The sequence below is a fragment of the Peromyscus maniculatus genome, chromosome 1 (genome assembly GCF_049852395.1).
Source record: "Peromyscus maniculatus bairdii isolate BWxNUB_F1_BW_parent chromosome 1, HU_Pman_BW_mat_3.1, whole genome shotgun sequence".
Classification (NCBI taxonomy): Eukaryota; Metazoa; Chordata; class Mammalia; order Rodentia; family Cricetidae; genus Peromyscus; species Peromyscus maniculatus.
This window is the reverse complement of record NC_134852.1, coordinates 23,862,066-23,934,154: the sequence shown is the minus strand read 5'-3', so window position 1 is coordinate 23,934,154 and position 72,089 is coordinate 23,862,066. Positions and strand designations below refer to the sequence as shown.

The following is a 72,089-nucleotide window of genomic DNA, read 5'->3' as shown; positions in this document are numbered from 1 at the left end:
TGCCTGGCTGTGGATCTCTGCTTCTGCCTCTGTCAGTCACTGGACAAAGGCTCTATGATGACAGGTGATTTGCTAGACTGGTCACCAGAGAAGACCAGACGAGGCACCCTCTGGACCACTGCCATCAGTCCAAGGTGGGGTCATCCTTGAGGATTCCTGAGAGCCTCCCCAGCACCCTGCCTCTTCCTATTCCAATGATGTCCTCATCTATCATGGTGTATCCCTCCCTGCCCTCCCACTCTGCCCCTCCCATTTCCCTATGTTCTCATCCCCCACATCTGTCCCTCTGTCACCCCCCAACACCCAGTCCACTCATGTAGATCTTATCCACTTCTTTGCTGGGTCATCCTCCTAGGGTCTTTCCCTGTTAGCTAGCCTCTTTGGAGCTGTGGGTGGCAGTCTGGCCATTCCTTCCCTCACATCTAGTATCTACTTATGAGTGAGTACATACTAAGTTTGTCCTTCTGAGACTGGGTTACCTCACTCAGGATGATATTTTCTAGATATCATCCATCCATTTGTCTAAAAATTTTATGATGTCATTGTTCTTTACTCTTGAGAAGTACTCCATTGTGTATATGTGCCACATTTTCTTTATCAATTCTTCAGTTGAGGGGCATCAAGGTTGTTTCCATGTTCTGGCTATTATGAATAATGCTGCTATGAACACATTTGAACATGTTTCCTTATGGTATGATTGAGCATTCCTTGGGTATATGCCCAAGAGTGGTATAGCCTGGTCTTGAGGAAGACTGATTCCCAATATTCTGAGAAACTGCCATGCTGATGTGCTGAGTGGCTGTACGAGTTTGCATTCCCACCAACATTGGAGGAGTGTTCCCCTTGATCGACATCCTCTTCAACATAGGCTGTCTTCAGTGTTTTTGATCTTAGTCATTCTGACAGGTGTAAGGAGGTATCTCAGAGTTGTTTTGATTTGCATTTCCCTGATGACTATGAATATTGAGCAATTCTTTAAATGTCTTTCAGCCATTTGACATTCTTCTGTTGAAAATTGTCTGTTAAGCTCTGTAGCCCATTTTTAACTGAAGTGTTCAGTACTTTGAATTCTAGCTTTTTGAGTTCTTTATATGGTACACCAAAGAAAAAATTTTTTCCACTAAACTCCTTAACTTTACCTTATTTTGCTAGTCTATTCCTGTCCAATCAGATTTCTAATCACTTAAAGATTTCAAAGTGCTACAAATAAAAATCAACTAGTCCTGGACTTACTGAAAACCAATGTAAACTAGATGCTTCTGATGGAATTTCCAACTGGGATGAGCCTCTGACTTTATCAGAATTTTCAGACTTTTCCAAAGCTGCCTGTACTTTGCTAGCCCCAAATGGTCACACAGAACCTGGGAAGCCTACAGCCTCTCCTTCCTCCCAACCTTTGGTCAGCACTCCAAACTGCACAGGTCTGGACAATGTTCTAACTTTAGGTAAGAAGAAGTTACAAAATAGATTACATCATCATCAACAAACAGGCTGGAATGTCAGGCCCAAAAGAAACCCAGGACAAATGGCTATCTATGCTGCCTATTAGCATAATAAAGTGCATACTGTCCTCAAAGTAGTCTGGGCAAGTATTTGTTACAGAGTCCACTCAGATATCTGGAATCTTGGCTCCTCTCAGCTCCTCTCACTCCATGCTCTACAATAAACTCCAGATCATGGGCTTCCCTTTCCCAGCTTCTGATTCCTATATAACCCTGACATTTTGACTATGCACCTCTGGGCTTTCTTGGTTCTCTCTCTCTCTCTCTCTCTCTCTCTCTCTCTCTCTCTCTCTCTCTCTCTCTCTTGACTCCTCTATGTTGGTCTTCATTTCTTGCTCCCTACCTTATGGCCTGGCCTATTCTGCTGGTCATGAACAGTCTACCTCTTTCTCTCCCTGCTTTGGAATCTTCCAGATGCCCCTCTCTGTATTCTCCACCATGCCTATCAGAAGAACCTTCCCCTTAATCTTAAAAGGAGAGAAAATAATGCATTCTTTTCCCATCTGCACATCAGGATTTAAATATAAGTGTGTCTCTATGACACACAAGCAGAGTGGGCAATGTAGAAGCAGTACCTAATAACAGGAGCATAAGGACAGGACTGGGCAATAGAGGAGAAATACTGAATAAATTACAATGATAGGCATGTCTGTATCAAAGTTTCATAATGTAACACAACATTTTAAACACCCACTAAAATTACAAAAAAGAAAAAGTAAAATAGAGATATAAAATTTTGAGCAGAAATATAAGTTTATAAAGGTCTTATTACACCTTAGGCTGTTTGAATGAAGTTTCAAAGATTCTATAAACACATTTTAAAAATTTCTTTTGCACCAAAGTCACAGAGTAAAAATTGCATAAATTTTCTTGTAGTTTTTTTATGTTTAAAATGTTACAAGAATTGTTTTAAGCTGAGATTCCATGAAGCATATTGGAGATAGCTGATAATACGGAACAAACTATAATAAAAGAAGCAAATATTTGATGACTCAAGACTTCAAGATTCAGAGTTGAAGAGATGATTCTGAGGTCAAGAGGACAGTAATGCCCTTTTAGAGGATCTGAGTTCAGTTCCAAGACACAAAGTAAGTAACTTATAGAAATATTTAACTGTAGCTCCATGAGAACCAATGTGCTCTTCTGATCTCTGAAAGAACTCTACACAGAAATATGGTAACACGCACACACACACACACCACACACACACACACACACACACACACACACTACAACTACCTCCACTACTATTACCACTACTAATACTTCTGTCAATAAATATCTAAAAAAAAAACCAACCCCAAATCAGTATCAGGATTTATTCTGTGACAACATCCAGTCATTCACATATACAAGAACAGGAAAATAAACCCCAATCTCAATATATATATTCAGTTTCAAGAATTTATTCCCATGGAAACAGCCCTGGAAGGAAACCAGCCATTTTCTCCTGGAATACTTTATCAAAGGCTTCAGCTTGGGCTACTGTAAAGTGATTCTTCCAGTCCCCAGTCGTTCCCAGAAAATGTGAAGTAGACACATAGATGGGTTAATGATGATCTCAATACTGCTCTCAGTCCTTCCTTCACATGATCTTACCATCCATTTGACAAGGACCTTAGGGTTAATAAAGGGGAAGGACCAGTGATTTCCTGGAGAACACATCTTCCACCTTAAAAAATTATACATCACATTTCTACCTCTGGCAATAATGTCTCCCCTTCTCCTATCTTATCATATTGCCTACACACTCTAACAGATTTCACACTAGCTCTCCATTTTAGATGTTCAGATTATTCCTGCTTCCCACTACACCTGCTTTCATCACACTGTCCAATCCTACAGAGTTTCTAAACTTAATTATCCAAAGAGTTTCAATTCTTCTTTTTAAATTTTAGTGGTTACTTGTCAAAGTTCTGCAAAACATGCAAGCAACTTTTTAAAGATCTTTTAAAATTAAGTTTAATTATATGTGTGTAGGTACACATGAATGCAGCTTCCTGCAGAGCTTTGAGGCATCAGATCCCCTTGAGCTAGAGATGCACACTGTTGTGAGCTGCATGCCAACATCTTGATGCTTTCATCAGGTGCAGGAGACCCAAATAACTGCCAACTGAGAACATCCCAAGATTTCTGTTTTCAATCAGCATGGTGTCTGGTGATGCATCAAAACCTACATGAACTTTTTAGCATATCTTTTTACCAGACTTTGGTTCTCATCACTCCATTCCTGTATGTCTTTAGGTTTGCCATTAGAGATGGCAAACTGTGTAACTGCTTTCATTGAACTTTGTGTTCATTTTTTCTAGAGTGCTGATGTCTTCCATATACTCACTTTTTTCTTGTTTCCTATTTTATGCCCAATGTGACCACCTTTTCGTATTTTCCTTCCATGTAGAACTCTGCTGGCCACATCCTTGTTCTATTTTATTTCATAACTGTGACACATTGATGAATTTCCTTTTTGTAAAGATGCCTGAAATATGTATCTAATATATTTAAGAAGCAAAATGTTTCTTTCATCGGCAAAGGATTCATTCATCAAATCATATCAGACACACAGAATATACTCTGTGGAATTTTTGAGAGCATTTATGAATGAGTTAGGAAAATACTGGCCTTGTTTCCATTTTGCTGATGAGAAAAAATTAGTCCTTGAGATGTTACCCAGCATGATAGTGATGTATGTAGACTTGAAGCCAAAAAGACTGACTTTAGAAATCTGTTTTTACTTATCACATTGTATTCCTTATGTATCATATAAGTTAACTTTAAATTCCCAGTGCCATTACTAAATAAAATATAACATATTCAGAATTAAGTTGTAACTATTGATACACCATATTCAAACAATAGGCCATTAATTGATATTAGTATAAGAGTGTCAACTTTTAAGAAGTTAACTTGTAAGTTTCTATTGGTACTCTCAGCTTTCTTATATCTTCATTATTAGAACACATTTCTCTATTGTTTCCCAGAGTACACCTGGTTCTTGATAAGCCAGACTGGATGCTGAGCTAACAGAGTCTCAGTAAATTCAATATGGCTGCCCACTTGTTTTGAATAAGTCCAGATGAGAGAAGCATGTCTTTGCAGTACACACATGAAGTTGTAAGTCAAATTCTGTCAAAATCCTGTGGCCCTTACAAGCATATTTCTCTTCATTCATTCTTTCTAAAAATCTCCTCAAACTCTGGTGTATCTGAGGACAGGATAACTAAATCTTTGTGGCTTAACTCTTGTTGGAAAGGAACTTCCTCATAGTCCTCAAGAAGGCAGGTCTCACAAAAAGTTGTTGTCCAGACCTTCCCTGGCTTTTTACTGGCCTGCAGATAGTGGGCTCCTCTCTAGGTCTTCTACCATCTTTGTCTCACATTAATGCCTTCTAAGGACACCAGGGAAAATCATTCATGGCTCAAGCATTCTATTTAGGAAACATCCACTGTGAAGTACTGAGGTCCAAACCCTTTGAAGTTTGTCAGAAGACCTTTCCTTCTTCATGTCTTCATTGTGCCAATGTCTTTATAAAAGTTCTTTCAACTAAACCGTGGATGCTTGAGAATGACCATCTCTCTGATCTGTATTTCCTGCACTATCTAAATATGGAATCATAATGATTAAACTTGTTTGTAGATAATTATTGCTTCAAGTTTAATACCAGATTCATTCCACCTAGCCAGATGATTGAGTCTCCCAGGTAAAAAGTAGCTCTTTAGAGTAGCTCTCCAGAAGTAAAAGAAAGGTATTTGTCTTGGGTCCTGAGAAGAGCAACTAAAGGACAGTGAAAATAGGTCTAGAGAATCCTTCCTGCTCAAGACCAGTCTAACAGTTAGCAAAGCTGTTCATGCATTATGGTTTAGGGTACTAAGTATCTACTGGTAAGTAATTAAATTCATTTTAGAATTAATCTTTGATCTGCTCTTCCCTTCATGATTTAAAAAAAGGAACCAATATGACATAGGAATTGAAAAGACCAACATTATCCTCATGCATCATATTCTTTCAAAAATATTTCCCAGATATCTCTCTCAGCATCCTCTATAAAGAAGTCATGAATCAGGGCTGGGCAGGTAATGATGTTGGTCTCCTCCTTCAATGACCTTGTTTCCAGTGGACTCATGGTTTATAATGAGTGTGAGTAAAAGAAAAATAATTCCCCAGAGTAAATGGTATCTTTAAATACGGAAGAAACAGATGTCATATATAATCACTATGATAAATTACAAAAGACTTGTGAAATATCAAGTTTTATGACAGAATCACCATATTTGATACATGAAAAATACAATATTTTGGAGAAAATTAACTAAAATCCCACTGTGGTCTCATCCTCGAAGTGTCTACATGGAAAAGAGAAAATGACAGTTGTCTTCATGGAATTGTGTCCTTATTCTATTATATCTGCTCTATTAACCAAACTTTTACTTGTTAGTTTCCATAGCCTTTCCCTATTAAACAAGACATTTCATTCCTTTTGGCATTTTATTGAAGCTTTTTATGTATCCATACTTTTTTACCTCTGCCAAATTCTGATTCATTACAGGAAATCAAAGAATGGGCCAATTCTCTTCTTATGTGGGACATTCACTTCTAGTGCAGACAACTCTGTCTCCACAGAGTCTGGAGCACAGCAGTCTGAGGTTATCTGTCAACAGCGGTGGATTCTCCAGAGGTCTCAGTCCATAGTGTATAGACAATGATATTCTTGAAGTGACATGTATATGTGCTCAAATCTGAGCCCAAACTTCCACTTGTGAGGACACCAGGAGTAATAAATTAAATGCAATCTTATAACCACTTTAACTTAATTCTCTGTCTGTATACTCATGATATCTTCATGTTCTATGACCTGATCCTTACAAGCTAGGGTGGAGGAGGGTTGGAGGTTAAGGCTGAAGCATACAAATTATTGGAAGAACAAAAATTAAACCCATAACCAATAACTCTCCACTTGCTGAGTCTATATCCATTTTCTTTACTACTTATCCCCAAAGACCTGACATCTGATTCATTCCTTCTTCAATGCCAAGTCCCATCTCACCAATTATCTGCTAATAGGAAAAGGTGACTTTCCAGGTGTGGTTCTTTTTTATACACTGGCTCCTCAACTCTACAGCTATGGAACCACACCCACAATCTGCTCCCAGCATAGAGAGGTGTTGGGTACCGACTCCAGACAGCTGTGTCTTGAACCTGTGTAACCTTCCACGATTTATCAATCCTCATGTAAATAGGAGGCTTTTAGTCTAACCTAGGAATGTAGGATTAAATAAACTTCTTGGAGCCTGTACTAAATCAGCTAGCTGCAGGGGCCTGGGACCAAAGCGACCTCCTGCTGACCCTCCCCTAGGAATTTTCTTTGTCCTCTCCTCACTCCTCCTGCTCCCCCTCCCTACCTGAAGCCCTGGTTATAAGCTCTAACACCCAGTCAATAAAGGAGACCTTGATGCAACTCAGACTGACTCTGTCTTTCTTCACGCACTTGGTCTCCTTTTCCTCTCGCCTCCTATTGATTCACAGGTGGTCCCTCCTCGAGACCCTCGAATAACCTGGCCTGCTGGGTGGGTCAGAGAGGTAGCACAGACATAGAGAAGATGGATATTCCCATTCCTGGAGAGGCATTCAGAACAAAATGAGTACCCCTGAGCCTAAAGCAATCCAAATTTAGGTTGGTAAATACCATCAGGTGTCACTCTGGTGAATAATTTGCTTAGCCTTTATGGGGTCTATACTCAGCATGGTGTGGGACAGCAATTTTGGCGTGTTCAACATCTTTTCCAGCCATGAATGGAAGTGTTTTCTGTGATTATCATTGCCAATATATCTTTGGTCTCATGCGCTATGTGTTTTTCTTAGATTTCTATGATACAGGGAGCCTTACTAAGCCTCATTGCAACATGTCTACCCTTTTGTTTTCCACTGAGGTTATTGGACACAACCATCTGCAATCCCAACAACCTGTCCCAGAACAAATCAATTTTTTCAGATCTACTGAAGCCCATATCATCACCATGGAATGAATCTTCTGTAAGGTCTGTGAGAAACTATGATGTGATGAGCAATGACTTCTGAACCATTCCCTCTCTTTCCTAGAGACTCACTGGAACAACATGCTCTCCATATGTCCTGTCATCATTTAAAGCTCAAAAACTTCTTCATTTTTCTCAAGAGGTCCAAACCATGTGGAGCCATATCTTCTGTAATGAGACTGAAATTGGACATATTATTTTCCTTCATGGCTTGGAAGGAACTGTACTTGAGGACCATATCCAGCTCATCTGGCTCTATTTTTTTCCTAGGAAGTCACAAATCTTCTTTATGGTGCTCTTTGTGTCCTAAAAGAAGAAGAAACAAAAATGAAGGTTATCAAGGGAAAGCTCTGAGAGAGCAGTTGCAGAAATGGAAACTATGGATGGAGGTAGATGAAGTTCAAAGAACATTTGGTCAAAGATTTCTCAACCACTGGACACTGACCTTGGCCTTGGAACTGAAGAAAGACTTGGGGAAAAGATGGAAGGAAGGTGGGAGCTGATGAGGCGTGGTCCTTCCTTATTGATTAATAGTGGATATGCTCCTTGACTCTCCAACCAGGGTGAGCGGTCCCAGATAGGCACAGATTGGATCCAATTGGGATCCCCCTTGGTCTGAATCAAGCAGACAATCTCAATCAGCCAGTTAGTTCCTGAAGAAGGAAAAGTAATGGTCACTCATTTCAACAGTACTTGTTAATAAGCCTCAAGTAGAAAACTGTACACCTGTACAATTTACAGTGAAGCTGTTTCCAAGCACACAGGCCTGTGGAGTTCACAAAGTCCACATGCTCTAAGTACAAAGTATGGTCATCTAGCACATTGCCAATGCTTCACATGAAGAAATTGAGACTATATTCAATTAATTCACTGAAAGTCCCCTCAAGTCCTGGGCCATCATCGTTCTATGTTCTGGTACTTTGAGTTCGACTTTCCCAGATACTTCACAGGGATGTAATTGTCGACTCTGTCCTTGAGACTAGCTCCTTTCTTTTAATGCAAAGCAATTGAGATGCATCCATGCTGCAATATGTGTATGAGTACTGCTTCTCTTTAGGTGAATAAATCCCCTTCTGTCTATTTTCCACACACACCTGTATTTATGTTTACATGTTCACTTGTCCTTGGGTATTTCTCTAGCTTTCTTCTCTGGATCAATGTATGAATCTTCTTCATGGATTCCACCGCACTTGGCCTTTCCATGTTCTTTCACTGTCAATGTCAGCAACCTAAAACTTACCTGTGTTCAGTGCTTCTGCCACCCAGAAAACAACCCTCCCCAAAGTCCATGCTGCTTCTTTTTGGTTCCTTGAGTTTTGAGACTGTTTTCACTCCTAGGAAAAGATCCATGGTAATTCTTCTACCTGACACTGTCCTCTCCTCCACATATTCTTACATCCATGACTTTTACCTTGGTGCTGTTTCTTCTGTTTTTTTCCCTTCCACTCTCCTCCACACAGAGACAGAACAATGCCATAGCCTTAGGATCTACTGACATTGCTCGCATGGCCTAGATGAGCCTCTCCCCACAAAGACCAGGCTGGTGTTCTTTCTCTGAGTGAAATGCACTCACAAACAGCAATCCATGTCCACAAAACATTTTAAACATCAGATATAGAGAGCACACCACTCATCACCCAAATGAATGAGGGTCAAAGCCTTATCCTTCCTCATACACTTCAAGAGCACTCTAACAGTTCTTACCTGATTTAGGGTAAGTCAGTATGAATGTGTCTTCATCTCTGATCACAAACTTATTGCGAATTTCTTCAATTATTTCTTTTTCATACTCTATAAAAGGGAAATGTATCCCTTAAAACCAAAGGTAGTCTGACATGGCAAAGAGTTCTTTGTGGGTGCTGTTAGGATACAGCTTTAGCCACCTTTTCAGCTTCTGGCAAATGTTGAGAGGTAATCTTTATAGTGTAGGCAAAGAAATTATTAACACTTCACATTTCCTTGTAAATCTAGCTATTTACAGAAGAAATGATGTAATAATCAGTCAAAAGTTGTTGTGTTAAGCAATTGTGAACACATTCAGAGATCATTCTGCAATATTCATGATCCCAAACCAGAAACTCAATAACCAGTACTAGGACATAAAAATGGGGTTTAATTTAAAATCTTTTCTAATACAATTCAGCTTTCAGAATGGTTTCAAATGTGCATAAAAGTTACAGAGATCATACAAAATGTTACCACATGAAAGTCTTTTTTTTTTAAAAGTAGTGGTTATTTTTTAAAAACTCAAGTCCTAGTTGTGTTATATGGCTCCCATCTTCACTCTCCCCCTCCAGTGCCTCATTCTCATCTCGTATTTATGATTTGTTCTTTGCTTTTCAGCTTATGTATATGTATATTTATATGTATATGATTACATGTACATATAACCTACTGAGTCAAATCTGTTCTGTTTGTATGTGAATGTACTCTGAGTGGAGCACTTGTGATTGGAAAACCAATATGGGATGTTCCTACTGAGGCACATGATTCTCTTTCAGCAGCCATTGACCTCACCTAGACGTAAGACCATGTAGAATTTCCCCTGCCCTTATTTCTATACCAACAGGTGTGATTATAATAGCACATTTCACTAAGCATACTATTGAGCATTCATAGGTGTATTTTCCTGTCATGTCTAGGGTATATGTACCAGCAATTATGATTCTTAGGTGCTGGGCCTTTCTGTTGCCTCTTCTGTGTTTTTTCCAACCTTTCGGTTGAATGAACTCATTGCAGATGTATTATCAGTTGTGGTTGGTCACCTTGCAATCAATTATTCTCTGCATTTTGACCAGTTGTGGGACTTTGTAATAGTCTCCATATGTTGCAAAAAGAAGCTTTTTTGATGAGGGTGGGTATTATATTTATCTGTGTGTAAGAGATAGGTATTAAGAAAACAGATAGAAACTATACTGTATTCTGATACTTTCAGTAGCAGGTTCACCTCTTAGATCTACATGGTTCCAGGTCAAAGTGGTTGTCTATATGTACAGTGCCAGACATGGCTTCCCACTTGGTGAGTATGCCTCAAGTTCAATTAGACAACCCTTGAAAGCCCCAAGATGAGTGTTCCACTATTGCATCATCATGGATATCTTGCCAGTCAAGGTAATGTTGTGGTTCACAGATATCACACCTGGAGAAGCCGAGTGATTGCTCTTCTCCCTCTGCAGCTTTTCACTTTTGAAAACCACTTGTCATATAAGAGGTTCCAAGTCAATTTCAGTTCAATTCCTCTGAATTCTGCATCTAAAGTGTATTGTGACTTTGGCAACAGAGTTGTAATCTAAGTTCTGTGTGCCAATCAATCAAGGGCAATAATACTTGGTATTGTTTTGAAGGTCACTTGGAGTACCCTGAACAACTAGAGATCGAGTTTCTCATGCATGGTGCTGGAGTTTTCCGTTACAGTCCATTGCACTTGGAGGGAGTATTATCATTATAAATTTCATAACATCTTTAAAATACATGTTAATACATGCATATTATATATGACTTTAGATATATATGAGATAATAAACTTCCCTGTGTCTCTCCAAACATCCTTGGTAGTATTTATCTCTCCTTCTCTGTCACTCTCTTTTCTCTCTGTACCCATATCAGTTCAAGTCCCTGAATTTCATCTATTTCTCCCTTTGAAGCACCTGCATGCTATTCCAGTATCTCAAGATTTTTCATTAAATTCTCCAGTTTTTCTTTCTTAGTTCTGTAGTTATTCCAGGTTATGAATGCATACCCACAAATGTGTAGACAGGAAGCACAAAGAGGGAGGAACATTTAGCATTTGTTTATCATGTCTGGGTTACCTCCCTTATTATAGTACTTTTTAGTTCCACCCAGTTATCTGAAAATTTTCATGACTTCATTTTTCTCTGCAGCTGAGTAGAATTGTATGTATGTATCACATTTTCATTTGTCATTCTTTTGTTGAAGGATTGGCCTCATTATCAGTGTTAGTTATGGGTTTGATCTGATGGAGTTGGATTTAAATTCAATTAAAAGTTGTTGACTTCTCCCACAAAGTTTGTGCCATTATTGCACCAGTATATCTTGAAGATAGCTCACTCTTGTAGATGTGTCATACTAATGATTGATTTTCTTCTCCTGCAGTGTGCACAGTACCTTCAAGGACTATTAATGATAATCATCCTCGATGATGCTACCTGTTATATGCCAGATCCTTTTCTCCATATTCAATGATATAAGTTAAGTTCTGTGTTCAGGAATAAGGCCTTACTACCAGGTTGTGGAAGGTAATCAATAACACTGACTATAGGCTATGCTGTTGGTGGGGTAGACTGTGGGAACACATTGACCAACTACTGAAAAGATGTAACTAATTCCTGGTACTTGAAATTTTACTTGGTAGCATATGATTTCTGTAGGGAAAAAGGGCTGGCTAAAGAAAAGCACCCCGACCATGGAGCCCAGAAGTAGGGAAAGATGTCTCAGATCAGGGCAAAAAGCAACACAGTTTGGCTTAGTCAGATCAGAGCCATCACTGCCCCTGGCCAACTGACTTGTGAAACCAACCAATCACAGAGCAGGACAGTAGAACCTTGGGCCCCAAGTCAACCCCTAGTTGACTACACCTCCAAGGCATCCTGTGTAAACCACCCTGTCTAGTCCATTAAAAAATGCTGTTCTCTTCACCCTGTTAGAGGTAGCTACTCTTCTGGACTCCTCCTTCTCAAATAAATCTCTTTCTCAAAAGATTTTTGGGTGTGAAAATCTTCATTCACTGTCATAGAGAAGATCCTTGCTGAGAAATCCCTCAGTGACCAAAACAAGGGAGAGCTGAAAGAGCAGAGCAAGGTGGAGCTTAATAGAAGATCTTTCCTGAGAGGTCCCTCAATGGACAGAGCAAGAGAGAGCTGAAATTTTGCACTATTCCCCAGAGCCAGAAAAGATTGCTACATTTCTGCAGTGGTTTTCCCCTTTTGCCGAGTGAAGCAAAAGAAGCAACATCTTAGGCTGGAGAAGCAGAGCTCTGATAGGAAGCCCCCTTAGGCGGGGGCTGAGCAAAGCTCAGCTATAGTGGCGCTTCAGGAGCAGAACAGGATTGATATATCCTGTGGGGAGACCATCCCCCATCACACAAGGTAGGTATACCTTGACTTTTCAGAACAGTCATGATACCCCTCCCTGGTGAAACCATTCTAGGCCTGACTTTCCAGAAAAGTCAGAAAAATTTCCCTTCCAGGGTTGGGCTTCTTCCTTGTAGTTCCAGCCATCAGAGATGTTCTAAACAGCTCCAGGTGTCCAGCACACCTTCAGGGCAGAGCTATTTTTCTGTGAAGCTTGAGGTGTCTGGAATACCTTGTCCTCCATGGCTGAAATGTCCCCTTGCAGTTCCAGCTGTCAGAGCTGTCCTAAGCAGCTCAAGGTGTTGCCTGACTCTCCAGGTAGTGAGGACACCTTTCCCCAGTGATGTTGCAACAAATTTACTTACATTGTTTGTGCAGAAACCCAGGACCAACGCAGAGTTGTTGCAACCAATTTACTTAAAATTTCTAGTTGGAGCATTATCTCCTTCCAGATTCCTCCTCCGTTTATTATCTCTTTCCCCCACCCCACCTATACCTCTCCTGCCTAGCTACTGGATGTTTGGCTTTTTGTTAGACCAATGAGGTGCCTTAGGGAGGCAAGGAAAACAAATAAACACATCTGTAGATATTTAAACAAATGCAGCACAAACAAATGTAACACACATTTACATAGATAAAGCTTCCTTTTCCCAGCTTCTGATTCCTATATAACCCTGACATTTTGACTATGCACCTCTTGGCTCTCTTGGTCTTCTTTCTCTCTCTCTCTCTCTCTCTCTCTCTCTCTCTCTCTCTCTCTCTCTCTCTCTCTCTCTCTTTCCTGGCTCCTCTCTGTTAGTCTTCCTTTCTTGTTCCCTACCTCATGGCCTGACCTATTCTGCTGGTCATGAACAGTCTACCTCTTTTTCTCCCTGCTCTATAATCTTTCAGATGCCCCGCTCTGTATTCTTTACCATGTCTATCAGAAGAACCTTCCCCTTAACCATAAAAGGAGAGAAAATAATGCATTCTCTTCTTATTTGCACATCGGGATTTAAATATCAGTGTGTCTCTATGACACACAAGCAGAGTGGGCAATGTAGAAGCAGAACCTACTAACAGGAGCATAAGGACAGGACTGGGCTATAGAGGAGAAATACTGAATAAAGTACAATGATAGGCACGTCTGTATCAAAGTTTCATAATATAACACAACATTTTAAACACCCACTAAAATTACAAAAAAAGAAAAAGTAAAATACAGATATAAAATTCTGAGCAAAAATATAAGTTATAAAGGGCTTACTACACCATAGACTATTTGAATGAAGTTTCAAAGTTTCTATAAACACATTTTTTTTAAAAAATTTCTTTTGCACCAAAGACACAGAGTAAAAATTACATAAATTTTCTTGTAGTTTTTTATGCTTAAAATGTTACATGGATTGGTTTATACTGGGATTCCATGAAGCATATAGGAGTTAGCTGATAATGTATAACAAAGTATAATAAAAGAAGCAAATATTTGATAACTCAAGACTCCAAGATTCAGAGTTGGAGAGATGATTCTGAGGTCAAGAGGACTGTACTGCCCTTGTAGAGGATCTGAGTTCAGTTCCAAGACACAAAGTAGGCAACTTATAACAATATTTAACTGTAGCTCCATGAGAACCAATGCACTCTTCTGACTTCTGAAAGAACTGTACACAGAAATATGGTAACACACACACACACACACACACACACACACACACACACACACACACACTATAACTACCTCCACTACTATTACCACTACTAATATTTCTATCAATTAATATCTAAAAAAAAAAACAACCCAAATCAGTATCAGGATTTATTCTGTGACAACATCCAGTCATTCACATATACAAGAACAGGAAAATAAACTCCACTCTCCATATATATATATATATATATATATATATATATATATATATATATATATTCAGTTTTAAGAATTTATTCCCATGGAAATAGCCCTGGAGGGAAACCGGCCATTTTCTCCTGGAATACTTTATCAAAGGCTTCAGCTTGGGCTACTGTAAAGTAATTCTTCCAGTCCCCAGTTGTGCCTAGAAAATGTAAAGCAGACACATAGATGTGTTAATGATGATCTCAACACTGCTCTCAGTCCTTCCTTCACATGCTCTTACCATTTGACAAGGACCACATGGTTAATAAAGGGGAGGTACCAGTGACTTCCTGGAGAACACATCTTACACCTTTAAAAATTATACATCAGACTTATACCTCTGTGGCAATAATGTATCCCCTTCTCCTATCTCATCATATCAGCTACACACTCTAATAGATTCCACACTAGCTCTACTTTTTAGATGTTCAGATTATTCCTGCTTCCCACTACTCCTGCTTCCATCACACTGTCCAATCCTACAGAGTTTCTAATCTTAATATTCCAAAGAGGTTTCAATTCTTCTTTTTAAATTTTAGTGTTTACTTGTCAAAGTTCTGCAAAACATGCAAGCAACTTTTAAAAGATCTTTTAAAATTAAGTTTAATTATATGTGTATAGGTACACATGAATGCAGCTTCCTGCAGAGCTTTGAGGCATCAGATCCCCTTGAGCTAGAGATGCACACTGTTGTGAGCTGCATGCCAACATCTTGATGCTTTCATAAGGTGCAGGATACCCAGATAACTGCCAACTGAGAACATCCCAAGACTTCTGTTTTCAATCAGCATGGTGTCTGGTGATGCATCAAGACCTACATGAACTTTTTAGCATATCTTTTTACCAGACTTTGGTTCTCATCACTCCATTCCTGTATGTCTTTAGGTTTGCCATTAGAGATGGCAAACTGTGTAACTGCTTTCATTGAACTGTGTGTTCCTTCTTTCTAGAGTGCTGATGTCTTCCATATACTCACTTTTTTCTTTTGTTTCCTATTTTATGCATATGTGACCACCTTTTCCTATTTTCCTTCCATGTAGAACTCTGCAGACCACATCCTTGTTGTATTTTATTTCATAACAGTGATACATTGATGAATTTCCTTTTTGTAAAGATGCCTGAAATTTGAATCTAATATATTTAAAAAGCAAAATGTTTCCTTCATGGGCAAAGGATTCATTCATCAAATCATATCAGACACACAGAATATACTCAGTGTGGAATTCTTGAATGCATTCATGAATGAGTGATGAAAATACTGGCCTTGTTTCCATTTTGCTGATGAGAAAAATTTAGTCCTTGAAATATTACCCAGCATTATTGTGAAGTATATACTCTTGAAGCCGAAAAGACTGACTGTAGAAATCTTCTTTTCCTTATCACATTGTATTCCTTATGTATCATATAAGTTAATTTTAAATTCCCTGTGGTATTACTAAATAAAATATAACATATTGAGAATTAAGTTGTAATTATTGATATACCATATTCAAACAATATGCCATTAATTGATATTACTATAATATTGTCATCTTGTAAGAAGTTAACTTGTAAGTATCCATTGCTACTCTCAGCTTTCTTACATCTTCATTATTAGAACAAATTTCTCTATTTTTTCCCACAGTTCTACCTGGCTATTGATAAGCCAGACTGGATGCTGAGCTAACAGAGTCTCAGTAAATTCAATATGGCTGCCCACTTGGGTTGAATCAGTCCAGATGAGAGGAGCATGTCTTTTCAGGTACGCACATGAAGTTGTAAGTCAAATTCTGTCAAAATCCTGTGGCCCTTACAAGCATATATTTCTCTTCATTCATTCTTTCTAAAAATCTCCTCAAACTCTGGTGTATCAGAGGACAGGATAACTCTAAATCTTTGTGGCTTAACTCTTGTTGGAAAGGAACTTCCTCACATTCCTAGAGGAGGAAGGTCTCACAAAAAGTTGTTGTCCAGACCTTCCCTGGCTTTTTACTGGCCTGCAGATAGGGGGCTTCTCTCTAGGTCTTCTACCCTCTTTGTTTCACATTAATGCCTTCTAAGGACTCCAGGGAAAATGATTCATGGCTCAAGCATTCTATTAAGAAACATCCACTGTGAAGTACTGAGGTCCAAAACCTTTGAAGTTTGTCAGAAGACATTTCCTTCCTCTTGTCTTCATTGTGACAATGTCTTTATAAATGTTCTGTCAACTAAACAGTGGATACATGATAATTACCATCTCTCTGATCTATATATTTCCTGCAGTATCTAAATGTGGAATCATAATGATTAAACTTGTTTGTAGATAATTATTTTTAAAGCTTAATACCAGGTTCATTCCACCTAGCCAGATGATTGTTTTTTCCAGGTAAAAAGTAACTCTTTAGAGTAGCTCTCCAGAGGTTAAAAAAAAGGTATTTGTCTTGAGTCCTGAGAAGAGCAATGAAAGGACAGTGAAAATCGGTCTAGAGAATTCTTCCTGCTTAAGACCAGTCTAACAGTTAGCAAAGCTGTTCATGCATTATGGTTTAGGGTACTAAGTATCTACTGGTAAGTAATTAAATTCATTTTAGAATTAATCTTTGATCTGCTCTTCCCTTCATGATTTAAAAAAGGGCACCAATATGATATAGGAATTGAAAAGACCAACATTATCATCATGCATCATATTCTTTCAAAAATGTTTCCCAGATATCTCTCTCAGCATCCACTATAAAAAAGTCATGAGCTGGGCGGTGGTGGCCCATGCCTTTAATCCCAGCACTCGGGAGGCAGAGGCAGGAAGATCTCTGTGAGTTCGAGGCCAGCCTGGTCTACCAAGTGAGTTCCAGGAAAGGCACAAAGCTACACACAGAAACCCTGTCTTGAAAAACCAAAAAAAAAAAAAAAGAAATCATGAATCAGGGCTGGGCAGGTAATGACTTTGGTCTCCTCCTTCAATGAACTGGTTTCCAGTGGACTCATGGTTTATAATGAGTGTGAGTAAAAGAAAAATTATTCCCCAGAGTAAAAGTTATCTTTAAATGTGCAAGAAAAGGATGTCATATATAATCACTATGATAAAGTACAAGGATTTATGGTGAAAGATCAAGATTTATGACAGAATCACCATATATGACACATGAAAAATACTATATTTTGGAGAAAATTAACTAAAATCCCTCTGTGATCTCATCCTTGAAGTGTCTACATGGAAAAGAGGAAATGACAGTTGTCTTCATGGAATTGTCCTTAATTCTATTGCATCTGCTCTTTTGTGTTTCTGACAAAACTTTTACTTTTTAATTTCCATAGCCTTCCACTATTGAACAAGACATTTCTTTCCTTTTGGCATTTCATTGAAGCTTCTTATGTATCCATACTGTTTTACCTCTGCCAAATTCTGATTCATTACAGGAAATCCAAGAATGGGCCAATTCTCTTCTTATGTGGGACCTTTTGTTCTAATGCAGACAACTCTGTCTCCACAGAGTCTAGAGCACAGCAGTCTGAGGTTATCTGTCAACAGCAGTGGATTCTCCAGAGGTCTCAGTCCATAGTGTATAGACAATGATATTCTTGAAGTAACATGTATATGTGCTCAAATCTGAGCCCAAACTTCCTCTTGTGAGGACACCAGGAGTATTGAAATAAATGCAATCTGCTAACCACTTTAACTTAATTCTCTGTCTGTATACTCCTGATGTCTTTGTGTTCTATGACCTGATCATTACAATCTAGGGTGGAGGAGGGTTGGAGGTTAAGGCTGAAGCATACAAATTATTGGAAGACTAAAATTAAACACATAATCAATAATTCTCCTTTGCTGAGTCTATATCCATTTTCTTTACTTATCCCCAAAGACATGACATCTGATTCATTCCTTCTTCAATGCCAAGTCCCATCTCACCAATTATCTGGTAATAAGAAAAGGTGACATTCCTGGTCTGGTTCTTTTTGGTACAGTGGCTCCTCAACTTTACAGCTAAGGAAACAAACCCACAATCTTCTCCCAGCATAGAGAGGTAGCACAGACAGAGAAGATGGATATTCCCATTCCTGGAGAGGCATTCAGAACAAACTGATTATCTCTGAGCCTGATGCAATCCAAATTTAAGTTGGTAAATACCATCAGGTGTAACCCTGGTGAATAATTTTCTTAGTCTTTATGGGGTCTATTGTCAGCCTGGTGTGGGACAGCAATCCTGGCATGTTCAACATCATTTTCAGCCATGAATGGAAGTGTTTTCTGTGATCATCATTGCGAATATGTCTTTGGTCCCATGCACTATGTGATTTATTTAGTTTTCTATGATATATGGAACCTTCCTAAGCCTCATTGCAACATGTCTTCCCTTTCGTTTTCTATTTAGGTTATTGGAAACAACCATATGCAATCCCAAGATCCTCTCCCAGAAGAAATCAATTTTTTCAGAGGTACTGAAGCCCATATCATCACCATGGAATGAATCTTCTGTAAGGTCTGTGAGAAACCATGATGTGATGAACAATGACTTCTGAAACATTCCCACTCTTTCCTAGAGTTTCACTGGAACAACATGCCCTCTACATGTCCTGACATCATTTAAAGCTCAAAAACTTCTTCACCTTTTCTCAAGAGGTCCAAACCATTAGGAGCCATATCTTCTTTAATGAGACTGAAATTGGACATTTTATTTTCCTTCATGGCTTGGAAGGAACTGTACTTGAGGACCATATCCAGCTCATCTGGCTCTAATTTTTTTCCTAGGAAGTCACAAATCTTCTTTATGGTGCTCTTTGTGTCCTAAAAGAAGAAGAAACAAAAATGAAGGTTATCAAGAGAAAGCTCTGAGAGAGCATTTGCAGAGCTGGGAACTATGGATGGAGGATGAAAAGAGGATGTAAAGAAAGAAATGGGAACATGAAATGAGAAGGCAGTGAAAGGGGTTTAGAAAAGATACAGAAAATGTTGACAGGGTAGCAGTTCCACAGCATTTTTATATTGAGTGGGCTTGCATTGTGACTGATCTATAGCCCTAAGATTCACAGGCTGGAATTTCTTCTAAGGAGGAGAGGATATTAGAGACATGGTCTCATATAACCAATGCTGTTCTCAAACTTACTTCGTAGTGGATGAATTCATTTAACAGCTGATCCTCTTGCTTCCATGGTTGCAGAGATGTGTTCACATGTATGTGACAACACACCTACTAAATGTATTGGGATATATTTCTTGAGAGGTGTTCAATATGGAGCCCTGTCTGGTGGGATGGGAGTTGCTCTGAAGACCAGACTGAGCTCAAGCTCAAAGATGTCAGAGATCCACCTACATGCCTTTGCCACCAAAGTGCTGGCATTAAAGGTGTGCACCACTGTACCCAACATGCCCTGTGATGTTCAAAGAGACTTAAGAGAAATAATTCTAGACAAATATCCCCGGGAAAGAAGGGAATGTGCACAAAGAATTTAGAGAGGTTAATATTTAAAACCTGTAAAACTGCACCCTATGGGTAAATGTGAATAATAGTTTTAAACTTTCATAAGACTGATCTCAATAATTATTACTTGGGGGAACTTCTGGGAGATATTAGTTTGTTTCGAGTTTTACCTCATGCTGAAACTCAGAAGGGCTTCACATTCATAGTCTTCCTGCTTCAGATACCCGTATTCTGGAATTATAGTTGTGAACTACCACAACTGGGTTAATACTAAGAAATAGTCACAAGAAGGCACAGTCTTGGATTTTGCTTTGAATTCCATCCCTTTTCTGCTGAGGACAATTGTAAGAGCCATGCCATATTGCATGCCTGAGTTAAGTTTCTGCTGTCCAGTATTGAGCCACTAACCAGAAACTTTTGACATGCCCGGAAATGTCCTGAGTTATTAGAAAATAACTTAAAATTTCCTTATTTTTCTGCTATAGTAACCATAAGTAACAAAGTTTTGAGGTTAGGTTGCTTGGTTGGGTTGCTTGGCAAATTAACAGTCCTCTGATCTTTTCCCAAAGAAATTTTCCTGGTCTGCTTGCTATAAAGCCCACCTGAGAAAAATAAAATTTTGTAGCTTAATCAGAATACTGTCTTGCTGTTAATTCTTTGTGTCTCTTTTTCCTTTCATTCACCATTCACCCTTCTAGGGTCTTTGCTGAAGTTCCCTCTGGACAGGACACTTTTTCTGGGCTGGGACACTTTTACTGGGGGTCTAAATGTATCACTGTCTGAAAACTTTTATTACATATTTTATCACAGATTTAGTTAATATCTCATGGGAAGGTAAACAACCATGTCAATAACAGAAAAAAATGTGTGGAATGGTTGGACAGAAAACTTATGGGAAACTGCACTACCATGCAACAAAGACATCTTAGTAAGGAAGATTCCTGGGAAATACTGAATTTTATGAAGAGAAAGTAAAAGATTTTACAAAAGACAAAAGAGTCTTCATATTGCTACTCATATAGAAACGTTGTGTTCCTGGATGATACCATTAAGAGATCCAATTCCTTTTGAATAATCCAATTTCCTGTTTTTGATGCTCCTTAATATTTTACATTAAAAATTATATTTTGACTCTTGCCAGGGAAGCATGTAGGCTGGCTGCAGATTTTTAGCTTTCACTGTGCTCCTCCAGATCCAGTTCCCCATTTCTATGCCCAGTTATGCTACAGAAAATCTGTAGCAACTGCCCACCCCAACATATAATGGATTCCACAGATCTTCTAACTTTAGTCCAGTAATTCATTGTACTATCCCGGCATCCAAATCCAAGAGGTCCTCATTGGGAAAACAAAGAACAGTCTGGTCATGAAGAAATAAAGTAACTACACATCTTAACCTCCTCCTCATTCCTTTAAGTCCAACCACCCCAGGGTTACCCCTAGCTCTGTAGCAGAACACCTGCCTCAGCCACTCACTTCTCTAGTGGATCTCCCTCACCTCCTAACATCCCAACATCAATGCATTGATTTGCCCCACACCTCAACTCCATCATGCATTCCCTGGGAACTCATAGATCAAACTGGGCATGGAAGCAGTTAGGCTAAATGCACATCTTCATATCTCTACTTGCTCCTTTAAGTCCAGGCTCCTAGTCTCCTTCCCAGCTTGGTGTAGAATATCTGTTACAGGCTACCTCCACCAAATGCCATTGGTTCACATGGATAACAGAAGTCTTATGCTCCAAAGTTTCCTCTCCATACTCTTTGTTTTGTCATAGCAAATCCTGACTTCCAGAAGACACTCCCTAAGCACTTACAGGACACTATAACAAGGAAAGCAAATAGGCTAAATTCAGATCTTCATCTCTCCCTCCATTTTTTAAAATCTACTCCTTACTCTCATTCATAGCTTTATATCGAACCTTCTCCTGTGCCCTAACCTCATTCAGTGGCCTCATTCTCAGGTAACTAACTAAGCAGCTCCTGTGGAAAATGTTTCTATCTTCCTTCCTGTGGACGTTATTAGGACAACCTCCTAGACTATTCCCATTCCTAAGTTTCAGCTTTCTATATCTGGAAACATTTTACCTGGAACTCCTATTGGCCACAATTATCAGGATCCCGGAAGAATTTCCTTCCAGACAACACACAGCCACTACACTCTCCTAAGTACCAGACAGAGCAACAAAAATAAGGAAGGAAGCAGGAACCCAACAAAGACAAGACCAGATATCAGCATGTAGAATTATATTTTTCACAATCGTAGATGCCTAGATGCCACCTGAAAGCATAGTCCATAACATCCAAGACAGTATGTTTTCACTAGAGCCCAGAAATCATACTAGAACAGGCCCTGAATATTCTACCATAGCTACAGAAGAAGAAATTGACCCTAAAATAGCATGTATGGAAATGATAGAGGAATAGAGTAAATCTCATAAAGAAATCTATGAAAACAAAAACAGTGGAAATAAATAAATAATCCATTCAAACCAGAAAGTAGAATTAAAATCAATCAAGAAAACTCATTTTAAAAGAAATCTGCAAAAGAAAAACTTAGGAACTAAAACAAGAACCTCAGATGTGAGCTTCAAGAAAACTGGAAACAAAGAGATGATTCCTTAAGAAATTCAACAAGATAGACGAGCCCTTATCCAAATTAACTAAAAGGCAGAAAGAGAGTATCCAAATTAACAAAACCAGAAATGAAAAGGGAGACCTAAAAACAGACAATGAAGAAATCCAGAGAATCATCAGGTCATACTTCAAAAAACCTGTACTCCACCTGAAAGAAAATGGCAATTTTCTGGATAGGTAGCACATACCAAATTTAAATCAGGAACAGATAAACATTTTAAATAGACCAATAACCCCTAAGGAAATAGAACAGTCCTTCGATATTCTCTGCTTAACAGGAAAGTCTGTCAGATATGCTTAGCCTGTAGACCACCTTAGGATGCCACAGTGTTACAGAGGAAGTATGGGGGACTGTCCAGGCAACCTGATGTCCCTGCCATTAGGTAACTTTTCACCATTCTGGGGTCTTGGATGAATTTGAAGACTAAATAACCATAATCATAGTTTTCCTTAGTTATAATAGAAAGTAAATTAGACACAAAACAATAGAAAACCAAGGTAAGTTAGATAATTAAGTATTTTCTCCAATTTTGCCAAATGTAAGTGGATCAGATACTATTACTGTAATTCTTATATAATAACCATTTTAGTTGTATATAGTTTACTATATAAGGTGAAAACCTTTCTTTTTTTCTTTTATTTTACAATACTATTCAGTTCTACATAACAGTCACAGATTCCCTTGTTCTCCCCCTTCCTGCCCCCCTCCCCTTCCCCCCAGCCCAACCCCTATTCCCACAACCTCCAGATCAAGGCCACCCCCGAGGACTAGATTGACCTGATAGACTCAGTCCAGGCAGGTCCAGTCCCCTCCTCCCAGACTGAGCCAAGTGTCCCTGCATAAGCCCCATGTTTCAAACAGCCTTCTCATGCAATGAGCCCAGGTCCTGGTACCACTGCCTAGATGCCTCCCAAACAGATCAAGCCAATCAACTGTCTCACCTATTCAGAAGACCTGATTTATTGGGGGCCCCTCAGCCTTTGGTTCATAGTTCATGTGTTTCCATTCGTTTGGCTATTTGTCCCTGTGCTTTATCCAACCTTGGTTCCAACAATTCTCGCTCATATAAACCCTCCTCTTTCTTGCTAATTAGACTCCCATTGCTCTACTCAGGGCCTAGCTGTGGATGTCTGCATCTAGATTCCTCAGTCCTTGGATGGGGTTTATGGCACAACTATTAGGGTGTTTGGCCATCCCATCACCAGAGTAGGTCAGTCCTGGCTTTCTCTCAGCCATTGCCAGCAGTCTTTTGTGGGGATCTTTGTGGATTTCTAAGGGCCGCTTTAGCACTTTGTTTCTTCCTTTTCTCATGTGGTCTTCATATACCATAGTCTCCTATTCCTTGTTCTCCCTCTCTGTTCTTGATCCAGGTGGGATCTCCTGCTCTCCTTCCCTCGACACTTGCTGTTCATTGTTCCCATTCATGTCCAAGCTGTTCATGTAGATCTCATCCATTTCTCCATCATTGGGTGATCCCCGTGTCTCTCTTGGGGTCCTGTTTTACAGTCAGCCTCACTGGTGATGTGAGTAGCAGTCCAGTCATCCTTGTTCCACATCTAGTATCCTCCTATGAGTGAGTACATACCATATTTGTCATTCTGAGTCTGGTTAATCAGGATGATTTTTTCTAGACCCATCCATTTGGCTGCAAACCTCATGATGTCATTGTTTTTCTCTGCTGAGTAGTATTCCATTGTGTATATGTGCCACAATTTATTTATCCATTCTTCAGTTGAAGGGCATCTCTGTTGTTTCCAGGTTTTGGCTATTACAAACAATGCTGATATGAACATAGCTGAGCAAGTGCTCTTGTGGTATGATTGAGCATTTCTTGGGTACATGCCCAAGAGTGATATAGCTGGATCTTGGGGGAGATTGATTCCCAATTTTCTAAGAAAGTGCCATATTGATTTCCAAAGTGGTTGTACAAGCTTGCATTCTCACCAGCAGTGGAGGAGAATTCCCAATTTCCACATCCTCTCCAGCATAAAATGTCCTCAGTGTTTTTGATCTTAGCCATTCTGACAGGCATAAGGTGATATCTCAGAGTTGTTTTGATTTGCATTTCCCTGATGATTAGGGATGTTGAGTAATTCCTTAAATGTCTTTCAGCCATTTGAATTTCCTCTGTTGAGAATTCTCTGTTTAGTTCTAAAGCCTATTTCTCAATTGAACTGTTGGTCTTTTTGATGTCCAATTTCTTAAGTTCCCTATATATTCTGGGTATCAGTCCTCTGTCACATGTGGGGTTGGTGAAGATCTTTGCCCATTCTGTAGGCTGTTGCTTTGCCTTGTTGACTGTATCCCTTGCTCTACAAAAGCTTCTCAGTTTCAAGAGGTCCCATTGATTGATTGTTTCTCTCATTGCCTGTGCTACTGGTGTTATATTTAGGAAGTGATCTCCTAAGCCAATGTGTTCAAGACTACTTCTTTCTCTTCTAGCAGTTTCAGAGTAGCTGGATTTATGCTGAGGTCCTTGATCAACTTGGACTTAAATTTTGTGCACGGTGACAGATATGGATCTATTTGCAGCCTTATACATGTTGATATCCAGTTATGCCAGCACCATTTACAGAAGATGCTTTCTTTTTTTCATTGTACATTTTTGGCTTCTTTGTCAAAAATTATATGTTCATAGGTGTGTGGGTTAATGTCAGGGTCTTCAATTTGATTCCATTGTTCCACATGTTGGTTTTTAGGCCAATACCAAGCTGTTTTTATTACTGTATCTCTATAGTAGAGCTTGAAGTCAGGGATCATGATGCCTCCAGATGTTGTTTTATTGTACAAGATTCTTTGGGCTATCCTGTTTTTATTTTGTTTTTCCATATGAAGTTGAGTATTATTCCTTTCAGGTCTTGAAGAATTGTGTTGGTATTTTGATGGGGATTGTATTGAATCTGTAGATGCAAGTATAACCAACAGAATGCAAGAGATGGAAGAGAGAATCTCTGGTGTTGATGGTACAGTAGAAGAAATAGAATTATCAGTCAAAGAAAACACTAAAGCCAACAAAGTCATGAACCAAATTGTCCAAGAAATTTGGGACAACATGAAAAGACAAAACATATGAATAGTAGGGATAGAAGAAGGAGAAGAATAACAACTCAAAGGCACAGAAAATATATTCAAAAAAATCATAGAAGAAAACTTTCCCAACATAAAGAAGGAAATGCCTATGAAGATACAAGAAGCCTGTAGAACACCAAACAGACTAGATGCCCCAAAAAGTCCCCTCCCCACATCATAAACCCGATTTCTCAATGGAGACTTTTAAAGCCAGAAGGACCTGGACAGATATAATGCAGACACTAAGAGACCATGGATGTCAGCCCAGACTAATATACCCAGCAAAACTTTCAATCACCATAGATGGAATGAACAAGACATTCCAAGACAAAGCCAGATTCAAACAATACTTGTCCACAAACTCAGCCCTACAGAAAGCACTAGAAGGAAAATTCCAACTGAAGGAAGTCAGATACACACTCAAAAACACAGGCAATAGATAAAACCACAGCAGTAAACCCCAAAGAAGAGAAGTACACACATGCTACCACAAAAAATAACAGGGATAAACAATTACTGGTCATTAATATCCCTTAATATCAACAGACTTAATTCACCTATAAAAAGACATAGGCTTACAGAATGGATACAAAAGCAGGACCCATCTTTCTGCTGCATACAAGAAACACATCTCAAATTCAAAGACAAACACTACCTAAGAATAAAAGCCTGGGAAAAGACATTACAATCAAATGGTCTTAAGAAACAAGCAGGGGTTGCCATCCTGATATCCAAAAAATAGACTTCAAACTAAAATCAATCAAAAGAGATCAAGAAGGGCATTACATACTCATCACAGGAAAGATCCATCAAGATGAAGTTTCAATTCTGAACATTTATGCCCCAAACACAAGGGCACCCACATATGTAAAAGAAACATTACTAAAACTTAAACCACATATAAAACCCCACACATTAATAGTGGGAGATCTCAACACCCCACTTTCACCACTGGACAGATCTCCCAAATCGAAACTTAACAAAGAAATAAAGGACATAACTGATGTCATGACCCAAATGGACCTAATAGATATCTTCAGAACATTCCATCCTAACAAAAAAGAATATACCTTCTTCTTAGCACCCCATGGAACTTTCTCTAAAATCGACCACATACTTGGCCACAAAGCAAATCTCAACAGATACAAAACAATTGGAATAACCACCTGTGTTCTATCAGACCACGATGGTTTAAAGTTAGATTTCAACAACAACAAAAACTACAGAAAACCTACAATCTCATGGAAACTGAATAATGCTCAACTGAATCACCAATGGGTTAAGGAAGAAATAAAGAAAGAAATTAAAGACTTCCTAGAGATCAACGAAAATGAAGACACCACATACCCAAACTTATGGGACACAATGAAAGCAGTGCTAAGAGGGAAATTTATAACACTAAATGCCCACGTGAAGAAGTTGGAGAAATCTCACACTAGTGACTTAACAGCACACCTGAAAGCTGTAGAACAAGAAGAAGCAAAGTCTCCCAGGAAGAACAGACACCAGGAAATTATCAAAGTGAGAGGTGAAATTAATAAAATATAAACTAAGTGAATAATACAAAAAATTAATGAAACAAAGGGTTAGTTCTTTGAGAAAATCAACAAGATAGACAAGCACTTATCCAAACTAACCAAAAGACAGAGAGATAATCCAAATCAACAAAATCAGAAATGAAAAGGGGGAATATAACAACAGACATTGAGGAAATACAGAGAATTATCAGGTCATATTTCAAAAACCTCTACTCCACAAAACTGGAAAACCTAAAAGAAATGGACAATTTTCTGGATAGGTACCACATACCTAAGTTAAATCAAGACCAGATGAACTCTTTAAATAATGCAATAACTCCAAAGGAAATAGAAACAGTCATTAAAATCTCCCAACCAAAAAAATCCAGGAACAGATGGTTTCAGCTCAGAATTCTACCAGATCTTCAAAGAAGAGTTAATACCAATACTCTCTAAATTGTTTCACATAATAGAAACAGAAGGGCCTTTACCAAACTCCTTCTATGAGGCTACAATTACCCTGATTTCTAAACCAAACAAGGACACAAGAAAGAAAGAGAACTACAGTCTGAACATTGATGCAAAAATACTCAATAAAATACTGCAAACAGACTCTAAGAACACATCAGAATAATTATCTAGCATGATCAAGTAGGCTTCATCCCAGGGATTCAGGGTGGTTCAACATACTTAAGTCCATCAAAGTAATACACCATATAAACAAACTCAAAGAAAAAAACCACATGATCATCTCACTAGATGCAGAAAAGGCATTTGACAAAATCCAACACCCCTTCATGGTAAAAGTCTTAGAGCGACCAGGCATACAGGGAACATACCTAAACATAATAAAGGCACTTTACAGCAAACCAACAGACAACATCAAATTAAATGGAGAGAAACTCAAAGCAATTCCACTAAAATTAGGAACGAGGCAAGGCTGTCCACTCTCCCCATACTTATTCAATATAGTACTTGAAGTTCTAGCCAGAGCAATAAGACAACATAAGGAGATTAAGGGGATACAAATTGGAAAGGAAGAAGTCAAGCTTTCGCTATTTGCAGATGACATATTATACTTGAATGACCCCAAAGATTCCACCCAGGAACTGTTAAAACTTATAAAGACCTTCAGTAACATAGCAGGATACGAGATCAACTCAAAAAAATCAGTAGCCCTCCTATATACAATGAACAAAGAATCTGAGAAGAAAATCAGAGATACCTCACCCTTTACAATAGCCATAAATGTTATAAAATACCTTGGGGTAACACTAAACAAGCAAGTGAAGGATCTATATGACAAGAACTTAAAGTCCCTGAAAAAAGAAATTGAAGAAGATCTCAGAAAATGGAAAGATCTCCCATGCTCATGGATAGGCAGGACCAACATAGTAAAAATGGCAATTTTACCAAAAGCAATTTATAGATTCAATACAATCCCCATCAAAATACCAACACAATTCTTTACAGACCTGGAAAGAATAATACTCAACTTCATATGGAAAACAAAAAACCCAGGATAGACAAAAAATCCTGTACAATTAAACAACCTCTTGAGACATCACAATCCCTGACTTCAAGCTCTATTACAGAGCTACAGTAATAAAAACCGCTTGGTATTGGCATAAAAACCGACATGTGGACCAATGGAATCGAATTGAAGACCCTGACATTAACCCACACACCTATGAAAAACTTTCTTTTTAATTAGACCAAAAGGTGAAAATTCTCGGTAACAATCCCTTCTACACTATCAATATGTCTTACTCATATTGGTTAATAAAGAACTGACAGACCAGTAGCTGGGCAGGAAGTTAGTCAGTAAAACCAAATTGAGAATGATAGGAAGAAGGGGAACAGATTCAGGAGTGCTACCAGCTGGCTAATTAGGAAGCAAGACATGTCAGAGGACAGGTAAAGCCACGAGACACTTGACAATACACAGATGAATAGAAATGGGTTAATTTAAAGGTAAGAATTATTTAGTAACAAGCCAGAGCTATCAGCTGTGAAATTATAGATCACATTCAGCCTCTGAGTTGGTTATTTTTGACCAGGTAGTTGGGACAGGAAACTTCCAATTATATATCTCCTCCAGATCAAGGTCTCCCCTGAGGAATGGGATCGACCTGATAGACTCAGTCCAGGCAGGTCCAGTGCCCTCCTCCCAGATTGAGCCAAGCATCCCTGCATAAGTCCCAGGCTTAAGACAGCTAACTCATGCAACGAGCCCAGGACCTGGTACCACTGCCTAGATGCCTCCCAAACAGATCAAGCCAATTGACTGTCTCACCTATTCAGAGGGCCTGATCCAGTTGGGGGCTGCTCAGCCTTTGGTTCATATTTCATGTGTTTCCATTTATTTGGTTATTTGTCCCTGTGCTTTATCCAACCTTGGTTTCAACAATTCTCGCTCATATAAACCCTCCTCTTTCTCACTAATTAGACTCCTAGTCCTCCACCCGGGGCCTAGCCATGAATGTCTGCATTCAGATTCCTCAGTCCTTGGATGGGGTTTATGGCACAACTATTAGGGTGTTTGGCCATCCCATCACCAGAGTAGGTCAGTTCCAGCTGACTTGTCAACCATTGCGAGCAGTCTTTTGTGGGGGTATCTTTGTGGATTTCTGTGGGCCTCTTTAGCTCTTTGTTTCTTCCTTTTTAATTTTCAAAATAATAGATATTTTAGACACATACACAGTACTTGAACATATTGCTACCTGTCTGTGGGGGCATTTCAATGAATTGAAACCTGCAATGATCTGATAAGGATATGGCCTGTCAGTCTATTTAGACATATGCCATTACTTAATGTTGAAATATTTTAGATCTTCTTTACTAAGAGTTTTGAAATCTTCAGTGTATTCTAGCCCACCATGCAGAAACCCGTGTACTGCAGAGCAAAGGACACAATCATCACTGACTGGCTGCATCTTGTACATTCCTGGTCAGATGTATATATCACTCAGTTCATGTGACTTCAGCTCCTGTGCTCTCCCAGGATTCACCGATGGATTTCCTGCCTTTGTCCCTCTTCTTGTCATCAAGGGGGGATGACGTACATTTTGGCACAACAGTGGAATGGATGTGCTTTATCTATTCCCCACAGACTACTGGATTATAAGGTTATTAAATGTGTTGCATAGACAGAATTACAAAACCTATAGCACAAGTATGAGCTACCCCAACCTACTCCAGGGTTGATAAGGTAAAGATATGGGTGATGGATAAGGTAACTACAGAGAAAATTTCAGGTGCATGTCAATAAGGGACCGAGGACATAATTTCACCTTTATTGACTCTTTATGAATCTAAAACTGACCTGGGGATACTGAGAAATATGGGTTACTACATTGTGTGAGTTTATGAGAGGCTCTGTGATTGCTGTAAGAATGACAATTACCTTTTTTAAGTCTTCATAGCTCAATAGCAGGAAGTTGTCTCTTTCTCTCATGGATAGCCAGGCACGGGTGTGCTCAAACCATGATCCATATGCCACTGTGGGAACCGAAGTGGAAATCATTGCTTATAAAGAATGAAAGTCATGTCTTCCTGATATTCTTCACCTTTCTGCAAATGGCAGACTGCTTTACTGAGAAAAATGAAACCAGTATTTAAAATATACAATGTAACATTGGACACACACACACAGATAATGAGCTGATTAAATCAAGTTCATTAGTAAACTCATCATCTTACAGAGTTACCCCTGATGTCTCATGGAGACATCCTTCTGTTGGGGTTTAGAGATGGATGGATGTTTTGGGGAGAAGCCATCATACCAATACAGTAAGCCAGAGAATTCTTTCCATGTCTACAGTTGGACTTTATATTGCTATCATGTCTAAAGAACTGTCTTGATCCTTTCTAAGGGAGATCTCCTCACCCTGGCATCCACCTCTAAACTTCCACCATGTCTCAATAGTGACTCTTCAATACCCTGGCGTCCTAAACACAGACTACTAGAGACCTTCCAGGCATAGAATTCCACCTTCTCCCCTGTGGGATGACTCATCCCTAACAGGCTTGAGGGAAAAATGGGCCCAAAACAGTAACAAAAGATACTTTCTAAAAGCCAACCTGGTCTGCTTAAGGGCCTTAGCAAAAGCAGCTGAGGTATGATCTGGAGATCACCTGGACCAATGAGAGGCAGCCAAGCCACACCAGCAGATGCAAATTACTGTGAGACTTGCCTCTTTATGAATGAACTGGGCTTGTTTCCCCCCATTCTCCCCGAGGCTATATCCTTGACTCTGTGCCTACTTGCCCCCATCCCCCAGGGGAACAACAGCACAGGACACTGATACACACCCAAAAACTTCATTTACATTCCTAGGGCTATTGGGATGTTTTCTCAACAGTCACAGTGTCTTCATTGTTCCAGGTTTAGGTATTTGTTTGTTCATTGTTTCTCTCTCTGCATTTCTCAGCTGCCATTGCATATCAGCATTGTTCATGATTATGTGAAGAACTAACTGAATCAAGTGGGGAGTGAAGTACAGAGATAAGCAGGGGTCAGAGCAGTAGGACGCATGAATTCAAGGAATCTAAGATTTGATTGAAAGCTGGGGGTAAGTGATCTACAGAGAAGTAGTAGAGAGAAATAAACATAATAGAACACAGAATTAGGCCACTTAAAGAGATTGAAAGCTGGGTTCAGGTGATGACTCAGAGGAAAGCATTTGCTGTGCATGTGTGAGGACCTGAGTTTGTATCCACAGGAACCTTTCAAAGATGATAATTCAGTTTCTTTTTGTTACCTAGTGCTCCTTCAATGACATGGAAGGTGGAGACAGGAGAATGTCCAGAAGATTGGGACCAACTAAGCTGGCAAACACAGCGATGAACAAGAAGAAAGAGATTTTGTCTCAAACAGGGTAGAAATTAAGGCTCAACACCTGATGTTGTTGCTTGCCTTCCACATTCAAGTTTTGGCACAAAACTGCCACACTCACACATTTATAATCACACTATTGTAAACACACATACCTATTCACATTCAAAGAAAACCTAAAAGCCAAGTCAAATATGGCATACACCTGCAATACTAAAACTCGGGATGTCAAGACAAGAGAAGACCAGAGGTTCAATGGCATATTCCAGTATATAGAGAATTTGTGACCAATCTGGCATACAACAGATCCTGTCTGAAAACAAACCAAAAAGCCAAAACCATTTTAGGGAGTGCACTAAAAATAAGCTAGTGACTGTAAATTAGCAGTGGTTCTGTCTGGAAGTCATTTTAAAAGATAAGTGATTAGTTGGAAGCAGGTATTAAAAAGAATATCTCAAGAAGACTGCCTCTGTCTTGGTATGTAGACAAGAATGGTCTTGAACTATTGATTCACTTGAATCCATCCCATGAATATTGTGATTGCAGGCTTGCACCATACTAATCAGCCTGTATATTGACTATTTTGTTTCATATCAATTGAAATGTATCAAGAGCTGTGACCTAGTGGTTGTATCCAAAACCAATCACAAGATCTGAGTGTTAGTGATGAGTAATATTCAATTAGTAGGAAAGTAAGTAATTGTCTCCTGGTCCTAGAAAGAGAGAAAGAATCAAAGACATAGATGGGAAGAATGGCATTTTGTATTACATGGCTGAGAATAATTCTCATCGATACAACAAGCAGTTGAGTGAAACCAAGTGAATGAATCAAGGGTATATGACATTATTAATAACTACAATTAAAAGAATGAAGGGAATAAGTCATCAAGTAGAGAGAGAGGTGTGGGGAAAGGTTAGAGGGAGTTGGAAAGGTTAGAGAGAGATGGAAAGGGGGAGGGAAAGGGAGGGAAGGAGGGAGAGAGAAAGAGAGAGAGAGTTATATATGAACATTCAGAGAATATGCAAGGCCCTAGAAACTTGTAGTTAATGATACAATTTTAGACAGATTTATTTTATTTTTCTTTTTGTATATGAATGTGTGTTTTTATATGAGTATGAGTCTGTGTGTTTGTGTGTCTGCAGAGATGAGAAGAGTTTCAGTTCCTCTGAAGCTGCAGTTATGGAAAACTGTGAGCCACTTGATGTGAATACTGGCGAACACACTCCCCTCCCCTAAAAAGCATGAAGTTCTTTTGAGCACTAAAGCTCTTTTCATCCCCTAATGACACAATTTTGAAAAGTAATTATGGAAAAAACTTTATTGCAGAAGGAAGAGTAGAAATTAGCACAAGTGATCTACACAACAAATCAATAGTAATTGAAGGAATTAGAGATACAAAAGGGAATGGTGGTATTGTGAAATAATAATGGGTCAAAAGGTGCTTATCATATAAACCTGATGACCAAACCATTGCTGTGAGCCACATAAATTACAACTAGACAACTGACTCCACAAATTTGTTCTCAGGTTTTCACAATGCTCTGTGAGATGTTTGTAACCACACAAATATTCACACATACATATATGCCAGATCACTATAAAGAAGGTATTTTAAAGGAAAAAAATAACAGTGTGAAGGTAAGATGGAGGACTGGGACAATCCAATAAGAACAAAGATAATATAATAAGAAGGTAGGAGTGGGAATTTCAATATATCTTTCACTCTATGAAAAGAGGAAATCTAAAGTTTATAGGTGTAGAAACATTTATTAAGATCATTCCCTGTAGTTAGGAATACAGATGTTGTGTTTAGAGGCCTTTATTGTTAACACAACCTATAACCACCTTGGAAGAGAATTTTAATGAGGAATAGTCTAGATTACAATGGCCTATGGGCATGTCTTTCAAAGGTTGTGCTGTTAATTCTTTGATAATGTAGAAGGATAAAACACATTATGGGGAGCATCATTCACTGCTGGAGGGGTGCAGAAAAGCATAAGGAAAGAGAAAGCTAGCTGTGGTCACGAAAGCAAGGGTATACATTTTTATTGTCTTTCTGCTCTTGACTATGAACATAGTACTTTAATTTCCTGCCATGTCTTCTCAATCAATCATAAACTGTAACATAGTGCTGTAAGCAAAATAAATCCTTTTCTCTCTAATTAGCTTTTTGTTAGAACAGATGCTAATTCAGATACAGGCAGAATTTCGAATACCAAAGAGACACGACCAGAAAAGAACCTACCCTCATAATATTATAATTAAACAACAAAATACATTGAAATTCACAAAAGAGAAACACCAAGTCAAATGTAAAGAAAAGTCTGTCAGAATAACAGACTTTTAATGCAGATTTTTAAAATCCAAAAGGGGCTGGATAACTATACTTCAAATTATAAAAGACAACCAATAATAACTATTGTACCCATCCAAGCTGCTTGTCATAACTTAAGGAGAAATAAAATTTTACATGCTAAAATTATGCAAAATGAATTTATGCCCATCAACATTGCTTTACAATTCAATTTATAGGAGCCTTTTAGAACAAAGAGAAAAACAGATTCATCCATAAGACTGCAAAAGCATACAATTGCTTTACCAGTCAACTTGACACAACCCAGAATTATCTGAGAAAGTCTCAGTTAAGGTATTGTCCCTATCAGATTGGCCTGTGACCAAGGGATTGAATTGTCTTCATTGATGATTGATGTGTTAGGGCCCACAGCATAGGTAGCTGGTCCTGGGACGTATAAAGACTCTAACCTAGTCTGAAACACTGAATGAGTTAGCAGATTTGTAAAATAGTTTCTGCTTCAGTTCCTTCTGGAGATACTGCCCTGACGTCTCCCATAGATAGATTGTGATGTGAAAGTGGAAGCCAGATAAAACCTTTCTTTCCCTACATTTTTCTGGCAAGAGCATTTTGTCACTGAAACTATAAAGCAAACTAGAACAACAGTCATACAAAAAAACAACTTGAGACCCTTGGAAAAACCATCAAAAGAACAGTAATCAATAGGCACCTTTCACTAGTAACTGAATATTAATGTCAATTCCCAATTAAAAAACACAGGCTAGGGGATTGGAATAAAAAGTATGAAGTATATGTTTGTTGTACTCCATAATAAAAGACAGATATATTTTACAATGAAGTGATGAAAAAAGTTGTTCAAGGAAAATGGAGCTTGAAAAAACCAAGTGTTGCTGATCTCATATGACAAAATAGACTTAAAGTAAATCTAGTGAGAATTGATAATTAATATTTCCTACTGATTGAGGCAACAGTTCATGAGAAATGAGAAGATCTTTACAATTCCACACACTTGCACACAGTTCTATACAGAAAATACTATTAGATATAAAACCACAGACTATCACCAGGTGTCATAGTAGTTTCACATCCAACAATTAATGCTTCATCCCAATATAGAGTAAATGGAATTAAATGACATCACAGGTAAAATTGCCTTAAAAACATCTATTGAATATTTTATCTGAACACTGCAGAATACTCCTTGTTCTCAGCAGTCCATGGAACTTTCTCTAAAATAGATCATATATTAGGATACAAAGAATGTCTGAGCAAATTTGGGAAAACTGAAATATTTCCTTACATTCTACCTGACAACAATGAGATAACTACATACAAACAGGAGAGACACCAGAAGGCAAACAAACTCATGGACATCAAACAACTCACAATGTAATTATGAATGATTTCTTGAAAAGAAATCAAGAGCAGAAAGACTCCTTCAATAAATGAAAATTAAAACCCAACATCTATTAATCTGTGAGATGTGATGTAAACAGTCCTAAAAGAGATGTTTAAATGTCAGTGTTCGTATATTAAGAAATCAAAGAGATGTCCAATAATTTAGTTAATGATTCACCTTAGGGCTGTAGAAAAGGAACAAGTCAAACACCAAAATCATTAGCTGGAAAGAAAATACGGACAGTAATGAAATGAGTGAAACAAAAGCAGCTCAACAACAAAAAATTAAACAGATTTGGTTCTTTCATAACATAAACCATATTGACAAACTTTAGATAAACTAACCAAAAGGAAGAGTGAATGCCAAAGCTCATACAGTAAGATGTGAAAACGGAGTCATTATGACAAGCTACAATAAAATTCAGAAAATTATTAAAGTTTATCTTAAGAGCATTCTACTAAACTGGAAAATCTAAAACATATGGATGAATTTCTACATAGATTAAAAACTACCAAAATTAAACTAAGATGACATTTTGAACAAATAAACAAGTAGAAATGGGGAGAAGCATGTGCAGTTAAAAGCAGTCACTATTCTTTTAGAGAAATAGGACACAATTTCTTCTACCCATGGATATCTCTGTGTATGCTGTGAATGTGTTTAAGCAAACCCTGATTGCTTAATAAATAAAGTGCTGATTGGCCAGTAGGCAGGCTGGAAGTATAGGTGGGACAAGTAGAGAACAGAATTCTGGGAAGAGTCAGGAGTTGCCAGCCACACACAGAGGAAGCAAGATGTGAAGGTAGAACTGAGAAAAGGTACCAAGCCAAACATAAATAAGAATTATGGGTTAATTTAAATGTAAGAGCTAGTAAATAATAAGCCCTAGGTAATGGATGAGTAATTTTAATTAATATAAGCTTCTGAGTTATTATTTTATAAGTGTGCTGTGGGACTGCAGGGGTTTGGCAGGACCTGGAGAGGAACTTTCCAGCTACATCCCACATGACAATCCCCAATGCCTTCTTCCAACCCCTCTGGGCATCAGATTCATATGTAATAAACACAAACATATAAGAAAAATACACATGAAATGAAATGAACCTTAAAAATTGCCAGGACTAGTCCTTCCCCTAACCTGTTACCTCTGGGGCAGGGGAGGGCAGAGCAAAGACCAGTGCTAAACAACTCAGCAACCCCCAGGGCCCAGATCTAGGTCTTTGAGTTGGCTCACCCCAACATTTATCCATTCTATGAGCTGCTGGCAAATGTGTAAAGGGCTGGTCCTGCAGAAGCATAGCCACAGGATCTCCATGACTCTGCACAATAGTAGGATATCTGAGAGGAGTCAGTATTCATGGTGTAGCAGAAGCCAAAGGCCCTGAACCAGACCAACAGTTTACTGCAATGAACATTTGCAAATAAAACTGTCTGGTCAAAAAGGTATACTGCAAAACACACCTCAGCTCCTGACTCCATTATGATGAACAAATATGTGATGGGGAGGTTGAAAAGATGGAGTAGCAAAGTGGAACAAGTATGTTGTAATAGGAGACATGACATGTTGGACTGATATGAGAGAAGACTGCCATTGATAGAAGAGCATGTCATTTCTCAGAGGGGTCCGAAAGATGGTTTGATTTTTGCTTTGTTTGGTTTTCCTTTTCTTTCTAAAATAAATGTATTTGTGTACATTTTATTTTACTTCCCAGCCATAGTTTTCCCTTCTGTACTCTCCTCCCAGTATCTCCCTCAGGAGATTTCCCCTCCGTTCCTACTACCCACACTCCTCCTCCTCGATTTCTCTTTAAGAAAGAACCTGTCTTTCATGAGTTTCAATATGGCATATCAAGTTGCAATAAGACTAAGTGCTTCCCCATGTATTAAAGACAGGCAAGGTGACCCTGCATGTGCAGTAGGGTCTCAACACCAGTAAAAATATTGGATATAGGCCCTGTTCTTATTGTTTGGAGACCTACAATGGAACCAATCTACAAAACTATAGCACATATAGAGAGGGTCAGGATCAGTCGCTTGTTGGCACCCTAGTTGGCATTTCAGAGTCTGTGAGCCCCTATGAGCCCAGGTTGAGTCTGTGAGTATTCTTGTGATGTCCTCAACCCTTGTAGCTCCAAATATTCTTTCTCCCCCTCTACTGCAGAATTTTCTGAAATCCACCTAATATTTGCCTGCATGTCTGCATCTGTTTCCATCAGTTGCTGGATGAAGTCTTTCTGATGACAATTGGGCAAGCACAAATGTGGTCATAGGAGACGGACAGTTCAATCTACATATCTGCTATTTCTTTGAGTATAAGTTGGAGTCTTCCTTGGAGATTCTTGGCAATGTTTTTGACTGACCCTGAAATGTACTCCTTTCCATATTCTCTTTCATAACTCTCCCCGTTTATCCCCTCCCTCAAACTGATTGCTCACATTCCCATGCCCACCTGCCCTCAATTCACTCAAAAAATCTTTTTCACTTTCACAAGAATATCTGTGTGTCCCCATCATAAATCCTCCTTATCCCTAGTCTCTGTGTGTCTGTGGATCATAGCAATATTATCCTTTATTTTATAGCTAATACCAATATATCAGTGAGTACATATCACGATTGTCTTTCTCTGTCTGGGTAACCTCACTCAGGATGATTTTTTCTAGTTCCATTCATTTGCTTTCAAATTTCCTGGTGTCCTTGTTTTAAGCAGCTGAGTAATATTTCACATTTTCTTTATCCATTTCTTGGTTGACAGACATCTGGGTTTCCAGGTTCTGTCTATTACAAATACAGTTGCTATGAACATAGTTGAGCAAATATCTATATTGTAGGATGGAACATTCTTTGGATATGTGCCCAAGAGTGGTATAGTTGGGTCTTGGGGTAGGTTGATTCCCAGTTTTCTGAGAAACCTCCACACTGACTTCAAAAGTGGCTGTACAAGTTTGCACTCCCACGAGGAATGGAGGAGTGTTCCCCTCATACTACCTCCTCTCCAGCATGAACTGTTACTTGTGTTTTTTATCATAACCATTTTGACAGGATGAGGTGGAATCGGAGAGTCATTTTAATTTGCATTTCCCTAATGGCTAAGGATGTTGAACATTTTGCTAAGGGTTTCTTACCCATTTTGGTTTTTTCTGTGGGAAATTCTCTATTTAAATCTATTTTTAAATTGGATTGTTTAGTTTGTTGGTGTCCAGTTTTTTGAGTTCTTTATATATTTTGAATATTGACCCTAAGTGAGATGTGGCATGTTTGAAAAACTTTTTCCAGTCTATAAGGCTGCAATTTTATCCATATTGATGTTGTCCTTTGATTTACAGAAGATTTTCTACACAGCAAATATGTAGTTTATTAATTGTTTATCTTAGTGCCTGTGCTATCATTGTTCTCTTTAGGAAGAGTTGCTCCTGTGCCAATGCATTCAAGGCTGTTCCCCATTTTGTCTTCTATCAGATTCAGTGCATCTGGATTTATTTCAAGGTCTATGATCCACTTGGACTTGAGTTTTGTTTGGGATGATAGCTATGGTTCAATTTGCATTCTTCTACTTGCTGACATCCAGTTAGGCCAGCACCATTTGTTAAAGATACTTTCCTTTTTCCTTTGTATAATTTTTGGCCTCTTTGTTGAAGATTGGCTGTCCATCAGTGTGTGGATTTCTGTCTTGGTCTTTGGTTCAATTGCTCTGATCATTCTTTCTGTTTTTAAGCGATATATACTTTTTACAACTAAAGCTGTGTAGTAGATCTTGACCTCAGGAATGGTGATATCATCAGGCATTCTTTTATTATACAGAATTGTTTTAGCTATGCTGGATTTTTTGTTTTTCAATATGAAATTGAGTATTGTTCTTTTAATTTTGTAAACAATTGTTTTGGGATTTTGATGGGAATTATGTTGAATCTGTAGCTTGCTTTTGGTAAGATGACCATTTTTACTATGTTTATCCTACAGATCCATGAGCATGGGAGATATTTCCTTTTTCTGATATCTTATTCAATAAAGAACAATGCTCAAGTTTTCTTTTCTTTAAAAAAATATTTTTGGTTTTCTTTTGGGGGGAAGTTACAGAGGTAGATAACAGGTATGGAAGACATAGGAAATGAGTGGGAATGGGACACATGGTGGTAAATTCTCAAAGAATCAATGAAAATTTTGTTATACAAATACTCAGGCCTGTAACAAGCAATGAAGATGCAGAAGTACTTAAAACAATCTCTAAATTAAAAAAATCAGGCCCAGATACATTTTCTCAGACATTCAGCCTTCAGAGAACTTGACCAAAATTTGTTGAACTGTTCCATAAATGAAGGAAAAGAGGTCACACTACTGAAAGTACTTTTATAAAGTATCATCTTGATACTGAAAGCAGACAAATATTCAACAAAAAGAAAGTTACAGACCAAGATCCATGGTGAACAATGATGCAAAACTTCTCAACAAGTTACTTTCTCTTTTTTTTTGGTATTTTTGAGACAAGGTTTCTCTGTGTAGCTTTGTGCTTTTCCTGGAACTCACTCGAGACCAGGCTGGCCTCACACTCACAGAGATCCACCTGGCTCTGCCTTCCAAGTGCTGGGATTAAAGGCGTGCATCACCACTGCCCGGCTAAGATATTTTCTAACTAATATCAGGAATATATCAAAGAGTAGTTAACTGGCTCAACAGGTAAGGTCATTTTCCTCCAAACCTCATGACCTAAATCCACATGATGAAAAGAGAGAACACATTCCTGTAAGTTGTTCTTTACTCTCCAATTGCACACTTGGTTTTACATGTACCCACACAATGTGTGTGTGTGTGTGTGTGTGTGTGTGTGTGTGTGTGTGTGTGTGTGTGTGTGTGTGTTTAAACAATCATTTACCATAATCAAGTTGAATTTATTCCAGAGAGGCAGTTCAGGTCTGGTTAGATATACAGATATCAATAAATGTAAATTAAATAGCATAAATGGACTGAAGAACAGGAAACACACTGGAATCTGTGTAGACACAGATTTTTTTTTTATAAATTTCATAATCTTCAGGACTAAAGTCCTGAAGAATTCGGAATTGAAGAAATATATTTCAAAATAATATTTACCTTATGTTAGAAAATATAGCTAATGTTCCACTAAGAAGGGGGAAATTCAATGCATTCCTTATAAAACCTGAAAGAATACAAGCATATATACTTCCTCCATTCTTTTTCAATGTAACACTAAGGTCTATGTTAGAAGAAAAAAACAAAAGTCACAAACAAAAGGGATAAAAATAAGAAAAGAAGAAGTCAAAGTACTTATATTTTCAGATGATCCAATTCTATCAATAAGAGAGCTGAAAGTGTTTACCATGAAACATTTAGATATCATAAAGGCTTTTTATAAAAGTGACTGGGTACAAAATTGTCATACAAACATCAAAACTTTTCCTATATACCAATGACAAATAAACTGAGAACTAAATCATAGGAATAAGTCTGTTCACTATTGCCTCAAGAAAATACATCAGAATAAATCTAATCAAGAGTGCTGGCTTGAAAAGTATGTCCCCTCTAACTTTTAGGCATTTGAATACTTATTTCCCTTTGCTTGATGTTTTGGGAGGACTAGGAGGTGTGAACTTGCTGGAGGAAATATGTCACTGGATAGGATTTAAGTTTTCAAAAGAGTGGCACCATTTCAACTTTTCTATGCTTCCTTTTTGTGGATTGAGGTGTGGGATCTCAGGTGCTACTACACTGCCATGCCTTTCCTTCTGGTGTCATGCTTCCTGTCATAGTGATGATGGACTCTTACCTCTCTAGAACATTAAGTTCCAAAGAAGCCATTCCTTCAATATGTTTCCTAGTTAAATGATATTTTATCACAGCAATAGAAAAGTAATGAATGCACCAAGTATTTATAGTTCTCTTTAAGGAAAACCTCATCACACTAAAGACAGAAACTGATGTAGATATTAGGACATGGAAAATGTACCTAGAAGTATTAATGGTATCTAAATGACCAACCTACCAATTGCAATGTCCATATTCGACACAATCTCAATCATGAATTTAGAGTCAATATACACAAAAATAAGAAAAAATTTAAAATTCATATAGAATGTTTGGATGCTCACTCCTAAATGGAACATTATGCAATTACCTCTAAGTCTTAAGGACCTCTGCAGAAGAGGGAGTGGAAAGAACATAGAAGGTGGAAAGAGAAACAGAAGAACTGTAAAATGCTGACATATGGGCATGACACAGCAAAAGTAGCATGATCTCCATGGTACTGAGGCTGCTTGCAATGTTTCTGCACAAGACTGGCCTATCGATGATGCATGATTGGTGGGGAGGACACTCATGGAACACTACTGCTCTCTGCTGAAGTCCTGGATACTGAAGGATTGTGGGTGTTGGGAAGTCAGTGTCTTCAGTTGTGTCCCAGTGCTGTACCAACTAGGTTTCAAATGGTAGTACAAAACCCTCAGTCCCACAGATGATCCTCATCATGACCAAACTAATTGGGTCACAAATAAAAAGACAAACTTTTCAAAGAGAACTGTAAGGAATGAGGATTAGTACAGATCAGAGGGTGATTAGAAAGGGTGAAGTGTTTCAATAATCAGGAAATATTTTATACAAGGTATGAAATTTGCAAAGAACAAATTCAATTACAAATTCATATGAAAGCACAACCTCCCCCAGATAATCAAACCAATCTTTGAAAAAACAGTACCCTGTTTCAAGTTATACTATAGCGATAGAGTATTAAAAAGAACACTGTGCTGATATAAAACAGACATGTAGATTAATGGAATACAAAACCAAGACATAAGTTCACATGACTACAGGCAACTGATTTTTTTTTTAATTTTATTTTACAATAATATTCAGTTCTACATAATAGCCACAGATTCCCTTGTTCTCTCCCTTCCTGCCCCTTCCCCCCAGCCCACCCCCCATTCCTACCTCCTCCAGATCAAGGTCTCCCCCGAGGACTGGGATCGACCTGATAGACTCAGTCCAGGCAGGTCCAGCCCCCTCTTCCCAGATTGAGCCAAGCATCCCTGCATAAGTCCCAGGGTTCAAACAGCTAACTCATGCCCAGGACCTGGTACCACTGACTAGATGCCTCCCAAACAGATCAAGCCAATCAACTGTCTCACCTATTCAGAAGGCCTGATCCAGTTGGGGGCCCCTCAGCCTTTGGTTCATAGTTCATGTGTTTCCACTTGTTTGGCAATTTGTCCCTGTGCTTTTATCCAACCTTGGTTTCAACAATTCTTGCTCATATAAACCCTCCTCTTTCTCACTAATTAGTCTCCCAGCACTCCACCCGGGGCCTAGCTGTGGATGTCTGCATCCAGATTCCTCAGTCCTTGCATGGGGTTTCTGGCCCAGCTATTAGGGTGTTTAGGAGACCATGGCAAATGAAGACCACATGAGAAAACGAAGAAACAAAGAGCTAAAGAGGCCCACAGAAATCCACAAAGATACCCCACAAAAGACTGCTGGCAGTAGTCGAGAGACAGCCAGGACTGGCCTACTCTGGTGATGGGATGGCCAGGCAACTGATTTTTGACAAAATATCAAAAATATTCATTGGAATAAAGACAAGATCTTTAGTAAACAGTGCTTTGAAGACTGGATTGGTTGGGAAAAGAAGCTGGCTAAAGAAATTCAAACCTAACCCTGATTGATTCTACCCCGAAGACATTCTGTGTAAACAACCCTTTCTAGTCATTTAGGAAAAAGACTTTTTTCTCAACCCTGGAAGAAATAGCTATTCTCCTAGACTCCTCCTTCCAAAATAAATCTCTTTCTCAAAAGAGTTTTGGGAGTAAAGATCTTCATTCACTGGCACAGAGAAGATCCTTGCTGAGACATCCCCACAGTGGACACAACAAGGGAGAGCTGAAAGAGTAGAGAAAGGAGGAGCTGAACCAAAGATCTTTGCTGAGAAGTCCCTCAGTGGACAGAGCAAGAGAGAGAGCTGAAGAGTAACAGTTTTCTCCAGAGCTGGAAGAGATTGCTACATTTCTGCAGGAGTTTCCTTTTTTGCAGAGTCAAACAAAAGAAGCAACATCTTAGGCTGGAAATGCAGGGCTCTGCCTCCTTAAGTGGGGGCTGAGCAAAGCTCAGCTGTAGTGGCTCTTCAGGAGAGGAGAAGGATCAATATATCCTGTGGGGAGTCCATCCCACATCACACCAGGTATACTTTGACTTTCCCAAACAGTCAGAATATGTATCCCTGCTGAATTGGTTCCAGGTTTGGCTTTCCCAAGAAGTCAGAAAAAAATTGTATTGCAGGGTTTGGCTGCTTCTTTGCAGTTCCTGCTGTCAGAGCTGTGCTAGACAGCTCCAGGTGTCCTGGACACGTTCAGGACAGAGCTGTTTTTCTGAGCAGCTTTGAGGTGTCTGGGATAACTTTTCCTCCAGGGCTAAACTGTCTCCTTGCAGTTTCAGCTATCAGAGCTATGCTAAACAGGCCAGGTATCTTGGATGCCTTTAGGACAGAGCTGTTGTTCTGAGTACCTTGATGTATCCAGATACTTTGCCCTCCAGTGCTGAACTGTCTTCTTGCAGCTTCAGCCATCAGAGCTGTCCTAAGTAGCTCAAGGTGTTGCCTGACCCCAAAGTAGTCAGGACACATTTCCCCAGAGTTGTTGCAACAAATTTACTCACAACATTAGAGCTGAAACCAATGCCCAAATGCACAGATTTGCAACCAATTTGCTTACAGGAATACTATGTGTAGAAGAGTTTATTTATATCTTAATCTTTCTTAACACACACACATACACATACACACACACACACACACACACACACACACACACACATTCACCACAATTCCAAATGGATCAAGAACCTCAACAGCAGATCCTTAACTGTGAAGCTGGTAGAGAAAAAGATTGGAAGTACACTTTGAAATGAAACCACAGCCAAGGACTTTCTAAATAATACTCATTTCACTCAGAAAATATGGCAGATAAACAAATGGGACCTCATGAAATTAAAAGGCTTCTATCAACCAAAGGAAATCATTAATCATGTGAATATACAACCGCCAAAATTGAAGAAAATCTTTGTCAGCTACTTGCTCTCAGACAATGTATATATAGTATCTATGAAGAAATCAAAACTAAACAAAAACAAACCCTCAACATTATGAAAATATTCCTGGAGCAAAACTTGGGCCCTGGAACTCAACAGTGTTACCAAAAGAGAAAAACCATGCCTTGTGTGCATTTTTAACATTTTAAATATTCAACATCATTAGCTGTCAGGAATATGCAAATAAAACTAATTAGAGAGTTTATCTTACCCCAGTCTGAATGGCTATTGTGAAGAAAAGAAATGATGCTACAAAGTTACACAGAGAAACCCTATTTTAAAAAAAGAAAGAAAAGAAAAGAAGGTAGAGAAAGAAGTCAGATGACAACAAATGTTTGAAGTGTGGGCAAAGAGAAGAAAATCCAAATATAAGGGGGTGAGAAAGGAGTAAATGCAGATAATGGATGTGAGTGTTGAAAGAGAATACAAGGCTACTGTGTTCTAGTTATAAATTTGTCATGGATTTTTGGTTTTGATGATGGAAAATTGAATGCAATATAAGTGATATTGAAAGTGAAACATTTAATCTGAGTCTTAGTAGCTTCTCTTTTGAGTATCAAATCTAACTGTATTTTATATACAATTTATATTCATTAAGTTTATAGGCTTAGAGTCTCATTAATTCGGATTTATATTGTTTTTACTTATTTACAAGTTTCTTTATAATAAAATGTAGTTTTTTTAACTTTAAAGAAGAAAATGTGGGGAAAGAGAAATACTTTTGGGAGTACAAACTGACCCAACCCTTACTGAAAATACTGTTTTCAGTTTACTATAAAGTTGAAAAGAAAACATCCATATGACCCAGCTATCAATTCTTAGGAATATACTGAAACTATTTAGGTATAATCTACTATATACTATAAACTATATATAAATATGCTATATAAAACTTAGGTACAACTATACAGGTATTTGAACATCTGTGTTCATTGCAACTCCACTCACAATAGCTAGGAAACAGGTTCACTCTACATGCCATCAACTGAAAAGTAGATAATGAAATTATAATGTGTATATACAATTAAGTTTCACTCAGCTATACATAAGGAATTATGTAATTTTCAGTAAAATACATGGAACTGGAAAATATACCTAATGAGGTAACTCCAGCACAGATAGACAACCATTGCATGTGCTGTCTCATATAAAGACCCTAGACAAATTCTTAGTGTGTTTAACTTGAAGTGTATATTAAGTATAAGAAACTGGAAATGGGGCATTAGGAGTGAAACATGAAAAAAAGAGACTTTAAAGAGAGAGAAATTCCAGAATACCTCTGGTATGAATGTGAATGGAGGGAACATGAGACTGAGTAGGTTAATGTGAAGATGGCATGAGAAGATGAGGGGTAAAATTAACCGAAACCACTGGGCAGTGGTTGCACACTCCTTTTATTCCAGCACTTGAGAGGCAGAGGCAGGTGGATCTCTATGAATTCAAGGCCAGTCTGGGCTACAAAGTGAGTTCCAGGAATGGTGCACATCTACACAGAGAAACCCCGCCTCAAAAAACCAAAATCAATCAACCAACCAACCAACCAACCATCGAAACTGAAAACCCCCAAAACCAAAACCAAAACCAAGAATATATGAAAATGCCTTATGGAAACTCATTAGTTTTAAGCTCATTAAAACATATAAGTCAAGGTACAATACCGCTTCCAGGAGTCATTGGTTACTAAGTGAAAACTCCATTGCTAGTGTTGGGATAACTCCCTTGGATTTGTTGCCTAGTAAGGACTGAGGAATCAAATAAAATAGGAAATTGTCACTGTTGTCAGTGCTCCCTAAAACTAGCTAGTAAGACCCTATTTCTAAACACATCCTCATATTCTTATCACAGTATATAAAGAAAGCAAGCTGGGAATGGCCTGAAATATGCCTTCCTGTGTAATAGCTCCCATAGTGCCAGAAATTGTTGTGCAGTCTGATAGTAGGAGACTCTTTTCAACAGTCATATTCAGCTGTGTACACTGTGATCTGTACTTTAAACAGCCTTACAAGATATGTCCACTAACTAGTATAATAATGGGAATTGTGGTATCAGGGTAACCAATCATTTTCTGATTGAGAAGAGTTCAAATGTGGTATAGTCAATGTGGTTGAATATCTATGCTGGGGAGGGCATAGGTCCTAATCCTTTTATGGTGTATAGGCAGTTAGTGGTTGCTGGTGGAGAGAGAGGTATTTTTTTCAGTATAGGAGCTACTGGTGAGAAACCCATGTTCCTTTAAATGACTCCTTCCCTGTGCTTCAGTAATAGTGTTGAAGCTATCACTGTTGTTCTGCTAAATGTACTTGATATGCACATCAAATTCTCTTCTAAATAGCTATGTTTCTCCTTATATATCACTACTGTTAGCTGGGTTAAAAAAGATTCTTCTCGTAGTGCAGTAGTAGTTTTGGAGACTCAAAGTTGGCCAAAATGCTGAGAATAAGTGTCCTTTTCAGTGCTCACCAAATGATATGATCTAGATGCCCTCCCATGTAGCCTTTAGAAACACAGAGGACGAAGGTATGGAAATGATACAAATGCTAAAATATGTAGTAGAATGCTGTGGAATATTGTCTTCTAGATATGATATGACCATAGGACATTTTAACTCTTAGTATCTGGGATTACTGCACAAGACCTGCATAAGACTGGGCCCTAAAATACTCTATCAAGGGAAGAGAAAGTACTCCCAAGTATCCACCACTTTCCTCTGGATTTATGAGCAGTCAAGTGTAATTAGGGGACAGGACTCATGACATCCCATTCCTTCCACAGTCTATAGGCAGTTAGTGGTAGCTGGTGGAGGGAGATGTATTTTTTTCAATATAGGAGCTACTAGTGAGAAACCCATGTTCCTATAAATGACTGCTTCCCTGTGGTCCATTAAGCAACCCCAATGGACTTCACTGCGTCATAAACAGAATCATGCAGAAAAGGGACATGGAAGTAGAAAGCAGAGTTAATTGGGAAGAGGAAAAAGATCAACAAAAGTGGAAACAACAGAAGAGAATAGTGGGCCATTAATGTGATCAAAATTACCTGCATACATGTATGAAATGTCATAATGAAACATGTTGTTATATATAATTATTATGACTCAATAAAAGTTAAACTATATGCAAAGTGTTAAGAATCCATGCCTATGAAAATACTTTTGTGACAATAAAGAAAATAGGACTTACAATATTTGTTAAGATGTGTCTTAACAAAACAGTAAACAGTCAGGATAATGTATGGGAAGCCAGTAAAAAAAAAGACTAAGAGAAACCACCACTGAGTTGTGTGGTAGGAACATGCACATTCGTTATTTTTCTGCTGCTGTGTTAAAATATCATGAACAAAGGCAACTTAAGTAAGCAGAGACAGCTTAATTTTGGCTTATTATTCTAGAGGGTTAAGAATAAATGATGGGAGAAAAGAGACAATGACAACAAGTGGCAGGCAGGGCTATAGCAGCAGGAAGCTGTTATGTCATCTCCTCAACTACATCCAGAAAGCAGAGGCAAGCATCTGGAAGTGACTTAAGAACTTAACTTTTTGATGTGGATCTAGGGGAGCACTCCTCCACTGCTAGTGGTATTGCAAACTTGTACAAGCCACTTTGGAAATCAATATGGAGGTTTCTCAGAAAACTGAGAATCAATCTACCTCAAGACCCAGCTACACCATTCTTGGGCATATACCCAAAGGATGCTCAATCTTTCCATGAGAACATTTATTCAACTATGTTCATGACAGGGTTTTTCACAATAGCCAGAGCATTGAAACAACCTAGGGGCTCCTCAGCCACACATTGGACAAAGAAAATGTGGTAAATTTCCACAATGGAGCATTATTCAACTGTTAAAATCAATAACATCGGGAATTTTGAAGGCAACTGGAGGAACCAGAAAAAAAAATCATCCTGAGTAGGTATCCCAGACACAGAAAAACAGACATGGTATGTACTCACTCAAGAGTGGATAATAGCTGTAAAGTAAATGATAACCATGCTACAATCCACAGCTCCATAAAGACTAGGTAACAAGGAGAGCCCAAAGTGTATGGTGATGTACTGATGTCCCTGGGAAGGGAAAATAGAAGAGATCTCCTGGGTTGACTGGGATGGGAACATGATAGATTGGGTTGGGGACATGGTTGGAATGGGAGAGTAATGAAAGAAACATCTTGATGGTGGGCGTTTGGGGTCAGATAAAAACCTGATAAGAGAACTCCCATGAATCTACAAGGATGACTCAAGCTAAGACTATTAGCAATAGTGGATAGGTAGTCTGAACTGACCATTTCCTGTAATCAGGTTGGTAACTATCCACATTGTCATCAGAGAGCCTTCCGCAAGTGACTGAAGGAACCAGATAGAGAGACTCACTGGGATTAGCTCAGGAAATCCTGTTGAAGAGACAGAGGAAAGATTGGATGAGCCAGGTGGCTCATGGTCATCACAAGGGTACCCACAGAAACAAATGACATGGGCTCATAGGAGCTCACAGTCTCTGGACTCACAGCTAGGGAGCTTGCATGGAACCAACCTAGGGCCTCTACACATGTGTGACATTTGTTTAGCTTGATCTGCTTGTAGAACTCCTAGTGAAGAAAGCAGGGCACATCCCTGTTTCTTTGGTTGACTTTTAGGAACCTATTCCTCATAGTGGTTTACCTTGTCCAGCCTAAATACAAGGAGTTTAGCTCTACCTGAACTTGATATGCCATGCTTTGTTGACACCCATGCTGAGGCCTGCCCCTTTCTAAACAGAAACAGAGGAGGAGTGGATTAGGGTGTGGGGTGGGGAAAGTGGTGCGTGGAGGGGATTGGAGGGAAGGAGGGAGGGGAAACTGGTCAGGATACAGAATACATGAATTAATTTAATTAAAAAAAGAATTTAGAACCTCTCAAAGCCCACACTCAGTGATGTACCTCCTGCAAGGTTGTGCCTCATGAATCTTCTGAAACAGTGCCATCAAGTGGGAAACAGGTGTTTAAATGTCAAGGTCTATTTGAGGAATTTCTTATTCAATACCACAAATTATTACACCTACCTTAGTACTGGAAAGAGCAGATACTGCAAACCTTGTTGGGATGCTGTGTTATGGGCAAGCTGTGTCTGTGTCTGTTGTGTAGTGGCATGTGAAAACAGAAAGACTTCACAATTAGGTTCAAAATGGTGATGAGACTTGGAACCACATATTAGTTGAATACAGAGAGATCAGATGTAGCCAAGTGAAGACTACAGAATATGCTAAAGGCTAGGGATGTAACCAAGTTAAATAAAATACATGATCTTGAGAGTGAGTGCCAACATTAAATTGATGGAACATGGTAGTAGGTCCTTTAGTCCTAGAACTCAAGAAGTGGATTCCTGAGGAACAGAGCTTCAACATTGTCCCTGGCTATATAGAATTCAAGACCAACCTGAGCTATATCTCACTTTGTCATTAAAATGTCTCTGAGCCTCCCCCAAGTCCTATATTTAACAGGACACTCACCATTTCCTTTGATGAACCATTCAAAATAAGTTGTCAGTGACTCTGGAATCTTAACAAATTTTGTCTTACTCCAGAAAAAATAACCAGACACAAGAACATCTCTGGGATTTCTGATGACATAGATTATCTTAAATAGAAAAACATGTACATGACGGTCAACATAGCCATTCCAAACCTTTTAACTTGCACAATATATATGAAATGTCAGTCAAATCACCATGAGGTTTCTAAAAACTTTATTTTTATTTGGACAAAACTTTACATAAATGCAAATATCTATAGTGAGAATCCTCTATTATAAATTTATTTCATTTACAAACATGTAACTGCACAATTACTCAGGTCACTAAGACTTTAAAAAACAAAACAAGTATAACAAAAATCCATGGCTGATCCTATATTTATAAAGATCAATGTCTTACAGTGTGAAAAACCATCCATCCATTGTGAAAGAACATCTTATATACTCAGAGATGAGTACTGTGCTAAATACATTTGCAATATGCAAACCTAATTGTTGTCCACAACCATAACTACCAAATATAACTTTCCAAAGAACCATGGTGCAAATCTCAAGGCCAGTGTGTCATTGCCCAATAGTGGACACAAAGACTTACAGGCAACTCAGAAATGCAGAGAGTCAGAGAAATAGACTTTCCCTGGGAAAAGCATAACAATTGGTTATGCAATTCCAAATGCTCAGCCCTGAAAATATACAAAGAACTAACATTTTATATATATCGCAGGTTGCATTTAAATATTGAGAAATAAGTAGATACATATATAGATATAACAACAATTAATGAAAAAAGACTGCAAATTTGAAAGACAGAATGGAGTAAACCTTGGAGAGAGGAAGAAGGGGGATGATGTATGTATTTATGTTATGATCACAAACAATAAAAGAAACTAATTAAATATAAACAATAATTTAATAAAAGGAAATTCATATTTTGTACCAATGATCTGTGTAACATTATTCTAGAATTCAACTTTTTAGACTTCAATTTGTCTAGCCAAGAGTTTGCCAAATCCACATAAAACACACACACACACACACACACACACACACACACACACACACATATATAATGTCACAACTTCATTGTGATATTATCAAGAGAGATAATAGTTCTACATTTGTCTTTGTATTTTAAGTATAAAATATTTTTAAGTTCCATGGTGCAGAAACTTCCAGAAAGCTTTCTTACAAACTACAAACTATGATAGGTCAGAACCTGCATATCTCTGTTCCCCTCTGAAAATCCTCTATCATTGGTGTTGGGGATTCCTGTGGCTACTGATCTCAATGGACAGCTAGATACAACAACACACAGTGGGTACAAATGGGCCATGACTGCTGAACAATCTCCATGATTAGAGTACTGATGCCTGGTCAGGCTGCTTCTTCTATGAGCAAACCTGCCTGGGGTGATTCAAACACTGATCATGGAATACATATATCCATACATATATGCAGAATCACAATTAGCTAATTGACTTTGATGATAGCAAAACAGTAATGTCCACTGTACACTAGAGTTTGCCCACTACTTGACCTATATGTGTAGTTCCTGAATGCTCTAGTTGATATTTCACATTCTTTCATATATCTGCTAAGGATCAATGTGTGGTACTTGACATTCTGGTACTCTGATGTAGTCTGAGGAGGAGACACATCTGCATCACTTAGTGCATGTGAATCTCATGTTCTCACCCACAGCCTACACAATTTGAGTGCATTTCAAGAGCTCCAGGTCCCACCAAGGTTGATGAAGTTCAAAAAACATTTGGTCAAAGATTTCTCAACTACTGGATACTGACCTTGGCCTTGGAACTGAAGAAAGATTCGGGGAAAAAATGGAAGGGAAGGTGGGAGTTGATGAGGCGTGGTCCTTCCTTATTGATTAATTTTTGATATCCCCTTTGACTCTCTATCGAGAGTGAGCGGTCCCAGATAGGCACAGATTGGACCCAAGTGGGATCCCCCTTGCTCTGAATCAAGCAGACAATCTCCTTCATCCAGTTACTTCCTGAAGAAGGAAAAGTAATGGTCATTCATTTCAACAGAACTTGTTAAAAAGCCTCAAGTAGGAAATTGTACACCTGTACAATTTACAGTGTATCTGTTTTCAAGCACACAGACCTGTGGTGTTCACAATGTCCACATATGCTCTAAGTACAAATTATATTCATCTAGCACATTGCCAGTGCTTCACATGCAGAAAGTGAGATTCTACTCAATTAACTCCACCTGAAAGTTCCCTCAAGTCCTGGGCCATCATTATTCTACTTTCTGGTGCTGTGAGTTTGACTTTCCCAGATACTTCACAGGGATGTAGTTGTGGACTCTGTCCTTGAGACTAGCTCCTTTCTTTTAATGCAAAGCAATTGATATGCTTCCATGCTGCAGTATGTCTATGAGTACTGCTTCTCATTAGGTGAATAAATCCCCTTCTGTCAATTTTCCACACACACTTGCATTTAAGTTTACTTGTCCTTGGGTATTTCTCTAGCTTTCTTCTCTGGATCAATGTATGAATCTTCTTCATGGAGTCCACTGCCCTTGGCTTTTCCATGTTCTTTCACTGTCAATGTCAGCAACCTAAAACTTACCTATGTTCAGTGCTTCTGCCACCCAGCAAACAACCCTCCCCAAAGCCCATGCTGCTTCTTTTTGGTTCCTTGAGTTTTGAGAGTGTTTTCACTCCTTGGACAAGGTCCATAGTAATTCTTCTACCTGACATTGTCCTCTCCTCCTCATCTTCTTACATCCATGCCTTCATACCTTGGTGCTATTTCTTCTGTTTATTTCCCTCATTTCTCCCTTCCATTCTCCTCCACACAGAGACAGAACAATGCCAGAGTCTCCCTTAGGATCAACTGATATTGCTCACATGGCCTAGATGAGCCTCTCCCCACACAGAAAAGGCTGGTGTTCTTTCTCTGAGTGAAATGCACTCAAAAACAGCAATCCATGCCCACAAAACATTTTCAACATCAGATATAATAGAGAGCATGCCACTAATCACCCAAATGAATGAGGATCAAAGCCTTATGCTTCCTCATACACTTCAGGATCATTCTCACTAACGGTTCTTACCTGATTTAGGGTAAGTCAGTATGAATGTGTCTTCATCTCTGAACACAAACTTATCACAAGATTTTTCCATTATTTCTTTTTCATACTCTATAGTAGGGAAAGGTATCCCTTCAAACCAAAGGTAGTCTGACATGGCAAAGAGCTCTTTATGGATGCTATTAGGATACAGCTTTAGCCAGATTTTCAGCTTCTGGCAAATGTTGAGAGGTAATCTTTATAGTGTAGGCAAAGAAATTATTAATACTCCACAGTTCCTTGTAAATACAGCTACTTACAGGAAGAAATGATGTAGTAACCAGTCAAAGGTTTTTGTGTTAAGCAATTGTAAACACATTCAGAGATGATTCTGCAATATTCATGGTCCCAAACCAGAAACTCAATAACAAGTACTAGGACATAAAAATGAGGTTTAATTTAAAATGTTTTCTAATACAATTCAGCTTTCAGAATGGTTTCAAATGTGCATAAAAGTTACAGAGGTCATACAAAATGTTACCACATGAAAGTTTTTTTTTAAAGTAGTGCTTATTTTTGAGAAACTCAAGCCCTTAATTGTGCTATATGGCTCCCACCTTCACTCTCCCCCTCCAGTGCCCCATTCCCTTCCTGTATTTATGATTTCTTCTTCACTTTTCAGTTTATGTATATGTATATTTATATGGTTTATATGTATATGATCACATGTACATATAACCTACTGAGTCCAGTTAGTTCTCTTTGTATGTGAATGTACTCTGAGTGGAGCACTTGTGATTGGGAAACCAATATGGGATTTCCCTACTGAGGCAGATGATTCTCTTTTAGCAGCCTTTGACCTCACCTAGAGGTAAGACCATGTAAAATTTATCCTGCCCTTATTTCTATACCAACTGTTGTGATTATGATAGCATATTTGACTACATATACTTTTGAGAGTTCATAGGTGTATTTTCCTGTCATGTCTAGGGTATATGTCCCATCAATTAGGATCCTTAGCTGCTGGGGGATTTCTGTCCCCTCTTCTGTGTTTTTTCCAACCTTTCAATTAAATGAACTCATTGCAGATTCATCAGTTGTGGTTGGGCACCTTGCAGTCAATTATTCTTTGCATTTTTACCAGTTGTGGGACTTTGTAATAGTCTCCATATGTTGCAAACAGAAGCTTTTTTTTTTTAAAAAAAAAGATTTATTTATTTATTTATTATGTATACAGTGTTCTGCCTGCATATACCCCTGCAGGCCAGAAGAGGGAGCCAGATCTCATTAGAGATGGTTGTGAGCCACCATGTGAGTGCTGGGAATTGAACTCAGGACCTCTGGAAGAACAGCCAGTGTTCTTAACCTCTGAGCCATCTCTCCAGCCCCAGAAGCTTTTTTTGATGAGGGTAAGAATTATATTTATCTGTGTGTAAGAGATAGGTATTAAGAAAACAGATAGAAACTATACTGGATTCTGGTACTTGTAGTAGCAGGTTCACCTCTTAGATCTATGTGGTTCCAGGTCAAAGTGGTTGTCTATGTGTACAGTGCCAGACATGGCTTCCCACTAGTTGAGTGTGCCTTAAGTTCGATTAGTCAACCCTTGAAAACCCAAAGATGAAAGCTCCACTTTTGCATCATCATGGATATCTTGCTAGTCAAGTTATTGTTGTGGTTCACAGATATCACACCTGGATAAGCCGAGTGATTGCTCTTCTCCCTCGGAAGCTTTTCACTTTATGAAAGCCACTTGTCAAATAAGAGGTTCCAGGTCAATTTCAGTTCAATTCCTACGAATTCTGTGTCTAAAGTGTATTGCAGTTTGGCAACAGAGTTGTAATCTAAGTTCTGTGTGCCAATCAATCAAGGGCAATAATACTTGGTATTGTTTTGAAGGTTGCTTGGAGTACCGTGAACAACTAGAGAGGGAGTTTCTCATGCATGGTGCTAGAGTTTTCCCTTACAGTCCATGGCACTTGGAGGGAGTATTATCATTATAAATTTCATAACATCTTTAAAATACATGTTAATACATGCATATTATATATGACTTTAGATAAATATGAGATAATAAACTTCCCTGTGTCTCTCCAAACATCCTTGGTAGTATTTATCTCTCCTTCCTCTCTGTCACTCTGTATTCTCTCTGTACCCATATCAGTTCAAGTCCCTGAATTTCTTCTATTTCTCCCTTTGTAGCACCTGTATGCTATTCCTGTATCTCGAGCTTTTTCATTAATTGCTCCAGGTTTTCTTTCTTAGTTCTGTAGTTATTCCAGGTTATGAATGCATATCTGCAAATGTGTAGACAGGAAGCACAAAGAAGGAGGAACATTTAGCATTTGTTTTCCATGTCTGGGTTACCTCTCTCATTATAATACTTTTTAGTTTCACCCAGTTATCTGAAAATTTTCATGACTTCATTTTTCTCTGCAGCTGAGTAGAATTGTATGTATGTATTACATTTTCATTTGTCATTCTTTTGTTGAAGGATTGGGCTTATTATCAGTGTTAGTTATGGGTTTTATCTGATGGAGTTGGATTTAAATTCAATTAAAAGTTGTTGACTTCTCCCACAAAGTTTGTACCATTATTGCACCAGTATATCTTGAAGATAGCTCACTTTTGTAGATGTGTCATACTGATGATTGATTTTCTTCTCCTGCAGTGTGCACAGTAACTTCCAGGACTATTAATGATAATCGTCCTTGATGATACTTCCTCTTGTATACCAGATCCTTTTCTCCATATTCAATGATATAAGTTAAGTTCTGTGTTCAGGAATAAGGCCTTACTATCAGGTTGTGGAAGGTAATCAATAACACTGACAATAGCCTATGATGTTGGGTGGTGGTGGACTGTGGCAACCCTTTGACCAACTACTGAAAAGATGTAACTAATTCCTGGTACTTGAAATTTTACTTGGTAGCATATGATTTCTGTAGGGAAAAGGGCTGGCTAAAGAAAAGCACCATCACCATGGAGCCCAGAAGTAGAGAAAGATGTCTCAGATCAGGGCAGAAAGCAACACAGTTTGGTTTAGTCAGATCAGAACCATCTCTTCCCCTGGCTAACTGACTTGTGAAACCAACCAATCACAGAGCAGGACAGTAGAACCTTGGGCCCCAAGTCAACCCCTAGTTTACTACACCCCCAAGATATCCTGTGTAAACCACCATGTCTAGTCCATTAAAAAATGCTGTTCTCTTCACTCAGTTTGAGGTAGCTACTCTCCTGGACTCCTCCTTCCCAAATAAATCTCTTTCTCAAAAGATTTTTTGGGTGTGAAGATCTTCATTCACTGGCATAGAGAAAACCCTTGCTGAGAAGTCCCTCAGTGGAGAAAACAAAGGAGAGTTGAAAGAGCAGAGCAAGGTGGAGCTTAATAGAATATCTTTCCTGAGAGGTCCCTCAATGGACAGAGCAAAAGAGAGTTGAAAAAGTTGCACTCTTCCCCAGAGCCAGAAAAGATTGCTACATTTCTGCAGAGGTTTCCCCTTTTGCAGAGTGAAGCAAAAGAAGCAACATTTTAGGCTGGAGAAGCAGAACTCTGCTAGGAAGATGCCTTAGGTGGGGGCTGAGCAAAGCTCAGCTGTAGTGGCTCTTCAGGAGCAGAACAGGATTGATATATCCTGTGTGGAGACCATCCCCTATCACACCAGGTAAATATACCTTGACTTTCCAGAACAGTCATGATACCCTTCCCTGGTGAAGCAGTTCTAGGCCTGACTTTCCAGAAAAGTCAGAAAAATTTCCCTTCCAGGGTTGGGCTTCTTCCTTGCAGTTCCAGCCATCAGAGATGCGCTAAACAGCTCCAGGAGTCCAGGACACCTTCAGGGCAGAACTATTTTTCTGTGAAGCTTGAGGCGTCTGGAATACCTTGCCCTCCATGGCTGAAATGTCCCCTTGCAGTTCCAGCTGTTAGAGCTGTCCTAAGCAGCTCAAGGTGTTGCCTGACTCTCCAGGTAGTGAGGACACCTTTCCCCAGTGTTGTTCCAACAAATTTACTTACATTGTTGGTGCTGAAACCCAGGACCAAACCCACAGTTGTTGCAAATAATTTACTTAAAATTTCTAGTTGGAGCATTATCTCCTCTATATAGCATAATGAAATTTAAATTATCTTATTTACTTTAGGGAGTTTTCACAATAGTAAGTTACCACATGACTTTTCAATATGTCTTTATTATTAATTATAGTAAACAGTAGGTATATATATCTGGTTATATAATACATATAAAATTATATATCTATGTAAGATTATATATATAATTTTAATTGCTTGTTGATAAAAATTTGATCTGGCTTATTATTTTGATATTACACAAGATTGTGGAAATAATGGAAACTAACTGTACAGAATAATTCCAGTAACAATAGAATATCATATTTTTTGTATCATGCTTTCTATTGGTGCACCCTTAAGCTACCAAATCATGACAAGGAGACTCATAATTATTTATGAATGCTTTTCTTTACCTATGCGTGTCTCACTAGCTCTTATAATTTAAATTAACCTGTTTCTCTTATCTACATTTTGTCTCAGTATTTTTACCTTTCTTTCATTCTGTATGTCCTACTTGACCTGCTTGTCTGTCTGTCTGGTCCTGGGTACCTGCCTCTCTTTCTTCCTCATTCTCTCCACTCTACTTTTCTTTCTAGACTCCTCCTCCTATTTATTCTCTTTTCTCACCACCCTACCTATGTCTCTCCTGCCTAGATACTGGCTGTTTGCCTTTGTGTTGGACCAATGAGATGCCTTAGGGAGGCAAGGAAAACAAATAAACACATCTGTAGATATTTAAACAAATGCAGCATAAACAAATGTAACACACATTTATGTATATAAAGTAATATTCTGCAACATAAACAAATGTAACACATCTTCACATAGTTAAAGTAATATTCCACAAAACATTTTGAATTCATCTGATATACTAAATTTTGGTCATTAGAATGAAAATGGCCCCACAAAGGAAGTGGCAATATTAGCAGATGTGGCTTTGTTTGGGTATGTGTGACCTTATTGGAGGAAGTGTTTCACTGTGGGGTGGTCTCTGAGGTCTCATTTACGCTTAAGCCAATTCCAATGACTCAGTCCATTCCCTATTGCCTTTGGATTAAGATACAAGGACTCTTAGCTTTAGCAACACATTTTCCTGTATGTTGCTCTGTTTCCCACCATGAAAATAATTACTCAACCTCTGAATTGTAAGTGAACTACCCCATTAAATGTTTTCTAAGGGTTGCCGTGGTCATAGTGTCTCTTCAAAGGAATAGAAAAACTGAGACACAAATCTTGTTTGTGATAGGAAATAAGAGATTAGATCTGTGAGATGTCAGGATTCCATAGATTTTGTGGAAAACCATATTTCTTATTTATATTCAGACCATAAAATAGGAGAGGCACAATGTGGCTCAGTGGTTAGGAGTACTTGTTGTACATCCAGAGGACCCAGGTCCCTTTCTTGTCACCCATATATTACTTTTATTCATCTGTAAGTGCAGTTCCAAGGAATCCAGTGATCACTCCTGGCTTCAACAGATGCAAGGAATACATGAGGTGCACAGATCTTCATAAAAGTAAAACACTCAAACATCACAGTACATTAAACTTAAAACATATTGAAAAAATGAATGCAATTAAAGTTGGACACAATTGCACTGTAAATTTCCTGGGGTAATTTAGTCATTTTCATATCATTAGATTTGCCTATCTGTGAAGAGAGCCTTGTGGGGTGGGGGAGGAGAGGGGCTCATCCCACTTTATGTTGTCATTTTCAGGTGCTTTCGTTGGTTTCTTAATTCTTTGCTGTAAATGATTTTCACTTCCTTTTTAAGGATTAGTCTAGCAAGAGCTACTGGGGTCCAGACCCAAAAAACTCTCTCCCAGGGTCAGTGAAAGAATTGAACAACCAGCTGGGGATCTAATCTGAGGGAAATCAAAACAATCTATGCACACTGAGCTCTTCCAGTCCATTCTCTTCATTGTCCTAAGTTTGCTCTACCTATACAGACTCTTTTCAGTGCTCATACTTCACTTCTCTCTTGCCTGATTCTCTGTATCCCTTTCTACAATTCCCTCTTTGTTCTACCTTAGGGGTCCTTATGCATAGCTTGAGAACCACTGTTTTAGTTGAACCTTCCCTAGTCCTTTGGTGTCAAGTCTTACTCATCTTCCCTTCTTACCTCCTTTTCGACAACAAAGGCCTCAGAACTCTGTGTGTGGGTATATGACTATATCCAGCTTTCCATCCAGCATTTTCACCATGTGGCCCAATTGGGGGCATTCAGTTATTCCTCTGACTTCTCCTTTGTCTTTCCAGATCTTGATCAATAATCATGGTGGTAAGTACAAAGGGGAGAATTCTCATGATGTTCCAGAGGAGCACCCATGATAGGTGGAAACTGAAAGTGTTTTCTAAGTCAGCGCATTTTCTTGATTGGTTAACTGATACTAGCTGCTGACTGAGAATTGGACATGAGTTACAAGTTCCTCAGAAAATTTTCTTTTTCCAGTTTAATTGGCTTAGATTTTGTGATCTATAGAATAATCATATAAATTTGTCTCTGTATTGAACCAATGTTTCCATATGTAGCCCAGTCTGATCCTCAGGTTCTGGCCTTACTCCTCTTGCCTCTGAGTGCTGAGATTCCAGGTGTGTGCTAAATGTCTGGGTTACCATGAACTTTTCTTAGTACCTCACTTTTTTTAAAAAGATATCTTTTAGTTACATTTATATTTTTCTTTAAATTGAGTGCTTTTTGAGTAAAATTTAATGTGTTCAATTTATCTATTTCTCATTTCATACCTTCAAATCTTTAGAAAATTCTGTAACTAGCCATGTCCAATCACTGAGGATTCCTTTCAGTGGGCTCCAGAGATAGATCAGTGAGTCAGAATAATTTGTTTTACAAGGAAAGCCTGTTTCAATTTTCAGCCACCACCAGCTGGCTCACAATCATCCTAGGATCTTGGGCATGCCTGGGTTGTACACGCACATGTGCAGAGTTACCACATATGTGCGCGCACACACACACACACACACACACACACACACACACACACACACACACACACTCACACACACACAATGAGCAGATGGCTTGTTGATCTTGAAGGCTCAAAGTTGCCATCTGTAAACTTGGTCCTGAACCCCTTAAATGCCTATTCCTGAAGTTCTAGGGGCTCTGAAACTCTCTTTTAGGCTTTGGGCACCCATCCACAGAAGGCAGACACAATCTGAGAAACATAAATAAAAATTAATAAAAACTTTCCAAACTAAAGCATTTAGCTTGGTGTTGGAGTACAGGCCTTTAATCTCAGGATTTTGGAGACTGAGGCAGGCTAATCTGTACTAGTTCCAGGCCAATGTGGCCCATAGAGTGAGACTGTCTCAAAAACATCCTTAGAAATTTGTTACTTGTTTTTATATTCTATGTTAGTTAAAGAAAAAAGCATTTTCTTCAATCATTTAAAAAAAGTGTTCACACCAGAATTTCTGTTAGTATTTATTTATTTACTTATTTCTTTGTTGATAGAGTCTTTTTCTCTGCAATATCCCTAGGTGTCTTGGAACTCCCTTTGTAGACCAGGCTGGCCTCGAACTCAGAGATCTGCCTGCCTCTGCCTCCTGAGAGCTAGGATTAAATGCCTGTGCCACCCCTGCTTGCTTAGGAGTTCCTTTTGTTGCTTTAAATTGTTTATCTCAGAGATAGAGCACAGGTCACCAGGCTCTGTGGCAAACTCCTTTCCCTGAAGTCCCACTTTCTTTGCCCCCTCCCTTTTCTAATTTTATTATGACACAGTGTTTCACTGACTTTCCCAGACCTCATATTCAGTCTGGCTTCCTCACGCTGAGTGACTGGCATTACAGAATTGTAACCCAAGCCCTGGTTTATCCGATTTGAGGGATATCCACATTGATTCTATAGTGGCTGTTCTCCCATCTGCAACAAGTAAGTATTCTTCTTTGCCCACATCTTCACCAGCATAAGTTGCCATTCTTCTTATTTTTTTATCTTGGCCCCTCTGACTAGGTAAGCGTAAATCCCAGTTTATATTTTCCATTTATCTGATGTGTGAAGATGTTGAAATCTTCCTTGCTTTTCTTATTAATATTATTGTTTTATTATTTCTCTGAGACAAAGTCTCTGTCTAGAGTCATGGCTGACCTTGATCCTACTATGTTGACCATGCTAGGCTGGAACTCACAGATTTCTTCCTGCCTTAGCCTTCCGATGTTGTGATTAAAGTTATCTCCCATGACAGGTAACCTTTTTTACATTATTTAAAAGTGTTTCTCGAGCCTGCCCCCGACTTCCCTTCTGGACCAGAGGTGAGTACCCGGGTCCAACCCCGACCCCATCCCTGGGCACCAGCCACTCCGGGGAGGCCTGCCTAGCTTGGTGCCAGGCTCTGGCCACCGGGCAGCTCCCCTTCTAGCCCCACCGGGAGGGATCCCCTTTTCCAAGCCCCCCGACAGCCCCTGCAGTCTCCGCGCCCTGCCCCCACGCCCATCTGCCCGAGACCCCAGCCACTTCCTGAGACTTAGAGACCGGCCCCCAGCTCCCAGCCTGCCCCCGACTTCCCTTCTGGACCAGAGGTGAGTACCCGGGTCCAACCCGGACCCCATCCCTGGGCACCAGCTACTCCGGGGAGGCCTGCCCAGCTTGGCGCCGGGTTCTGGCCAACGGGCAGCTCCCCTTCTAGCCCCACCAGGAGGGATCCCCTTTTCCAAGCCCCCCCAGCAGCCTCTGCAGTCTCCGTGCCCTGCCCCCATGCCCATCTACCCGAGACCCCAGCCACTTCCTGAGACTTAGAGACCGGCCCCCTGCTCCCAGCCTGCCCCCGACTTCCCTTCTGGACCAGAGGTGAGTGCCTGGGTCCAGCCCGGACCCCATCCCTGGGCACCAGCCACTCCGAGAGGACCTGCCCAACTTGGCACCAGGTTCTGGCCACCGGACAGCTCCCGTTCTAGCCCCACCGGGAGGGATCCCCTTTTTCGCCCCCCCCCCCGGAAGCCCCTGCAATCTCCGCGTCCTGCTCCCATGCCCATCTGCCCAAGACCCCAGCCACTTCCTGAGACTTAGAGACCGGCCCCCAGCTCCCAGCCTGTCCCCGACTGCCATTCTGGACCAGAGCTTGCCCCTGACTTCCCTTCTGGACCAAAGAGTTGGACAAGATATCTCCCTTTTGGACAAGAGAGAGAGAGTCTTCCTGAATCTGTCAGCTCTTTGTGAAACAAGTACACTGATAAGACCAAGAAGGAACCACAAGGAGATGGGCAGACGTCAAGGCAGAAGTACATACAGCAAAATGAAGAGCAATACAGCATCACCAGAACATAGCTCGCCTCCAACATCTAGACCTGAACACCAAAAATTGGAAGAAGCAGAAGAAAGTAGCCTTATGAGTAACTTCATGAAGAAGGTAGAGGCTTGTGTAGAGGAAAAGACAAGAAAATTGGAAGAACGCTGTAAACAACTAGAGGAAAGGGCAAACAAATTAGAAGAAAACAATAAAGCCCTCCAAGAAAACAATAAAGTCCTGGAAGAAAACATTAAAGTCCTGGAAGAAAACAATAAAGAACTGAAAGAAAATCATGAAAAACCAATGAAACAAACAAAGGAAACAGTCCAAGAACTGAAAAGGGAAATTGAAAAAATAAAAAAGACACAAACAGAGGGAATGCTGGAAATAGAAAACCTGAGTAAAAGATCAGGAACTTCGGATGCAAGTATAACCAACAGAATGCAAGAGATGGAAGAGAGGATTTCTGGCATTGAAGATACAGTAGAAGAAATAGTTCCATCAGTCGAAGGAAACACTAAAGCCAACAAAGTCATGAACCAAAATGTCCAAGAAATCTGGGACACCATAAAAAGATCAAACCTATGAATTATAGGGATAGAAGAAGGTGAAGAATACCAACTCAAAGGCACAGAAAATATATTCAACAAAATTATAGAAGAAAACTTTCCCAACTTTAAGAAGAAAATGCCTATGAAGATACAAGAAGCCTATAGAACACCAAACAGACTAGACCCCCCCAAAATTCCCCTCGACACATAATAATTAAACAATTAAATGTACAGAATAAAGAAAGAATATTAAGAGCAACAAAGGAAAAAAGCTAAGTGACCTATAAAGGTAAACCCATCAGAATAACACCCGATTTCTCAATGGAGACTTTGAAAGCCAGAAGGACCTGGACAGATGTAATGCAGACACTAAGAGACCATGGATGTCAGCCCAGATTAATATACCCAGCAAAACTTTCAATCATCATAGACGGAAGGAACAAGACATTCGAAGACAAAGCCAGATTTAAACAATACCTATCCACAAACCCAGCCCTACAGAAAGCACTAGAAGGAAAATTCCAACCGAGGGAAGTCAGATACACACTTGAAAACACAGGCAATAGATAAAGCCACAACAGTAAACCCCAAAGAAGAGAAGTACACACACACTACCACCAAAAATAACAGGGATGAAGAATCACTGGTCATTAATATCCCTTAATATCAACGGACTTAATTCACCTATAAAAAGACATAGACTTACAGAATGGATACCAAAGCAGGACCCATCTTTCTGCTGCATACAAGAAACACATCTCAAATTCAAAGACAGACACTACCTAAGAATAAAAGGCTGGGAAAAGACTTTTCAATCAAATGGTCTTAAGAAACAAGCAGGGGTAGCCATCCTGATATCCAACAAAATAGACTTCAAACTAAAATCAATCAAAAGAGATCAAGAAGGACATTACATCCTCGTCACAGGAAAGATCGACCAAGATGAAGTTTCAATTCTGAACATATATGCCCCAAACACAAGGGCACCCACATATGTAAAAGAAACATTACTAAAGCTTAAACCACATATAAAACCCCACACATTAATATTGGGAGATCTCAACACCCCACTTTCACCACTGGACAGATCTCCCAAATCAAAACTTAACAGAGAAATAAAGGACTTAACCGATGTCATGACCCAATTGGACCTAATAGATATCTACAGAACATTCCATCCTAACAAGAAAGAATATACTTTCTTCTCAGCACCCCATGGAACTTTCTCTAAAATCGACCACATACTTGGCCACAAAGCAAATCTCAACAGATACAAAACAATCAGAATAACCTCCTGTGTTCTATCAGACCACCATGGCTTAAAGCTAGATTTCAACAACAACAAAAACTACAGAAAACCTACAACCTCATGGAAACTGAATAATGCTCAACTGAATCACCAATGGGTTAAGGAAGAAATAAAGAAAGAAATTAAAGACTTCCTAGAGATCAATGAAAATGAAGACACCACATACACAAACTTATGGGACACTATGAAAGCAGTGTTAAGAGGGAAATTCATAGCACTAAATGCCCACATAAAGAAGTTGGAGAAATCGCACACTAGTGAATTAACAGCACATCTGAAAGCTCTAGAACAAGAAGAAGCAAAGTCTCCCAGGAAGAATAGACGCCAGGAAATTATCAAAGTGAGAGGTGAAATTAATAAATTAGAAACTAAGAGAATAATACAAAAATTTAATGAAACAAAGAGTTGGTTCTTTGAGAAAATCAACAAGATAGACAAGCCCTTATCCAAACTAACCAAAAGACACAGAGAGAGAATCCAAATCAACAAAATCAGAAATGAAAAGGGGGACATAACAATAGACATTGAGGAAATACAGAGAATTATAAGGTCATATTTCAAAAACCTCTACTCCACAAAACTGGAAAACCTAAAAGAATGGACATTTTTCTGGATAGATACCACATACCTAAGTTTAATCAAGACCAGATAAACTATTTAGATAGTCCAATAACCCCTAAGGAAATAGAAACAGTCATTAAAGGTCTCCCAACCAAAAAAAGCCCAGGACCAGATGGTTTCAGCGCAGAATTCTACCAGATCTTCAAAGAAGAGTTAATACCAATACTCTCTAAATTGTTCCACATAATAGAAACAGAAGGAACATTACCAAACTCCTTCTATGAGGCTACAATTACCCTGATTCCTAAACCAAACAAGGATGCAACAAAGAAAGAGAACTACAGACCGATCTCCCTCATGAACATTGATGCAAAAATACTCAATAAAATACAGGCAAACAGACTCCAAGAACACATCAGAACAATTATCCACCATGATCAAGTAGGCTTCATCCCAGGGATGCAAGGGTGGTTCAACATAGGAAAGTCCATCAATGTAATACACCATATAAACAAACTCAAAGAAAAAAACCACATGATCATCTCACTAGATGCAGAAAAGGCATTTGACAAAATCCAATACCCCTTCATGACAAAAGTCTTGGAGCGATCAGGAATACAGGGAACATACCTAAACATAATAAAGGCAATATATAGCAAACCAACAGCCAACATCAAATTAAATGGAGAGAAACTCACAGCAATTCCAATAAAATCAGGAACGAGAAAAGGCTGTCCACTCTCCCCATACTTATTCAATATAGTACTTGAAGTTCTAGCCAGAGCAATAAGACAACATAAGGAGATTAAGGGGATTCAAATTGGAAAGGAAGAAGTCAAGCTTTCCCTATTTGCAGACGACATGATAGTATACTTGAGTGACCGCAAAGATTCCACCCAGGAATTGATAAAGCTTATAAACACCTTCAGCAACATAGCAGGATACAAGATCAACTCAAAAAAATCAGTAGCCCTCCTATATACAATGGACAAAGAAGCTGAGAAGGCAATTAGAGATACATCACCCTTTACAATAGCCACAAATGACATAAAATACCTTGGGGTAACACTAACCAAGCAAGTGAAGGACCTATATGACAAGAACTTTAAGTCCCTGAAAAAAGAAATTGAAGAAGATCTCAGAAAATGGAAAGATCTCCCATGCTCATGGATAGGCAGGGTTAACCTAGTAAAAATGGCAATCTTACCAAAAGCAATTTACAGATTCAATGCAATCCCCATCAAAATACCAACACAATTCTTCACAGATCTGGAAAGAACAATACTCAACTTCATATGGAAAAACAAAAAACCCAGGATAGCTAAAAGAAACCTGTACAATAAAACAACTTCTGGAGGCATCACAATCCCCGACTTCAAGCTCTACTATAGAGCTACAGTAATAAAAACAGCCTGGTATTGGCATAAAAACCGACATGTGGACCAATGGAATCGAATTGAAGACCCTGACATTAACCCACACACCTATAGACATATAATTTTTGACAAAGAAGCCAAAAGTGTACAATGGAAAAAAGAAAGCATCTTCAACAAATGGTGTTGGCATAACTGGATATCAGCGTGTAGAAGGCTGCAAATAGATCCATATCTGTCACCGTGCACAAAACTTAAGTCCAAGTGGATCAAAGACCTCAACATAAATCCAGCTACTCTGAACCTGCTAGAAGAGAAAGTAGGAAATAGTCTTGAACGCCTTGGCATAGGATATCACTTCCTAAATATAACACCAGTAGCGCAGACACTGAGACAAACAATCAATCAATGGGACCTCTTGAAACTGAGAAGCTTTTGTAGAGCAAAGGATACGGTCAACAAGGCAAAGCGACAGCCTACAGAATGGGAAAAGATCTTCACCAACCCCACATCTGACAGAGGACTGATATCCAGAATATATAAGGAACTCAAGAAATTAGACATCAAAAGGACCAACAGTCCAATTGAGAAATGGGCTTTAAAACTAAACAGAGAATTCTCAACAGAGGAATCCCAAATGGCTGAAAGACATTTAAGGAATTGCTCAACTTCCCTAATCATCAGGGAAATGCAAATCAAGACAACTCTGAGATACCACCTTAAGCCTGTCAGAGTGGCTAAGATCAAAAACACTGAAGACACTTTATGCTGGAGAGGATGTGGAACTAGGGGAACTCTCCTCTACTGCTGGTGGGAATGCAAGCTTGTACAACCACTTTGGAAATCAATATGGCGCTTTCTTAGAAAATTGGGAATCAATCTCCCCCAAGATCCAGCTATACCACTCCTGGGCATATACCCAAGAAATGCTCAATCATACCACAAGAGCACTTGCTCAGCTATGTTCATATCAGCATTGTTTGTAATAGCCAAAACCTGGAAACAACCTAGATGCCCTTCAACTGAAGAATGGATAAATAAATTGTGGCACATATACACAATGGAATACTACTCAGCAGAGAAAAACAATGACATCATGAGGTTTGCAGGCAAATGGATGGATCTAGAAAAAATCATCCTGAGTGAGGTAACCCAGACTCAGAGAGACAAATATGGTATGTACTCACTCATAGGAAGATGCTAGATGTGGAACAAGGATGACTGGACTGCTACTCACATCACCAGTGAGGCTACCTGGAAAACGGGACCCCCAAAAAAGACACGGAGAAATGGACGAGATCTACATGAATAGCCTGGTCATGAGTGGGAACAATGAAGGGCGACAGTCGAGGGAAAGAGTGGGAGATCCTAGCTGGATCAAGAACAGAGAGGGAGAACAAGGAATAGGAGACCATGGTAAATGAAGACCACATGAGAAGGTGAGAAGGGGAGGAAGCAGAGAGCTAGGGAGTCCCACGGAGATCCACAAAGATACCCCCTCAAAAGACTGCTGGCAATGGTCGCGAGACAGCAGGAACTGACCTACTCTGGTGATGGGATGGCCAGACACCCAGATAGTGGTGCCATAAACCCCATCCAAGGACTGAGGAATCTGAAGGCAGACATCCACGGCTGGGCCCCTGGTGGAGCACTGGGAGTCTAATTAGTGAGTAAGAAGAGGGTTTATATGAGCGAGAATTGTTGAAGCCAAGGTTGAATAAAGCACCGGGACAAATAACCAAATGAATGGAAGCACAGGATCTATGAACCAAAGGCTGAGGGCCCCCAACTGGATCAGGCCCCCTGAACGGGTGAGATAGTCATTTGGCTTGATCTGTTTGGGAGGCAGCTGTGCATTGGTGCCAGGTCCTGGGCTCGTTGCATGAGTTGGCTGTTTGAATCCTGGGACTTATGCAGGGACACTTGGCTCAGTCTGGGAGGGGGGAATGGACCTGCCTGGACTGAGTCTACCAGGTCAACCCCAGTCCTCGGGGGAGACCTTGATCTGGAGGAGGTGGGAATGGGGGGTGGGCTGGGGGAGGTGGGAGAGAGGGGGAGAACAGGGGAATCTGTGGCTATTATGTTGAACTGAATGGTGTTGTAAAATAATAATAATAAAAAAAAATAAAAAAAGTGTTCTCTTTTGAGAAATTTCAATTTAGTTTTATACTGCATTTTTAAGTTGGTAACTTGTTTTCTTTCTTTTTAATTACTAAGTTTTTTGAGAACATGTTTCTCTTAGTAGCTCTAGCTATTCCAAAACTGTTTAGAAAGAGCAGGATATCCTGGAACTTACAGAGATCCATCTGCAATTTCTTCCCTAGTGCTTGGATTAAAGATGTGTGACCCCATGATTTGTTGGGTAGCTTGTTCTTGTAGTACATTAAAAAAATTGTCTGTGTATTCTAAGTCTTACTCATCTGTCAGAACTTGTAGTATAGGAAAACTTTTGATATAGAGACAGAACACACCCATGTCTACTAACTCCTCAAATGGAACCCATGACAGAACAAAGTATAGATATCACCAAAGTCCAACTGTAGCTCAGCATGGTGCTACACATGTTTAATCCCAACCTTAACAAACATACTCTAGTTCAGGCCACATGGTCAGGTCAGCAGTTAATGGTTTAATGGACTCCACTAGGTGTCTGTGTGTGTCTTACTTATTTTCATTTTTATTTACTTCTGTATTCATTTTTATTAAAGATGATAATCCTGATGTTTGGTGAGTTTGATGTGGGTAAGAGCAGGGGAGAGGAAGGAGAGAAAGGAATGTGATTTCATATATGTTCACGTCTATACATTTGACGTCTCAGAAGGTCTTTCTGTGTAGCTATAGCTGTCCTGAGAAGTGTTATGTAGACCAGACTAGACAACTCACAGGGATCCACCTTCCTCTGCCTCCTGAGTCCTGGCATTCAAGGTAGATCATATGCCAAGGTAATTAAAATACGTTTAATACACTTTTCTCCTAAAAAGCCAGCAATTAGTTCAGATTCCACCAATATGGCTCACCTGGAAAAAGTATTTGCCAAAAAGGGATTCCTGAAACTTGTCCGCTCATCTCCCGTTGTGACTCCACAACTTTCACACTACATAAAATGTAATTTTTAAAACTCATTTAAAGACTTAAAAATAAATCTTCTTGGAATGGGTGTGTCATTGTGTCTTAGGTGCTGGCATAGGGGCAAAGCTGAGATTGAAAGGTCCACTTCAAGGCACCTAAGACATTCCATTTCATTTGCCTCTTGCCATGTCTTCCTCACAAAATTTAACCATACCTTCTGTTCTCTCCTCCTGCCTTTCCTGATCTTCTAAAGACTGGAGATTGGATCAGGGTCCTAAAATATAGTAAACATGAAAAAGGCATCGGTCTCATTCACATAAATTTCTTATATTCATCCCATTTTTTTCCAAATGAAAAGTTCAAGCCATATATGCCTGGTTTACCTCAAAGTCACTCTGTAGCCCAGGCTGTCCTTGAAAGGCCAGTTCTCCTGGTGCAGCTTCCAAAGTAGCTGGGATTACAGGTCTGTGCTCAGAGATTTTGCTCTTATGTAGCCCTTGAAAACACTAAGGGTGTGGAATTTTTCTTCTCATTTGAAAACCTAGAAACTCATTGAGAAATTATGTCTGTTGTTGTTTGATGGATATTTCCTTATTGAGACAGAATCTTCTGTAGCCCAGGCAGGATTTGAATTAATGATGTAGTTAGTCTAGCCTGGCCTACACCTCCTGATCTTTCTTTCTCCATCTCCAATACAAACACACTTGTTTTCCCATCAGGGTCCGTAGAAGCAATAAATGATCCTAACCTCCAATACTTTTCCAAGATCTGGTGTTATGGTAAAGGATGCTAAACAGGGCAACATTGGAGCACAAATTCATTCTGGACATTAGAACCAAGATGGCATGGCCAATATTCTGTTAGTTTCCATTTTCCATACAATGCTGTCCCTCTATAATCACTTGGAAAACAATGATTAAACCTCACAGGCTCCTGGTTACCCACACCTTTAAAGTTAGCTTTCAGGAGCACAAAAAGTAATATATAAGTTTGAGGCCATGCTGGTCAACATTGGGAATGATAGAACACATTAGGCTAATAGAAAGACCCTGACATAAAAAAATAGATTAATTCAGTAAGATTAGGTTTCCTGGAGTGGGTCTCATACTGAGGGGTATAAATAGGGTGGGTGTGAGTAATGGATTAGAGAGCCTAAATGGTAGGAGGAGCCAAAACATGGCTGAAGCTTTTTGATATTTTAATTTGGAGAAGGTATTTATGCCCTGGCTCCTGGAATAGTGTTCAAACACTGAGAGGGACCTGAGCAAGTTGCAGCAACCTACTGATTTCCTGGTGAGGTGAGGCCTCAAGGTAGGTTACGGGGGTACCTTGATGGGGGAGAAGGAGGTATTGGAGCTCCCTTGGTAGCATTGTGGAGCTGGTATGTGTGTTTTGAGCTGGTATGAAGTTCACCACAAGCCTAGAACAGTTGATGGCAAAGAATTAGTATAGGAGTTAGTGACTGTGGGGCTTCTCTGATCTCTGTTTTTAGTCCCAGGTTCTCCAATGCAAGAAGACTTTACAATGGGGTCAAATTCTTCTCTAATCACCAGATCTCAGGTCCTGCAAGAATTCCTTCTTGCAGCCTGGAATGAGTGGATGCCCCATTGTACTTCCAAGCAACAAATCCTGTAATTCTCCAGTGATCGCAGATACCCAAGGTTCCACATGTCCCTCAGGTCACCATGTGTACAAGGTCTCCTAGTGTCTCAAGACCCTCCAAGGTCACAAGATTCACCCAGTGAAGCAGCAGAGGAAACATAGTGTTCACCCAGGAACAAAAGCTTGTCTTCCAGGTACATTTTGAAAAGTGAATTTACCTGAGCCAGGAGCAATGCCTGGCACTTGCAGAAAGGTTTTTCTTGAATGATTACACTATCAAGGTATGTCCCCCTCATGTCTCTCTCTCTCTCTTGTATTCAGATAGCCTGTCAACCAGCAGCCACCCCCACATCCCTGACTCCTCTACTTCTAGTGGCCCTGAATTATTGGGATTACTTGGCCCAACAGTTTGTATTAGGATGTGATGCTGTATCCCAGGTTGCAGTTAAATGTCCCTTAGCCTTTAGTGCAGACTAATGATGTGATGCAGAGAGATAATGATCCTCCAAAGTGTCTTAGTGGACTAGACATCATGGCTCCCCTGCAAACTCATAGATTCTGCTAGAATCTCCCTTAGTCTGTGTGTTTCAGGTGCAGCTAAACCTGTCTTCCTCCTTCTTGTGTCTATAAACCTGAGAGATCTATAATAGGTGCTGAGTATAGACCAATATTAAGTCTTTTCATCCAGCATCTTCATATTTGGAACCTAAATTGACCCCCTGGCCTCTCCTGTTCTCTTCTCTCCCTTTTCTCTCCAGATCTGGTCCAAGAACAGAGGAGCTTGAGAGAAACAGAAGGTGGCTCAGGAAGTTCCTGGGAAGCCTGGCTGTGGCTCTCATGATAGGCAGACCTGCTGAGAAGGTTCTGTCCCTCTTGTCACCTCTGCCCATGCAGATTCCTTGTGCCAGAGATCTTAGCTTCAAAAACATCCATCCTTATAAGCAAACTGAGTCTCCAAATGTCTGAAAGTCACATAATTCCTCTAGGAATGCTAATGCAATCAAGTCTCCAATGGCACTCAGATCCTGAATGGATCCTA

The 72,089-nt window shown here is 39.3% G+C and overlaps 1 protein-coding gene and 1 long non-coding RNA gene across 3 annotated transcripts; both read right to left on the bottom strand.

Annotated features, from left to right (window-relative positions):
• Positions 1-7,076: 7,076 nt before the first annotated feature.
• LOC107400030 (uncharacterized) lies at positions 7,077-9,458 on the bottom strand. The gene is made up of 3 exons (XR_013051251.1): positions 9,236-9,458; positions 7,977-8,184; positions 7,077-7,837 (listed from the first exon to the last, which is right to left on the bottom strand). It is a non-coding gene; the product is annotated as an uncharacterized LOC107400030 (long non-coding RNA).
• Positions 9,459-14,403: 4,945 nt separating this feature from the next.
• Positions 14,404-53,504, bottom strand: LOC102920703 (sulfotransferase 2A2-like). 2 transcript variants are annotated; one of them, XM_076571888.1, is made up of 7 exons: positions 53,315-53,504; positions 52,036-52,244; positions 50,212-50,338; positions 49,009-49,116; positions 30,502-30,596; positions 19,061-19,238; positions 14,404-14,654 (listed from the first exon to the last, which is right to left on the bottom strand). In XM_076571888.1, the coding sequence occupies exons 1-7, from the start codon at positions 53,445-53,447 to the stop codon at positions 14,542-14,544; spliced, it is 963 nt and encodes a 320-aa protein (XP_076428003.1). In that variant the 5' UTR covers positions 53,448-53,504; the 3' UTR covers positions 14,404-14,541. The 2 variants fall into 2 exon arrangements, with proteins under 2 accessions (XP_076428003.1, XP_042121476.1); XM_042265542.2 differs by lacking the exon at positions 49,009-49,116.
• Between the last annotated feature and the right edge of the window lie 18,585 nt (positions 53,505-72,089).

Coding starts and splice junctions, on each gene's coding strand:
- LOC102920703 (XM_076571888.1), bottom strand. CDS start 53,447: ATGTCAGACTACCTTTGGTTTGAAGGGATACCTTTCCCTACTATAGAG. Junction 49,117..50,211: donor ATGGTTCATCAAAGGAAATG/GTGAGTGTCCTG, acceptor TCTCTTCAACAG/GATTTCCTGAGCTAATCCCA. Junction 14,655..19,060: donor TTTGGACCTCTTGAGAAAAG/GTGAAGAAGTTT, acceptor TACATTTTCTAG/GCACAACTGGGGACTGGAAG.